We start from the raw sequence: 60,967 nt of genomic DNA on the forward strand, positions 1-60,967 counted from the left end.
ACAGTTCCAATTTTTCTCTTGAAGACCTCCTCTGGAGACCTTCATTTTCCTACCTGCCAGCCTTCCTGCTCAGCTGTCCTCCCAGTGCTTTTCTTCCTGATAATTCTGGGAATTCTTTTTTGCCTTTGTCTGAGTCGGAGTCCCCATTGCCTAGAATTTTTATCTTCATCACACTGCACCCTCGTTTGAGTTATCCCATATTGCAGTAACTTCATCAGTTTTAACTTGACAACAGTCGTCAATACTCTTGAATCACCTTGCCTTTATCAGGCCTGATTATACTCTACAGCTGGTGCAAAGTTGTGCTGCAGATCCTTGGATCTATTCATTATCATTCTCAGGTGCTCTTTATCTCTTTTTGGATCTTGTCCTTTCTTGGCTTTCTCCCATATTTTGGTGGGAAAGGGTACATGTTAGACATTGTATGTCTGAAAATTTCTTCATTCTATTTTTCTTTACAACTGTTTATGGCTTGGCAAGATATAGAATTCTTAGAAACTATTTGTCTACAGAAATTCTAAGACATTGCTTCATTCCCTTCTTGTTTCCAATGGTGTTGTTAAAAATCTTAAAGACGTTCTGATTCCTGATCATCTCTTTGTCCTTGGTGTTTTGAAATTACACAATAGCATTCTGATTTCACAGAATGCCAAGGTATGAATTTATTTTCATTCAATGTGTTGGGCACCCTAGGCCCTTTCAATCCCCCCTCCCCCCCCAAAAAAGACCTATAATTCTGGAAAATTTTCTTGAATTATTTCTTTGATGATTTTCTTCTCTCAGTACTTCCTGTTCTTTCTGAAGTTCCTACTAGTGCCCGAACTATAGATTGGTCCTTCAATTTTCTTATCTTTTCTCTTCCACCTTAAATCTCTTTGAATTTTCCCTTTACTTTCTGGGAGATTTCCTTCACTCTAACTTACAGACTTCCCATTGAGTTTTTCACTTCTGCTATAATGTTTTTAACATTCAAGGGCCCTCTTTTGTACTCTAAAGATTCCTTTACTTAAACATAGCAGAGAAACATCCTCTCTTATCTCTTTGATCATATCAATGATGGTGATTTAGAATTTTTTCTAGCATTATCTTTGTTCACTCCAAGTTACTTATATCTGTTTCTTGATTTTTGTCTTTATTTTTCCTAGTAGAGGTTTTACTCAGATGTTTAGTAAATTTCTGCTCCTGTTGAAGACAGTATATTAAAAAAATCAATTGAAATCTTAGAGCAAGTAGGTAAGGCTTATTGATTTGGTGCTCAGTATGGGATGATCTGACTGGGCCATTTGTCAGGGAACCCACAATGTCAGTAGGCTCTATTTGTTTCCACTTTGACTGAACAGATCCTCTAGAAAATGTTTTAATTATCTGTCTAGAGGGTAGATGCCTGGATACTTGCATTCTGGGAACCAGGAGGGGAGGAAGAGGAAAGTCTCTGCATTCAGCCTCAGTAGATGTATACTTGTTACTCCACAACTGCCAAGTAGCCCTTATTCCAGGGACTTTTTTTTTTGCAGTTTTTGGCTGGAGCTGGGTTTGAACCCACCACCTCTGGCATATGGGGCTGGCACCCCACTCCTTTGAGCCACAGGCACCACATGGGACATTTCTTTTTTAATTAATGCTTCCCAGAATATAAACCTTAAAGTCTTCTACAGGGGTAGTGTAGAAATAGTCACTCAGGGGAATAAAGCAGGGAAGAGACTCTTATAATGTGCTCCTTCATCAGTGTTTAAAAGATTTTCCTGAACTTAAGTTCTCACTTTCTTTGTCCTCAGTTCCTAAGGTTCCCCCCGCCCAAGATTCTATAGTATAGATCAGGTTGGTTTTCTGTTTTTCCCTCTCCATGTGTAGGACTCAATTTCTTGGATCTGCTAAGTCAGTTACCACTTGTTCATCTGCTGTCCAGATTTTTTTTTTTTTTTTTTTTAGAGACAGAGTCTCACTTTGTCACCCTCGGTAGAGTGCTGTGGCATCACAGCTCACAGCAACCTCCAGCTCTTGAGCTTAGGCGATTCTCTTGCCTCAGCCTCCCAAGTAGCTGGGACTACAGGCACCTGCCACAACGCCTGGCTATTTTTTTGTTGCAGTTTGGCCAGGGTCAGGCTTGAACCTGCCACATGCGGCAAATGGGGCTGGTGCCCTACTCACTGAGCCACAGGCACACCCCAGATTCCAAAATTTTATTGCTGCTGCTGATTTGTCTCTCCTTTTCTCCCCATCCTTGCAAATCTCTGTTTCTCTACATCACTTTACTGTGGCTTTAACCGGTTTTCAGGAGGAGGCAAAATAAGATGTGGGCTCAGTGCCCATAGAACAGTGGTTGCGGTGCCAGCCACGTGCACTGAGGCTGGTGGGTTCAAACCCAGCCTGGGCCAGCTAAACAACAGTGACAACTGCAACAACAAGAAAAATAGCTGAGTGTTGTGGTGGGTGCCTGTAATCCCAGCTACTTGGGAGGCTGAAGCAAGAGAATCCCTTAAGCCCAAGAGTTTGAGGTTGCTGGGAGCTTTGACACCATGGCACTCTACCAAGGGCAACATAGCGAGACTGTCCCAAAAAATAAAAAAATAAGATGTGTGCATTCAATTCACCAACTTTAATTGAAAGCTCTTGAGCACTTTATGTATGTTAATTCATGGATACATCTCTGGAGACTGGGATTATTGTCCCCATTTTATGTTAGAGGGGGCGTATCTTATCCGGGATCACATAAGCCAGTACAAACTTAGGTCTGTCTAAACACTTTTTAGTTCTCTACAAATATACACATCAGAAGCTGCAAACAGGAAACCTGCAAGCAGACACAGTTTACTGGGGAGATTTTTGTTTGGCCTCCAGAGGGTTTTTAAACTTAAGATGTTTCACATAAAAATCAAGTCTTTGGCTTTCCTTGAAAAATCCATATGGCTGGCAACACTGGACTTGCATCCTCATAGCACAAAATCAGCCAGAATGGAATTGCCTCTGTTCCTTTTCAATGTAAGACCCCTCTCTAGTTTGCCATTATCCTCAGCATGGCCTACGGCCTTAATAACCACCTGCAACACTTGTAAATGTCATCTACCTGGTCTCTGTTTTCATTTACACATGATAGAAATTTTTAATTAAGAAAATGATTCTTACTCTACAAACTGTTCTAAATCTTGTTTTTTTTAAACAGAGTCTCATTATGTTGCCCTTAGTAGAGTGCCATGGTGTCACAGCTCACAGCAATCTCAAACTCTTGGGCTTAAGCAATTCTCTTGCCTCAGTCTCCTGAGTAGCTGAGACTATAGGTGCCTGCCACAATGCCCACCTATTTTTTGATTGGAGTTGTCATTACTTTTTTAGCAGGCCTGGGCTGGGCTCAAACCTGCCAGCCTCAATATATGTGCTTGGTGCCTACTCACTGAGCTACAGGTGTGGAGCCCAGACTTTGCTTTTTGACTTAATTATAGTAAGTGCCTCTTGAGTTTGTTTATGTGCCTCTTTTAATGTGCAAACGAATCAGATATACAGGCAAAGCCCTCCTATACTAGGCCATGCTGTCTGATCAATTTCCCCTCACTCAGAGATGACTGATCCAAGAGTAGGCTACTAATCCTAGTCATGCCGTTAAATACTCTCTTCTGGGAATCTGAAACTTAGAATAGAGGCTCTGAGGCTAGGAGTCAGTGGAGTTGAGTCCTATTAACAGCAGCATTCTAGAGAGAGGTCCTCTAAACTCTTACTACCAGAATCCCTAGTTGTCCCTACCAAGTCTTGGTTATTCAATTAATTCATTAGATTCTATGAATTACCCCAATATCCCTTCAGTAAATTCTTTATACCCACACTTTTTTCCTTTGCTTAAGCCAGAGTTGTGTATTTCTTTTTCTTTCTTTTTGCAGTTTTGGCCGGGGCTGGGATTATTATCCCCATTTTATTAAACGAATCAGATATACAGGCAAAGGCTTCCTATGTTAGGCCATGCTATCTGATCAATTTCAGCACTACTCCTTGAGCCACAGGCGCCGCTTGGGTATCATTTCTTGTAAACCCTTCTCCTCCTTTTCCTTTCATCACAATCAGTTTAAGACTGATTTCTACTAGGAGTGGAATCACTGGGTCATATGTGGCTCTTATGTTTAACTTTTTGAGGAACTGCCAGTTTTCCAAAGCAGCAGCACCATCTTATGGTCCTACCAGCAGCGTATGAGGGTTCCAGTTTCTCCACATCCTCATCCACACTTAACACATCTTTTTGTTTAGAGTCACCATAGTGGGTATGAAGTGGTATCGCACTGTGGTTTTAGTTTGCATTTCCCTCATGTCTAGACATTGAACACCTTTTCATGTGTTTATTGACCATTTGTATATCTGTTTTGGGTGAAAGTCTATTCAGATCCTTTGCCCATTTTTTAATTGGGTTGTCTTTTTATTATTGAGTTGTGTTCTTCCTTTATTCTGGATACACGTCTTACATTAGACATATGATTTGCAAATATCTTCTTCTGTTCTGTGGCTTGCCTTTTCACTTTCTTGGCAGTGACCTCTGAAGTACAAACGTTTTAAATTTTGATGAAATCTAATTTATCTGTTCTTTTTGTGACCACTAATATTTTGATGTATATTCCTCCAAATATTTTCTGTGTATTTTAACAAATGTATTAAGATGAGGTATATCTCACTGCTTTCCTTTAAAACTGTGCACAATTTTCATGACTGTACATTATCACTATCTTTGTAGAATATATTGCAAAAGTTTATCAAAATCTGTTTAAGTGACCACTTATACAGATGGACATTTAGGTCATTCCCAGTATTTTGCTATTATAAGCATCCTTATACAAGCAACTTGGCACAAATGTCTGAATTATTTGACAAGAGAAGCTGGGACTGAGGGATGTTACAGATGCAGGGAACAATATGAAGAAAATCTGGCTCGGTGCCTGTGGCTTAAGCGGCTAAGGCGCCAGCCACATACACCTGAGCTGGCAGGTTTGAATCCAGCCTAGGATCGCCAAACAACAATGACAGGTGCAATCAAAAAATAGCCGGGCATTGTGGTGAGTGCCTGTAGTCCCAGCTACTTGGGAGGCGGAGGCAGGAGAATCGCTTGAGCCCAGGAGTTAGAGGTTGCTGTAAGCTGTGATGCCACAGCACTCTACCCAGGGTGATAGCTTGAGGCTCTGTCTCAAAAAAAGAAAAGAAAATCAAAGAGGAGGAAGGGTTTTTCAAGCCCATATTGGGTAAAATATAAGCTGTGTAAGGAATAGTAGGAGATACATCAGGAAAGACACATGGTAGCTAAATTGTAGAGAGTCTCAAATGTCAGTTTAATACACTTAGATTTGAAAGCCATAGAAGTCCCTTAAGTGGGGGTTGATTTGCTAAAAATCATCCAATTCTTCTTCTTTTCTTTTTTTTTTTTTTTGAGACAGAGCCTCAAGCTGTTGCCCTGTGTAGAGTGCTATGGCAACACAGCTCAGAGCAACCTCCAATTCCTGGGCTCAAGCGAGTCTCCTGACTCCACCTCCCAAGTAGCTGGGACTACAGGCGCCCGCCACAACACCCAGCTACTTTTTTGTTGCAGCCATCATTGTTGTTTGGTGGGCCCGGGCTGAATTCGAACCTGCCAGCTCAGGTGTATGTGGCTGGTGCCTTAGCTGTTTGAGCCACAGGCGCCGAGCCCCAATTCTTCTTTGATAGAGTGAGAAAAAGTTCTGTTTACCGTCCCCCATGTTCTGAAAAAGGAGAAAAAAAAAGCCAAGAGATGTTAGTGTTACAGTAGTAAAAGGAGGAAGAGGCTTTAAGAAAAGAATGGCTGACTGGGTCAAATGATACAGAAAAATAAAAATTTTAGTTGATTTAGTAATAAAGAATTACAGTGGGATTTACCTGAGTAATACCAATGGAGAGGAGGAAACTGGAGGCCAAATATTATGTCAGAAATTATGTTATTCTTTTTTTTTTTTTGAGACAGAGTCTCAAGCCACAATGCCCGGCTATTTTTTGGTTGCAGCCATCATTGTTGTTTGGCGGGCCGGGCTGGGGATTCGAACCTGCCACCTTAGGTGTATGTGGCTGTCACCTTAGCGGCTTGAGCCACAGGCGCCGAGCCAATTATGTTATTCTTTTAAGAAAAAGTGCATGGGAGGTGAGGAAGTAGTGACAGCAAATATATTAGTTAGGCTAGGCTGTGTTGTAGTAACAAACCACCCCCAAATTTCAGTGATTTAATACAATAAAAGCCTGTTTCTTTCTTATACTCTATGTATTGCAGGGGTTGGGGGGTGGGTTTGGGGAAAGAACTACTCTACAGAGTCACTGAGAAGCTCCGAGTAACGGAGGTTTCCTTATCTTGAATTTGCAACTTCTGAAAGACAAAATCCCTTTCACAATTGGCTCAGCTAGTGAAGAGATCATTGGCGGATCACATGCCAGTTATTCTGTGCTTTGGTCCAGAGTGAGAGACTAGTCACCTAGGACTGCATAATTGCAAAGTCTCTGACCTAGGGAAAGCCGACTATATACAATTTGTTATAAAGGGAAGAAGAGAGATAAAGTAGTTGCTAAGGTGACAGGTGAGTAAATTTTGTTGTTTTTCTAATTAGAAGTTTAGAGATGAAATGGTTAAGCAATGGAGCCTGGTATCGGTCTTGGAGAAGATAGAAGAATGATGAGCCTTAGAAGATCTGACCTTTTTTATCTGAGATTGGCAGGAAGGAAGTCAGGAAAGTATAGTTAGCTAAATTTGTGGTTATGAAGACAGGAAATAGAAATTCACACTTGGTATTTTTAATTTCCTAAGAAGTAGGAAGCATGTTGATTGCTAGAAATGGCAGTAGCAGTGGTGTGGGGGAGCAGGAACCAGAAGTGGGTTATGGGCCTTCAGGAGTTTGGAGAAGGGTTTTAAATCTATCTCCACTAAGCCATGAGCCTTCAAATGGACAACTACAATAGCTTCTTATCTGGTTTACTCACCTCCATAAACCTTTTTAATATATTATAATACAAACAGGTTGACCTTTTTCAAAGATAGGGCATATCGGATTATGTCATCCTCTGCATAAAAATCTTTCACTTATTCAAAATACTTATAATGACCCAAAGATCAGGTTTGTATTATCTTCTCACCCTTGCCCTTAACCCTTCATTCACACTCACATGGTCCCTTTTTATTTCCTTCCTCCTTTCTGCCTTAGGCCCTTCACGTATGATACTCTTCCCTCCCCCTGGAGAGCCCTTCCATTACACCCCTACTCCTTTCACTTAGCTAATTCAAATCCTTTAGATCTCACATTAAATGTCACTTTCTCAGAGAGGCCTTCCCTGGCCCTCAAGACTAGGTTGTGTCTTCCTATTGTAGCCCCTTTTTTTTTTATTGAATGGTAACTATGTACATTAATGCACTTCTGGGGTACAGTGTGGGGTTTTCACATGCAATCTGAAATACTTTCATCAAACTGGTCAACACAGCCTTCATGTCATTTTCTCAGTTATTGCTTTAAAACGTTCACATTCTACTCTTAGAAAGATTCACCTGTACCCCTATAAGGTAAACCTCAGAAGTAATCCCTCCAAACCCCCTCCCTCCACCCATTCCCCCCTCCCTTCTCCCTCCCCCCTCCCCATATTCTTAGGCTATTTGGTTATAGCTTTCATATAAAAAGGTTTAAATTAGTTTCATAATTTGTATGCTCTTATGATACCTGGAGCTTTTTCCTTGGTTACGCTCTTCACAGTTGTTAATTAAGGTTCCTGCTTGAGCATGGATTTGAACTGCACTGCTCCAGTTATACATGAATTTTCTTCTACCTCCACCACCCCTGAGAAAGCAAGACCAACCTCTCCTCTTCCTCTTTAGCCTACTCAACATAAAGTCAACAAGGATGAAGACCTTTATGATGATCCACTTTCACTTAACCAATAGTAAACATATTTTCTCTTCCTTATCATCTTCTTAATAACATTTTTTAGCTTACTTTATTGTTAAGCATATACAGTACATAAAACATACAAAATGTGTTTTAATCAATTGTTTATGTTATCAGCAAGGTCAATAGCAAGCTATTAGTAATTAAGTTTCTGGAGAGTCAGAAGTTATAGGGGAATTTTTGACTGTATTGGTTGGCCCTAACTCCCATGCTGTACAATAATTAGCTGTGTATGTTTGTATATAATAGATTAAGGGCTCTCTCCTCCACTAGACCATAATTCTATGGAGGTAGGCACTGTGTCTGTCTGTTTTGTCTGCTGTTATGTGTTTAACATGAAACACATTACCTGGCATGTAACAGATGACAAATAAATACTTGTTGGCTTGGCGCCTGTAGCACAATGGTTACAGCACCAGCCACATGCACCGAGACTGGTGGGTTCGAACCCAGCTCAGGTCAGCTAAACAACAATGACAACTGCAACCAAAAAATAGCAAGGCGTTGTGGCGGGTGCCAGCAGTCCCAGCTACTTGGGAGGCTGAGGCAAGAGAATCGCTTAAGACCAAGAGTTGGAGGTTGCTGTGAGCTATGTGATGCCACGGCACTCTACTGAGGGCGATAAAGTGAGTCTCTGTCTCTACCAAAAAAAGAAAAAAAAAAGATAGCATAAAGGATGACATGAGCCTCAAACATAGGCCCTCCCATCATTCCTTTCATTCTTGGATCACTATTCAAGAGTCCAAGTCCCAAGACAGATAGTCTGATGGTCTGAGTTAGATGTTGTAAACCTCAAAGGGGAAGTAAATTTTGCATGTGGGAGAAAAGTGGTAGGTTAGAGTTGATGGAGAATGACATGACTGCCAGTGGAGTCTGGAATGGTATATGGAATATGTGAGAAATAGGCAGCTTCTAAACAACAGATTGGAAAAAGATGTGAGGGAGGTGTGGCCTTGAGGAAGAGCCAAGTTTCCATTAAGCAAGAGGTGGAGAAAGTAATGCTCTATGAACTTAGTTTGTAGGAGGGGTGTTTGTCTAGTTACTTTTCAATAGATCAAGGACTGTTTAATGGAACAGCAATAAAAGTAATAACAGAGAAAGTACAGGCCCTGGTCAGAGGTCAGGGTTCTATTTCTGGTTCTATCACTTATTAGCTAAGCAACTGTAGCCAATTATTTCACCTCGTTGAGCTCAGTTTTCCCTTTTGTGAAATAATAAAGTAGTAATTGGGTTATTATGAGGATCAAATGAGATAATGGATAGAAAACTGCATTAAAGTGCTGTCCACATGTATTGTTAATATTGCACACTAAGTTCCCAGTAGCATTTGGGTGAAAAGTTCTTAATTCCTGAATTTTAGAACACTCCAAGGAGGCAGGTAGGGTGGATACTATCTCCATTTTATAGGTGGGGAAACAAAGACAGTTCATTTATTAAAGAAACATTTAGTGACTGTTACTCTTTTGCCAATAACTGAGTTGAACAAGGGGATAGTAAGATGTTCTCGAGTTCACAGTCCAGTGGAGAGACAAAGGAACATGCTAAGTTGTGCTATGTGGTATGATGGTGGAACAGAGCACTGTGTGTACACAGAAAAAGGAACAATTTGGAGGCTAAGTGAACTTTATGGTGGAAGTTGAGCTGGGCCATGAAGATTAATTACTTCAAAGAAAGGAGGGATATTTCACTCTCAGTAGTTAAGAGATGGAAACCCAACTAGAAGCCAGGGCCATAGACATGCAGTCAGGTGCTGCTTCCCAGTGCTCTTTGGCCAAAAGGAAAAGCTCATTGATCTTGCACGGCAGGTCATTCTCTGCTTTTGCTGCTGTGCAAATATACCATTCTTGCTTAGTCTCTTTGGAATTTGCTGTCAACGTTTTATTGTCAGGGTACAAAAACACAGCTCAGATTCTCCAGATAGGAGGCATCATACTTCAGCTTCTGCCTCAATTACCTGGTTATGCTTGTTATCGGCTGACTACCATGCCTTATCGGGAAATCAATGAGAGGCTGGTGGGTAAACTGTGAGCAGCTCTCCCAGGAAACCTGCAGGGTTTTAAAGGAATCGTGACTTGTCATGCATACCATGATTGTTCTTCATCTGGATGGGGTTGCTGGAGGCGTGAGATTGCTAATGCCAAACAGTTTTCTTGGAGAAAAACCAGATCTTATCTGGTTCCTTTCTTCAGCCTGTTAAGTTCCCTTCATATTTTTCCAAAGGGCACATGTGGGAACCCAGTAACCCACATCATTACTAAAAGCTTGGTGACACAGGGCTGGACCCAATTCCTATTTAATAGCCAACAATAATAATAACCATGCTATATCCACTTTGTAGATGAAGAAACTGAACTTCAGAGAGGGAAGAGGTGAGAGGGTGGGGGACTGTCATGGAGGGCACCAGGACACGAGACAGGAATAGCCTAAAGTAAGGGAAGGACTATGTGTGGCTAACCAGCATCCATTTTCCCCTAACAGCACCCTCATTTCTGTGTACAGTATGTACAGTCTTGGTGGGAGCCTATCTTCCACTATGGTTATGGAAGGACCTACAGAGTTCTGATCTCTAAAGTTAAGAGAAATAGCTGAAGTGATCTCCCTGCTAAGTAAGACTAGCATAGTGCCTAGCCTGTACTCTGTGCTTACCAAATGGCATTTCTGCTCAGCATTCTGTTACTGTGTGGCATTTCTGTCCCCCAAACAGTGAATGGGCTGAAGCAACTGTCGTGTATCATGAACATGACAGAAACTACTGAAATAGAATTGGTTTATATTATTGAATAAAAAGGTCATATTATGATCATAACTTTGGTTAAAATATGTATATAAATGAATATGTACCTTAGATGGCACATCCTAAAATATTTACCTGATTTTTAATTTTATTTTTGCCTTTCTTCATTTTCTATCTTCAGTGAGCACATATTACTGAGTAGTTACTAATTTTTGAGTTAAAAATGGCCATTACTTAGTGGAGAATTGAGGTTTGATTTCAGCCAGGAGCAAATTCAAGGGAGTGGGACAATTCAGACAGATTCCATGCAATAGAGATAAAGTCAGAATAGCAATCACATCCATGCAATAGGGATAAAGTCAGAATAGCAATCACATCGGACTTCTGGGTGTCATACTTTTGGTTTAACGTGATGTCCTAAGGCAGTGGCTACATATAGAATCCAACATCTCCAGAGGGTTGGAGGCCAGCACTCAATAATTTTTATCTGTCCCCTGCCTATCTTTCCCACTGTGTTTTCTACCTCTTTATCTTTCTACCACAAAAAAAAGGGGAAAATCCCAGTCATTCTATTCCTCAAATATGCCAAACTCATTTCTGCCTCTGGTCCTCACAACTGCCATTTTTCCTGACAACCCTTTCTAAGCTGCCCTTCATATCTACAAGCCACTGTCTACCCCACTAGTCTATGTTACTTCTTCTTAGCACTCATCTACTCTAAAAATACCTTTTTTGGTGGTTGTTATAAGAATGTAAGCTTGTAAGTACAAAGATTTTGTCTGTCTTACTCATCACATACATGTTGTGACAGGAATAGTGCTTGCACAAAGTAGGAGCTTAATTTAAAACACCAAATTAATCCAAGATCAGAGAATGAAAAGGTTAAGTAGGGAAAGTGAGGCAGAAATCTAACTATGCTACTGGGACCCAGGAATATAGAGGATTGACAATTTTGAGTTCACCTTTTAGGGCTGAATTCAGAGTCAGAAATATAAAAAAATAGTATTTCAACACTCTTTTTCTTTTCCAAGAAACAGTTATCACATCCCAAAAAACAGTGATGACACTTTCAGAGGAATATGATACAATCTATATGCATGAATTTGTTGGAAGTTGGGACTAAATGAGTAACTTCCTGAATGATAAGAAAAGTGATGAGGCTTGTGGTATTCCAGAGAAACTTGACACAAATTGTGCACTAAAGTACAATGTTTTAAAGTTTAAATGGCCACTCAGTTTAAAAGATTTTGGCTTGAAGTTATAACAGCTGAATACTTCTTATATACACCAAATCCCTGGCATAACTCAGCTTTTCTAGGACATAGAGAAAAGTTAACTTTAAAAGTTCTATGCCAAGCTCTCTATCAATAAATAGGAAAAATTAAAGAGAGGGGAGAGGGGACATTTGAGACCAACTTTATTCAACATCTTTTACACAGCATATACTAACAAGCTATGCCTTTTCTCATTTAATAACCCCTTTAGATACACATTATTTATTTCCATTTTCCAGACCACAAAATAAAGGCTGACACAGATTGACTTGCCCAAGATCACAGTTAATAAATTACAAAGGAAAATCGAATTCCAAGTTTACTTGACTCCAGAGCCTGCACACTTTCTCTATACCACATTTCCTCCCCAGCATTCCTGGAAATTCCCTTGATGACAGATAGTGTTCATCTTAAAAAAAAAAAAAAAGCAATGATACGGCCTAAACGAAAGTAGGAAATAATAGGAAAAACTAAGTAACCCACAAACTATTAGGGTGAATCACATACAGTTGCTGATACTTGACTTTTTAAACCCACAAACAGTGGTAATTTCATAGCCCTCAACTTCATGGTATTATTTCTGTGGATGAAGATCACTATGGCAACACCACTAATAACTATACCATTGGCCGTGTGTACACACCTTTACAAATTATATTCCCTTATCATTTCAGTAACCTTTTAAGACAATGTTTTATATAAGAGGAGAGCAGATGTGGTAGTCCTAACCATTTATTAGAGGATCATTTGTCCCTTAAGAGAAACCTGTAACCTTTTTAAAAGGCTGCTACCTGGTTCCTCACTCCCTGCCCTTACATATTCCATTTTCTACATCATGTTCTGTCAAAATCACTCTGGAATTTGACTTCTACAATAGGGTCCTGGTCTCCCACACTTCTTATCTATTCTCCAATGGCTTTTTCCTAATTGCAAATCTGCTTAGTAATCCTTAATAGGTCTTCATTCCCTACAAGATAAATTCAAATGCCTCCCCCTGTCTTTCTTGCTCTACAGACTTCCATCTCCAGCCTGTCTTGCCACTGCCTCCCAACAAATCCTGTGTTGAGTAAAATCCACCTTTCTGTGCTATGTACCTCTGTGACTTTATCCAAACTCTTCTCTGACTCAAATAGCTTTCCCACTCCTTATCTAATCAGTGGCAAATTTATGTTTTTCAAGGCTTAGACAAATGTCACCTCTTTATGAAACCATGCCTGACATTCTGATAGCCACCAGATTTCTGTGCTCACACAGCAGTTGGTACGTTTCTCTATTTTAAGAATTAAATAGTGTTCTGATTAGGTTTTTTGTGGCTTTAAAGTATTCATTAGGCTGTATCTTACTCTTAACAACTGCAAGACATAACCCAGCAGTAGACATACACTGTCAGAACCTAAGATTCCTACTAAGTCCCATATTACACGTTAGGTTGGGGAAAGAAGAAAAAGTCTGACAGGCTGAGTGCCAAAACACAAGGTACAGTTTTTCCTGGGCTTTCTGGAGTTCCTTACGTTGAAGAGATAAGTCAGGGACTACCTCAACTTGGATTTATACTTCCATCACCAAGGCTTATTTCATTAAAAAGTGCATGAGCACATGATCTGTATGAATTATATATGACAACATTTGGATTTTATAAGTTATATTTTACATAAATATATAGGCCAGTGGTGGAGCACCTATAGAAATCAAGTTGTCCTTTGTTATCACCATAAAATTTTGACCTATTTCATTCAGTGTGATGAACAGAGAATAATTTACTAGCAGGAAATATATGTATGCAATATAAAACCAGCAGGAATACACACGACCAGAAAGACAAGGTGCTAGAGCAAAAACGCTCAGCTAGCCAAATATTCCCATAATGCTGCTTTAGTACTTTCAAAATTTGATAGCAGGTATTAGTATGTTAAAAACATTTATAGAGAAGAAACATAAAATTGATAAAATTCATTCTACCAATGCATGTTTTCTTGGACTTGGGATAAACACCACTACTATCTAATTTTAGCTATGGGAACACATTGGTCTAGCTTGTGGAATACTTGCATTCTAGTAGAGAGGGTTTGAAAACCGTGCTCTTAGCCTAACAGAAAACAGTCATACCCTTACTCAATTCAAGAAACCACTTAAAAAAAAAAAAAGTGTGGCCTTAAACAACTTTGAAGAAAGGGAAAATTCTGATTACAATTCATTACATTCACTTTTTTGTTGTTGGACTTTAAGAAATGGTTAGCAGAGGTCAGTAATTTTCCCAGACTCCTTAAGCCAGATGGGCATTTCCCCCACACCCTGCTGGTAAGCTGTGTGGTAGGAGTCAGTCCCCACCCTTTTATAACGGAATGTAATGCTTACTCACAAGGGGATGTCAGGTCTTGGGTGTCCAGAAAAGGCTGAGGTTTCAGCCGTTTTGAAGCCCAAGAGATCAAGATCACAGATCTAAAAATCATAAGAGCTGGAATCAGGGACTGCAGCCAATACAATATCTTAGTCACACCCTGTAACAGGGTGGGTAGGGTGGGTGGGTTGGGTAGATAGCATTTATTTTCAAGACATACTAGTGTTACAACTGACGTGATAGTTCAATAATTTTCTATTCACTTGAAGAGACATCTTTAACATACCCTGATTCACCTTAATGTAAAAGACATAAATTCTTAAAGGGTGCTATCTTTTTTCTCAGCTAACATTATTTAATAGGCACATGCCCACAGTGCAATTTAATCTGCAACTTTATCTTCGTGGTTACATACTTCATTCCCTTGGACACTCCACAAATATTCATTGAGCATCTCCTATCTACTAGGTACTCTGGTACACACTGTAGACATGTAACATTTACTGGCAGATACTCATTTGGGGCATCTTGGTCATTTTTAATTTTTATTATTAAAAATATTAAAATCTTTGGACTTTTCTTTTTTTCAGTATGTCTCTTAAAAATAGTATTAGCAGGGAACTGTGTACTCATGTTGAGGAATTCAATAGTTACTGTCGTTATGTAGTCAAGATTATATCATTACTTTAAAAACTGTATGTGAAATTTATGGTTAGGTGACTGCAGTAGACCAGGTTAAAGATGACAAAAGTCTAAAGCAGGGGAATGGCACTGGAAATGGGGGGACAAAGAGGATTAGAAAAATAGTGAAGGAGAACAGAGACAGAGAGAGGCCCAGACAGATACTTCTATTTTCAGAAAGCAACTAGACAATTGGGAAGAGTTAGGAAGATTCATTCAGAGCTGTTCAATCCACCATGCTCCATTCCATTTTTGTATCTTGTTGGTTTTACAATTATTCCAGAATACAAACAATGTAAAATTTTCTCAGAATCACACTATCATTCATGGAAGCCAGATAAAAGGCGCAAATCCCACTTGAATTGTTTTATCACCATATAACTCTTTCCTTCTTTCTTTTTTTTTTTTTTGAGACAGAGTTTTACTTTGTTGCCCTTGGTAGACGTCATAGCTCACAGCAACCTCAAACTCTTGGGCTTGTTATTCTCTTGTCTGAGCCTCCTGAGTAGCTGAGACTACAGGCATCCACAATACCCAGCTATTATAAGAGACGAGGTCTAGCTCTGGCTCAGGCTTGTCTTAAACCCATGAGCTCAGCCAATCCACCCGCCTTGGTCTCCCAGAATGCTAGGATTACAGGAATGAACCACCTCACCTGGCCGTAAATGCCTTTTCAAGCAAAGAGATCCTGCCATTGCTTGATGAAAAAAATGAATATGAAGTGGTCAGATTATCAGAAGTGACTTTTGATCATAGTGAGCAATCCTAAATATCATATTATTATAACCTGGCTGTACACATCTCTGTGTTCAGTTTTTGTTTGTTTGTTTGTTTTTTGAGACAAAGCCTCAAGTTATCACCCTGGGTAGAGTGCCATGGCATCACAGCTCACAGCAACCTCCAACTCCTGGGCTTAAGTGATTGATTCGCCTCAGCTTCCCAAGTAGTTAGGACTACAGGCACCTGCCACAATGCCCGGCTATTTTTTGGTTGTAGTTGTCATCGTTTGGCAGGCACCGGCCACATTCGAACCCACCAGCTCTGGTGTATGTGGCTGGCGCCTTAGCCACTTGAGCTACAGGCGCCACCCTGTGTTCAGTTTTTAAATAACCAGTGATTTGACTGTCATCCTGAAGCAAACAAAGCTACTATGTTCATCACTGACAATCTACCACATGAGGAACTTGGGTGTGACAATCATGTTTCCCTAAAATAACAAAAGTTGATAGGCAAAAGTGCCAAGAGCTTATTAAAAAATTACACAATATTTACAAAGTCAAGGGTCAATAATACCTCAATTAAAAAATTCTCAAGAAATAAAGCTTCTTTTAAGGAATTAAAAACAAAAACACTCAAGTAGAGTATAAAATGAAGACCTAAGTTCTGAAGGAGGTATAGAGATAGTGAGACTAGGTTTCAGTCTTCCCTGCAAGGTAAGGAAGGTGAATGCGGGAAGAAGTGGCATGAACACTTACGGATGAGCACCTACCACATGCCTAATATTCATAATAAACACATTATTTTATCTTCTTATCAATTCTGTGAAGTAGACATTATAAGCACGTTACAAAAAATGAGGAAACTGAGGGACCAGGAGATTTAGGCAGTGGTACCAATGTGTGACTAGTTGCAGGAGTATTAACATTTGGTATGCTTATTTTATATCTGAGTTCATCCCTTAGTATTAAGCCTTGAACAAATAATTTAAGACTGTAACATCATCTGTAAATGATGGCATTAATAATATTTGCCTCAGAAAGTCATTGTGAGCATTGCATGTGTCATGGAAAAAGCACTTAGTGTTATGCATGGCACAAGTAAGCACTCAGTATGTTAGCTATTTACCATTGTCTGAGACCACATATCAAGTAAGTAGCTGATAGGATTCTACATTTTCCTACTTTTAAACTGAATTTCTGCACTATACCTGGTTACTTCTTTAGGCTTCTGAGATCCTGAGGAGCTTAGGGAGGGAAACAGATAACACAATGGTGTACTAAGAATCTAGGGGAGGGAAGTAAGGCAGGGAGCTGGCATACCTAACCATGCTTTGAGGACACAATGAGAACTGTTAAGACAAAAGACAAATGATAACTTTAAACTCAATCTTGATTTAAGTGAAAGAAGCAAATTATTAGCTGATTAGAACATTCATCAATGTGGAAGGACTAGTCACCAGTAAAACTACTCAACTTTATTCAATACATAGCACAGCTATTTCACATCTGATATTGAGTTTCTAAAGATACTATATTTTCGTTCTCTTACCTTTTCAGATATCCTGAAATGAGTTTTTTCTCCTGCGTAATTTCTAAATCATATAGTAAAGTTTCTGGTAGGTAGCAAAATATCACTATCTTGACATTTAAAGTTATTTTTATTAGAGAAAAAGCAAGATAATTTTTCTATTAGCAAAGTAATTCATAAATGAAAAGAAAGTTAAATAGTTCACAGATGTACTATTTACTTGCCTTCCTAATTAAGAAATATTAACTTGCTTTTTCTTCTTATAAAATCTTTAAATGCCAATCACTTCTAACAGTAAAATGAAATTAACTGCATGGAGCTCCCTCTAGTGTCGTGACATTAGTGAAATATAAGGGCCATTCATTCTCCCACAAGATTTACAGGTTTATTTATTCAATACATTAATATATTAGGCTCTTACTTGGTGTTAGATAGTATGTTTATTCTCTTACCAGACATCATGGTCCTAATTATATGGTATCTTCAAATGCTAAGTAGCTACTACCTTTGAATGTATATCTTATCCAAATAGGGCACGTGTAAACTGCTTCTCTAAACAATGTGTTCCTATGCAAGTCTGCTCATATACATAAAGCTAATGAGATATTAATGAAGCAAATGGCTTAATGTATCTGACAACTGTTTTAACTTCTCTTTGTTCTCCTTATTTATGAATTTAAGAAAATGGCAATATGGGGCGGCACCTATGGCTCAAAAGGGTAGGGTGCCAGCCCCATATGCCGGAGATGGCGGGTTCAAATCCAGCCCTGGCCAATAAAACTGCAAAAAATAAATAAATAAATAAAATGTAAATAAAAAATAAAGATTAAAAAAAACATTAAAAAAAAAAACAAAATGGCAATATAAGGTGATCTGATTCTAACAAAAACGGTCTGAATATGTTAGGCAACTTTCTGAGAGTATCAATAGAGATACGTTCTAGGACATACAGAGGCATAATTCCTTGAGATTTTAAATGTGATACTGGCTGACTGTGATTATAAAACCAGTATCATTAATTAAATCACTATTCCTGTCAATAGGTGTTCCATGAAAAAAGGAATGCTTGGTCAAGTAAGATTAGGATATGCTGGACTAAACCAAACTGCTGCTCTCTTTACTGAAGGACATCTCAGAATCATTAGTATGGCAATGTGCACTGTGAATATACCAGTATAGGACAGTATGTAGCTTTTCCCAAACTTACTTTAGTATGGAATACTTTTTCCCTCAGAGTATCTAATGATATTTAAGGCAGTTAATGATGTTCAACAGAACAGAGTTTGGGAAATTAGTCCAAACAAAGTTGTATCAGTTCCTCTGCTCTCATCATAAATCTCTACTTCCTGATTCAAATCATTAAACTAACTGTTTCCCCATTTGGCAGCCACTGGCTTTGCTTTGAGATCTCAGTGCTCTGGAATTTGAAATGCCCTATAATCTTCTGTGATTTTTTTAAAAAAGCAAGTGGCTTCAAAGTTTATGACATCATACAAGGTATCAATCACCTTACCCCCCAAACAAATCATTCCACTCACTGACACAGGAGATGCTGTATCCATTCTTTTACAGACCTTATCTATGGACTCATGGGGAATGTATCCCAAAGCCTTGCTGGAAGACAAAGTACAATTGTTTAAGTTTAGGCTCAATCATCCTTAGTGGAGGGAAGGGCCAAAAGGATAGCACAAACAGACTTTGGGAAACTTAGCTCAGAAATGTCATTTGGAATCATATTAGGAGGTGATGGTGCCCAGCCCTAGTGCAAAGTGAGGAAAAGAGGTAAGGCATGGAGATAATACAGAAATAGGACAGTGTTCTACATCCTCTCTAAGTGAATATTCCCAGTATCAGCCTCAGTAATTGGTTAGAACCAATTTAATTTCAAACAAACCTAGAATATCCAAAGCTATCTATGCATGATTTAAAAAAAATCTATTTTGGATTTTCATTCAGTATGATTCAGGATAATTAAGATAATATCACTTACTTCAGTCAGGATTCCTAATACTCCTTTAAATTGCCATATTTTGCTGTATATAATGCTTACTTTCTTGCCCAAATTTTTGAGCAAAAAATAAAGATGTGCATTACACATAGGTAGTATGACGTTGGAGAAGGGGAGCAGAATGGAGCAGTCTCCACAGAGTGCCATGATCAGGGGAGGGGGCAGTGGCAGGACTGGTGAGGTGGGCCTTAGCTGTGCAGGGCAAAGGCTCAGACCCGAGAGCCCTGTACAAGCCCCAGGGACCTCCTGGCTGCCTGTGGGCCAAACGCCCTCAGAAGCTCCTGCCCCAGCAGCCACATACATGGTCATCTCTGCTGTAGCCCCTGACATGGCAGGGAGGGAAGGGCTCCTGAGAAGGGAAAGGGGCAGCCTTCACAGAGTGGGAAGCTGAGGGAGGGCAATGTGATTTGCACATTGACCAGGAGAGCACTGGCACTCTCTGATATGTCTTTCCCAGTTAAGAGCTAGCCACTTTCTCAAGGGGTGTTTTCCTGAAAGTTTGGGCCAAAACTGTGGTGTGTTTTAAACAGAAGAGTTCATTATACATGGTATAATACAGTAGGTCTGTTTTCTCAAGTTATTTTCTATCTTCTCCCTGGAGCTAAGTTTCAGAGACAATCTCTTCAGAACATGATAAGGCATTTTAAGAGACAGCTATGTTGCAATATAAGTTAAAAAAAAAAAAATCAAGTAAATCAGTATCATTGAGTTTGTAAATTCTTAACAATTTAAAGAGTAATTTAAATTTCTAACAGATATCTATACCCAACCAAAAGAAATCCATAATCCAATTAGAAGAAATCCATTGCTACATAACTAAAATTATGTAATTATTCATTTATTTATAAAATAACAAAAAATTATGAATAGATCTATTTATTGTACTATGAAAATGGTCTTGGTACATGTGAGAAACATTATATACTTTAAGGACAGTGTTCAGAATTGTTAAGACAAAAGATAAACTATACTTTTAAACTCAATCTTGATTTAAGGGAAAGGCTGTAAATTATTGGCTGGAATGCATTCAGCATGAACTCAAATTCTACATAACATAGGAGCATGAAAGAGTACAAAAGATTTTGGAGTCCAATAAGCCCATACCTAAATTTCAACTGTAAAGCTTCAAGGATTTTTTGCTTATTCTTATATACTAGTTTTCTTCTGCGACAAGTTTATTTTATCTCCAAGACTTAAGGCCATTCCCTGTGAAGAAGAATGAAGATATTTGTAATTACTGAAACGATGTACAACCAGTAGATTATTCAATTAACTTCCCATTTAATGATAGCACACCACCAACAGAACCAAGGATGTATACTTAGTAAAACAGGCTTGCTAAAGTTACTGAAAGTCTTACTTTTTAATCACTAGATTTGTACCTTGGCTTTCAAAAAATCCTAGAGGCTAGGCGTGGTGGGTCACGCCTATAAATCTAGCCCTCTAGGAGGCCAAGATGGTGGAATGCTTGAGCTTAGGAGTTTGAGCCCAGCCTGAGCCATGAGCAAGAACCTGTCTCTACTAAAAGAAAAACTGAGGCAAGAGGATCTCTTGAGCCCTGGAGTTTGAGATTGCTGTGAGCTACAATGATGGCATGGCATTCTGCCCAGGACAACAGAGCAATATTCTGTCTCAAAAAAAAAGTTTGAAAAGCCAGGTGTAGTGGCTCATGCTTCTAATCTTAGCACTCTGGGATGCTGCGGCAGGTGGATTACTTGACCTCAGGAGTTCAAGACCAGCCTGAGCAAAAGTGAGATCCCATCTCTAAAAACTAAATCAATCAATCAAAATTAAAAAAAAAAAATCCTAGAGAACCCATTTCACAAACACCTCACAAGATGCAATATGGTTTTAAGGAAATATCTCAGAATGATGGACCCAAAAGGTGAGCCATTTTAAGGAAGCCAAAGTTACATTTCTTTTCAGAGAATACTAGTGTTATATATGTATATGCATCTGATGGTCAAAAGATATTACATTTAGAAATAAGAAAAAAATAAATTTTCTCCCTTTATTCAGTCCAGAGATGTTTTTTAAAAAAGAAGCTGTTACCTGACTCTTTGCACGAATTCTTATGTGGCCAGTAACAGCAGCATCTGGTCCCTGGTGAATTGGCTTCTCAATGCTGACATTTGCCAGAGCATCTTCTCCAAATATGGAACGAGCATAAAGGTTGGCTGCCATAAAGCCACAGTAGCCAGAAAGGGCCTGGAAGAAATTTGTGATAAATTTAACTAGAGAACATGAGATGGGCAAAACCAAACAGCACAGGTAAATTACCACTTAAAATAGTATTTACCCGGTACTACTGATGCTGGTTATATGAGTTATGAGTTTGTCAAAACTCATACAACTATACATGTAAAAAGTGTGAATTTTTCTGTGTAGTATATTGAGCCTGATTTTATTTATTTATTTATTTATTTAGAGATAGAGCCTCAAGCTGTCACCCTGGGTAGCGTGCCATGGCATCATAGCTCACAGCAACCTCCAACTCCTGGGCTCAAGCGAGTCTCCTGCCTCAGCCTCCCAAGTAGCTGGGACCACAGTTGCCTGCCACAACGCCTGGCCATTTTTTTTTTTTTTTGGTTGTAGCCATCGTTGTTTGGTGGGCCTGGGCTGGATTTGAACCCGCCACCTTAGGTGTATGTGGCTGGCACCTTAGCCACTTGAGCCAAAGGCACCAAGCCTTAAACCTGATTTTAAAGAAAGAGTACATATTCCACTTTGTATCAATATATTCTATTTACTTGTCTGCCTCCCATATGAGACCTTAAACTCAATGAAAGAAGAGACTACTTCTGTTGGAATCAGTATTTGCTGAGCAAATTAATACTGTATGTAAGTTAAAATTTACTTGTTTGGCAGAATTCTTTTACTGATAAAATGAACATTATAGCATTAACAGAAATTTTATAAAGATAAAAATTCCTTAGAGTTCCTGCTTCATATTTCCTTCTTTCTAGTCTTTCTCATATATACACAAACACAGCAGGAAGTCATAGTATACCAAGAATTTTGTATTTGGGCAGACAGAGTCTCACCTATAATCAGAGACCACAGAAGAAGTCATGGACATTTTCTAATCTAGTATCACAAATAAACTATTTTGGAATAAGCCTCTCGCTGAAAGGTGAAGAAAACTGGAAACACACACACACACACATCAAACCTATTTAACTAGCTCACCACATAGGAATAAATAGGATAGTACATTCTAATTAAAAGAGGTAAGCAGAATAATATGTTCTATGAGGTAACTTCTTTCAGCTGCCCCAGAATGACACAGCTTTTCCCATGTTGAACAAGAATAAAAATATAATAAAGGAAGTACAGAAAAGCCAGGAATCTACTATACTGTTCTCTATTAGGTTTAAGAATTTCCCAGTCAGGCTTGGCACCCACCCATAGCTCAGTGAGTAGGGCTCCGGCTGCATATACTGAAGGTGGAGGATTTGAACCCAGCAGGGCCTGCTAAACAACAATGATAACTGCAACCAAAAAATAGCTGGGCGTTGTGGCGGGCACCTGTAGTCCCAGCTACTCAGGAGGGTGAGGCAAGAGAATCGCTTAAGTCCAAGAATTGGAGGTTGCTGTGAGCTGTGATGCCACAGCACTCTACGGAGGGCGACATAGTAAGACTCTGTCTCAAAAAAAAAAGGAGGGTGGTGGTGCCTGTGACTCAGCTGGTAGGGCACTGGTACTATGTACTGAGGGTGGTGGGTTCAAACCCAGCCCTGGCCAAACTGCAACAAAAAAATAGCTGCGTGTTGTGGCAGGTGCCTGTAGTCCCAGCTACTTGGGAGGTTGAGGCAAGAGAATCGCCTAAGCCCAGGTGTTGGAAGGTGCTGTGAGTTGTGTGATGCCATGGCACTCTACGGAGGGCAATAAAATGAGATTCTGTCTCTAAAAAAAAAAAAAAAAAATTCCTAGTCAAACATTACCTTCTCTGGAGTGAGGCATTTCATGTTGGTTGACTTTAATATGTGCTGTAAATAGTCATTTAAATCAATCATATTGGTGTTAACTGTTACCTGTAGAGAGGAAGAAAATAGTCAAGGAGATCACAAATTTTACAATGAGAAAGTTGTAAATCACTGCTATTTCATATTAGAAACTCCTTCAATTAGGAGAAGACTATATAACAGAAAAGTAAATAACATCTATAAAGTCCAACAATCTGCAAGTTTGTATCAGTACTTTCAGGTATAGATAACTTTTCAGAAGATCAACATGTAGCATACAGAATATTTCCCAATAAAAATTAAGCTCCAAAGGAACAAAGTTCCTCAGTCAGGCACAGACTTTGCAAAGCCTCTTTTGGACACTAGATTCAATGGTAAATTAATCATTTGTACATAGAAAGGATGGAACATTGTCTACAATGTCTTGATTAATCAGATTAATTATAGTACTGCTACTATCATCAATTTATAACAGCAAACTGCCAGACTACTTGCATGATTTTCAGGTAAGGCTAATTTGCAAGAACAGATACTGAAGGACTATTCACATTTCATGTCTGATACTTTTTAGTGGCATGAATTTTATCAGAGAACTCCTTAACACTGGTCCAAAGGAAGAAAAGGAGTACAAGAAAATCTCCCAAAGACTAACTTTGTTTTCCCATTCAAATTCGGCCCACATCTGACGGAATTCAGCATCAGTGCAAGTTGCAGGTTGGATGTAGTCCATGATGTCAATGTGGATATCACTGAGGACCACACAATTTCTGTCACTTGCTGCTCCGGAGACATCATAAACTGAAATATACATATACGAAAAGATCCCAAATCATGGGGGTGTTTCAATTTAAAAAGTTTTAATATACAGATAATAATTATATTAGCAAATATTTATATAATGTTTATTATGTATGGGGCTTTACAAGCAGTCCCCAGGTTACAAACAAGATAGATTCTATAGTTGTTCTTAAGTTGAATTTGTATGTAATTTGGAAGAGGTATATTTACCTATTACCTGTAAATAGCCTCCATTTGTATATGTGAGTCAAACTGCCTATATTCTAAGTGCTTTACAAATGTTACCTGTTTAGGACTCCCATCAATCCTTTCTGAAAGCATTATTATTTTCCATCATACACATGAGGAAACAAAAGCACAGAGAAGTTAAGTAGGTTACTCAAGGTCACATAACTGATAAGTGGTAGGCCTGGGATTCAAACTCAGGCACATTTTTATTTATTTATTTATTTATTTATTTTTTGAGACAGAGTCCCACTATATCGTCCTAGGTAGAGTGCCATCGGGTCACAGCTCACAGCAACCTCCAACTCTTGGGTTTAAGCTAGCACTTCTCAACCTGTGGGTCGTGACCCACAGGAACTGTATTAAAGGGTCGCAGCATTAAGAAGGTTGAGAACCACTAGCTTATGCGATTCTCTTGCCTCAGCCTCCCCAGTGGCTGGGACTACAGGCACCTGCCACAATGCCCAGCTATTTTTTGTTGTAGCTGTCATTGTTTTAGGTGGCCTGGGCTGGGTTTGAAGCCCCCAGCCTCGGTGTATGTGGCTGGCGCCTAACCACTATGCTACGGGTGCCAAGCCAAGGCACATTTATTTTTATTTTTAGAGTCTCATTTTTGTTGCCCTGGGTTGAGTGCACGGCATCATAGCTCACGGCAACCTCAAACTCTTGGCTTCAAGCAATCCTCTTGTGTCAGCCTCCCAAGTAGCTGGGACTATAGCAACCTGCCACAATGGCTGGCTAGTTTTAGAGTCGGGATCTTGCCATACTTTTTTTTTAAAGACAGGGTCGTGTTCTGTCACTCAGGCTAGAGTGCCCTGGTATGATCACGGCTCACTATAATCTCAAACTCTGGGGCTCAATGGATCCTTCCAGTTCAGCCTCCTGAGTAACTGGGACTACAGGCACATGACACCATGTATGACTAGTTTTTTAATTTTTTGTAGAGACAGTGCTTTGCTATAGTACCCAGGCTGGTTACAAACTTCTGGCTTTGAAGGGAATCTTGAAAGGAACCTCCTGTGTTGGCCTCCCAAAGTGCTGAGATTACTGTCTTAAGATACCATGCGGGGCCTGTTTTTTCTTTTTAAACAAATAATTCAATTCGGCGAGTACTTATACGGCAGTTGCAGTGTGCCAGGCACTGCAGTGGTGTAGTATAGTGTTCCCATAGCAAGCACTTAGCTAATTATTTTTGAATGAATACTGCTGAGCCATAGAACTTAATGATACAAGATTACAATCATCCCTCAGTACCCCTTGGGAATTGGTTCTAGGACCCCTGTGGATACCAAAATCCACAAGTCTGTTATGTAAAATGGCATATTTGCAGAAAGAGGCAGTCCCTTACATACAACTTGTACTTATGAATGAAGGCTATTCCAGTAAGTCCCCAAGTTATAAATATCCGACTGACATATGACTAGGACTTATGAATGGAGGCTATTACGGGTTATAGGTAAATGTATGTGTTCTAATTTATGTATAAATTAAACTTAAGAATAAACCTACAGAACCTATCTTGTTTGTAATCCAAGAACTGCCTGTAACCTATGCACATCCTCCCACATAATTAGCTTAAATCATCTCTAGATTAGTTACAAGACCTAATACAATGTAAACACTATGTCAATAGTTGCTATACTATGTCCTTTAGGAAATAATAAGAGAAAAAGACCCCGTACATGTTCCGTACAGATACAAACATCCTTTTTTCCTCCCTAAATATTTTTGATCCATGGTTGGTTGAATTCATGGATATGGAACCCATGCATCCAGAGGGCTCACTGTACTTGCTTCTATGATTATTCCTTCCATGGTAGAACGTTGTAACCTGATTGGAGCCTACCTTTTCTCTTTCTAACCTTTTTTCTTGACATTTCCCACTCTATTTACAGAGAAAACTGAGGTTACCAAGAATAAGTACTTTGATTTTAAGACCTACATCTAAAAATAAATGTGTCTCTTCCTGAATTCACTCTCACATCCTTCCCTTTCATATGTATCAGAGAAGTGCTGCACCTTCTCTTCAAGATTAATACTTCCTGCCATCTGTGAGCCCTGCTTTGGTCTAGGACTCGGTCCCTTCAATCATACCTCTTTCATTCTACATCTTTACATTTGCATTCTCTACCAACTTTCTTTACTATAGTCTATAAACATACAAGGCTCTCTTGTCTTAAAAAAAAAATCCTACCTCATTGTTGCCTTCTCTTCTCATTACTGCCCTCTCCCATTTCTGTCAGAGCCAAGGTGCTACACCCAGTCTGCACTTACTATCTTTATTTCTTCACCTTCCACCTACCACCACTGCCCAAGATATGCCACAAGAATCATATTAAGATCATCAATCGCCAAATCCAAAGGAGAACTCTTTCAGACTTCAGACACTTCTTGAAGATTTTTCCTTACATCTCTAACCTCATTTTGATTTCTTTGTGGAATCCTCTTCCTCTGGCCAAACTTTTAATATTGGTGTTTCTTTGGATTCTGTTTTTAAATCTCTCCTCATTTAACTCTTTATCCCCTCTCTGGGTGACTTCTATTCCTGTGGCTTTTAAACAACTATTTATCTCTAGTTTAGACCTCTTATTCAAGTTCTAGACTTGTATCAAACTGTCTTTGAATATCTTTAGATGCTTACTCAACCTGTTCAAGATTTAATTTATATGTCTTTTGCAAATCTGTTCTTTTCCTCTGTATATCCTGTTTGGGTAATTAACCTAAACAGCAAGCCATTAAATTCAATCCAGAAATCCAAGGGTTACTCCAGCCACTTCCTCTTCAATCAGCAACCACATCCTTAACATCTATTATATTCAGCCCTCTCTCCATCCCAACTCTACTGTACTGGCTAAAGCCCTCTGTCATCTCCCACTTGGGCTTCTCCAATAGTCTACTAGTTATTCTTCCTACTTCTTCCAATCGATATTCTACAGTGCTGTCACAGAAATATTTAATCTGTAACTCACGCATTTATAATTTCTCAATGTTTCCCCTTTCCACAAATAAAGTCTGATATCCTTACCATAGAAAGTAAAATACAGGTCCTACTAACCTTCTAACTTTATTTTTTTCCTACCATCACCCTGTAATCTACTCTAAACGCCATGTATATTAAAGTACTTTACATTTGTTCCAACTGCAACTTGTCTATCAGTAGAATACTTATCTTTTTTTTTTTGCCGTTTTTGGCCGGGGCTGGGTTTGAACCAACCACCTCCGGCACATGGGACCGGTGCCCTACCCTTTTGAGCCACAGGCACTGCCCTATCTTTTTGGGGTTTTTTTTGCAGTTTTTGGCCGGGGCTGGGTTTGAACCCGCCACCTCCGACATATGGGGCTGGCACTCTACTCCTTTGAGCCACAGGCACCGCCCAGAACACTTATCTTTTAAAACCCTCGTCAGCATTAACTCCTCCAAAGAGTCTTTCCCAACCTTATCCTCCAATTTGTCACTGCTCTGAAATTCTTTCATGGACTCTTATCCAGTACAGGCTTTTTCAAAGCTTTTACCATTATATACTGCTCACATCTATTTACGTATCTGATTTTCCTTACTTGACTATATGCTATCTCTTACTCTTCACTACAGCAGCCCTCTCTCTATTACAGAATTTGCTATAAAATATGCTTATTGACTAAATGTCTCTATACAAGCTCATCTTTCAGCCTGAAATAGCTTTCTGTGCCTAGCAATAAACACCTACATGAAGCTTTAAATTCAGTTTAAATGTTATCCTCAAATAACATATTCTCTTCCTCTATACCACCTTCCACACTATTGGCATTTTTTCCTTATCTCAAAGAATACAGTATATAAAATTGCCCTTATCACACTGTACTATAATCATATATTTCCTTATTTATCTCTTTCTTTTGCCTGATAATTTCTTGAGGACATGACCCTATGTGGCTCAGTTCTGTACACCCAGAACATAGCACAATGCTTAGTACTATATGAAGTGTCCCAAAATGATGAATAAGTGGATTTAGGTCTTGTCCTCAAACAATGTCCATAGCTACTCATTACAGAAATTCTTTAATAAAAATATCCAATGTCATAATGCCATAATACAGTTCCTTACCTATATTACCAAAGATTATTCCATTTTCTGTTGATGCTACTTTCACATTAGCTTTAATATTTGCAAAATCATGAGGAGCAAGAGTCAAAGGAGATGGCTTTTCCACAAGCTTTAGATCCCCTGAAGAAACAGAGTTTGGATATAATTATAAATACATTTTTTTAACCATAAAACCTTAAAATGTATGCATCTTAATAATTTCTAGGAAAACAAGGAATGAGAAAAGTGTGATTCAAATATTATATGGATAAAAAAACCATTTAACATCATTATTCACATCAATATGATTATTTTCTTTTGAAAGGTAACAAGTGTCTCAGAATAATTTTATATTTAATTTGTGTGTTGGATAGAAAGGGGGTACTTTGAACCTACCATTTTATTTCAATGAATGAATACAAACTTCTAAAAAAACTTAGGTCTTAAACTACATCCTCTACTATAAAGAAAGAAAATAATCTGCAAAAAAAACCCTTTGTAAACTCTTAGCAGACATAGTTCTTTATATAGGCATCAAGCTCTAGAACAAAATTATGTCTTTTCTTGATACCTTGAAGTCTGTTAACTCTTGCATAAGACACATAAACTTTGATGAGGACATTGCCTTTTCTTATATATAACTTATAGTTTTCCAATTTCAAAACTCAGTGTAGGAGTGGTTAGACAGAGTCTGACTCAAGTGTCTTTATTAAAAAGAAAAAAGACATCTCAAGTTGATAAATAATATAATGATACATTACTTTGGCTACAGTAACAGATTCAGAAAATACCTAGACTATACTAGGCAATTAAAAATTTCACTAAGTGAACTACTTGGTCAATCTGTAACTTAAATAGTTCTTATTATATCTAGAAAAACTGATATTGCTAGATCAAGCTCATTGAATGAATCCATCTGAATGTGCCCAGAGCATAAGAAAGTCACTAAGACAGATGTTCAAAAAACTGCAGTTGAAGGAGGCTAAATATTAAATATGAAACTAAGCTTTGATTGAAAATGTCAAAAAGGGCTCAAGAGAATTCTTATACTGAAATGTGTACTTCCCTTAATAATCACTCATAAAATATCTGTTGTGTAATACTATCTTTCTTTTATGGTAAATATCCTCACCTAGAGTAGCTAACTCTAATGTGCAGTTCTGCAAAGTATCGCTGGTTTGGTTTACAACAAGTACATCCAGGACAATATCATACTGGTTGACATGAACATAGGCTTCTGCATATACAGGATCTGAGAAACCTGTCAACTGGGTGACCTGTCAAAACAAAAATAAAAAGAATCAAACGACTGACATAGCTAACCAAACATATTCTAGTCAAATGATTAAGTCTGACAATTTAACATTTTGAGATAAGTATAATAAAATTGTTTTGTAGAAATGCAGAAATAGGCACTGAAACTGGAACAATGGAAATAACATTCTAAAGTTTAAGAAGGGCAGCACCTGTAGCCCAGTGGGTAGGGCGCCAGCCACATACACCAAGGCTGGAGGGTTTGAACCCAGCCCAGGCCAGCTAAAACAACAATGACAACTGCAACAATCACCACCACAAAAAAAAAAAAATAGCCAGGTATTGTGGTGGGCACCTGTAGTCCCAGCTACTTAGGAGGCTGAGGCAAGAGAATCACCTATGCTCAAGAGTTTGAGTTTGCTGTGAGCTGTGATGCCACAACACACTACCCAGGGTGACAAAACGAGACTCTGATTTGGGGTGGGGGGAGTTTAAGAGAAAGTTACTCAGGCTTGGGCACCCGTAGCTCAGGGACTAGGGAGTCAGCCACATACACAGAAGATGGTGGGTTCAAATCCAGCATGGGCCTGCCAAACAACAATGACAACTAAAGCCAAAAAATAGCCAGGCATGTGGTGGGCATCTGTAGTCCCAGCTACTTGGGAGGCTGAGGCAAGAGAATCGCTTAAGCCCAAGAGATGGAGGTTGCCCTGAGCTGTGATGCCATGGCACTCTACACAAGGAGACAGCTTGAGACTCCGTCTCAAAAAAGAAGAAAGAAAAAGTTACTCAAACAATACAGAATTTTTTAAAAAAAAAATCTCTGTAAACCTTTCAGAATCCCTACCCCCTGTGGCTCAAGTGGCTAAGGCGCCAGCCACTTACACCTAAGGTGGCAGGTTCGAATTCAGCCCGGGCGCACCAAACAACAATGGCAGCTGCAACCAAAAAATAGCCGGGCGTTGTGGCAGGCGCCTGTGGTCCCAGCTACTTGGGAGGCTTGAGGCAGGAGACTCACTTGAGCCCAGGAGTTGGAGGTTGCTGTGAGCTGTGATGCCACAGCACTCTACCCAGGGGACAGCTTGAGGCCCTACCGCCTTAATTAGTCTATGATTCCACATACAACTGGATCAAATTATAAAATCATTTAATGGATCTACAATACTACACATGGAGTAAAGTACTTTAATAGCTTCCAAGTTTCAACTGAGATTTAATGAACCAATCAATCATAGTGACTTGACAAAAACTGATGTTATATAACTAGTAATTTTCTTATTACTATTTTCTCAAATAGTCAATTTAAATAATTTACAATGTACGTGACATATTGTTACCTTGTTGAGTTTAGATGCCAGAGGATCTGCTGCCTCTTTCCTCTGTGTGTTACCCATTGCTGCCAGCAAACTCAGCTGAAACTGATCTTCTTTGCAGTTCATTTCATTCTTAGCAGTTAGTTGCATGAAAGAAATGGGGTCATCAGGCTGTACTGTCACATTCCTCTTTTCAGATTCTTTCTGTGTTGAGAAAATAAAACTTAAGTTTCTTTTTAATATAGACAGAAAGATAGGTTTTTATAGGCCTTTAATCAAGACAGCCCTCAAATATAAAGACTGAAAAATCAACAATTAAAACAAGTCACTTTTATAGCCTCATCATACATATCTTACCTTTTGAGATAATTTCTCTTCTTCGAGTTTAGCAGATAACATGTGAGAAAGGGATTGTCTGCATTCCTTATTGAAAATGTCATTCATTAAAGGTGAACATTCAGATAAGACCTTGAGACACAGGGAAATTCGATCTACATCATCATCAGTAATTGGCTTCTTAGGAAGAGAGGATTTTCCCAAATGAAGAATAGTAGCCATGAGCAACATAGCCTCAGCAACAAATGACTAGAAAAGTAGAGAAATGGGTTTTATGACTCTTCAATTGCAATAATATTGCTTTAGTATAACTCAAAATCCAAGAAATATACTTAACCTTCTACTTCACCTGAATAAGACTGCAAATCTTTTAGATTTTACCTCCAAAGTTTCTTTTTTGCAATCTTCTCTTTCCTTCCTAAGACCTCCACACACCCTCATCTAGAAGACAGCAATGGCTTTCTAACCACTTTCCCTTCTCTAGTCTTTTCTAACTTCCTTACATGCTAATGCTATCCTTTTAAATCCTAACTATAGAGAAGTTAAAAAGAAAGACACTTCACCAACTGTTAACATGTGCCATGTTTGCTTTTCTATGGAATGTGCACTTATTTTTTGGCTAAACACATTAAAGTAAGTCTTCACCTTACAAATACTTCAGCATTCATCTCCAAAGAATCAGGACAGATTCTGATAAAATCACAGTATCATTTTCTTACCTGGGAAATTTAACAATCCTAAAATATGTCTACTATATTCTGAATTCAAATAAATTTTCCTAAATCATCTCAAAACGTTTTTATTTTTTAAATCTAGGATCACCTCTATGCAGTTCATCTGGCTATTGTTCTCTTTAGTGTCTTTAGATTTCTAAACAGTCCCTGTCTTTTTGTTTGTTATCACATTGGCTTTTAAAAGACCCCAGGCCATTTATTTTATTTCTCTTTGCTTTCTTTCTATTCCGCCTCAACTCTTTTTCCCTTCCTTCTTCCCTCTCTTTCAACTCACTGGAAAGAGTTGTTTCATAAAATGTCCTAAAAGAACCCAGGCAAGTTATTTTATTTCTCTGTCCCTTTTTTCCCACCCCCTCCACTCCTTTCCTTCCCCCTCCTTCCAACTCACTGGGCTAGACAGTTGTTTTATAGACTATCTTATACTTCTGCCTAGAATACTACATAGGTAATGTTTTGTATTTCTAATTGTATTACAGCAGGAGGTACATAATGTCAGTTATGATACTGGTGCTAAGAGTGATCACCTGCTGCTGCTATCTTAATTTTTATATTGCATCAATCATTTCACTCTATAATGATTTCCCCCTTAGCCTTTATACTGAAGTCCATATTACTTAGCCTACTATTCATAATCTTTCACAAGCAAATTCTAACTTACTTTTTTAGTCTCCTGAAGCAATATACTGACACATATGCTCTAAGCCCTTGCCAAATTGCCTTTGGCTGAGTTTTGATCTGCATACATGCATGCAAAATTTCTGGAGGCGTGGGGAAGTACCAGGAGAATAGTAAGTGTAACAATCCTCTGAGCATGGATATTGCTGCCAGAGAAACACGGAGGGGACAAGAAAAAAAAAATCTAAAGAAATAATGACTAAGAAATTTCCAAACTGATGGAAATTATAAAACCATGAACACAAAAAGCTCAATAAAGCATAAACAAAGGAAACGCAAAAAAACCCACACCACGGCATAGCCTAATCAGAATGCCGAAACTCGGTGAAAAGAGAAAAAAACAGAACATTCCATACAGAGGCATAAGAATGACAGTAGACTTCTCATTAGAAAGCCAGGAGATAATGGAGTTCTATCTCTACAGTACTGAAAGAAAAATGACTGTCAGCTTAGAATTGTATAACCACAAAAACACCTTTCAAAAATGAAAAGAGAAATAAAGACTTTCTAGACAAAAATCAAGAAAATGCATTGCTACCAAACCTGCATTACAAGAAAAGTTAAAGCAAGTTGTTTAGGTAAAAGGTATATGATACCAGAGAAAAACTCAGTTCTACACAAAGAATGTGTGTGCTAGAAATGTGGTAAAGTCAGAGATGTCCAACCTCTTTTTTTCTGCTGCACACTGGAATAAGAGTTGTCTTGGACCACACATTAAATACAAAACACTAATGACAGCCAATGAGCATAAAAAAGGTGCACACACTTTTCATAATATCTGATTACAGATTAAGTAAAAAACACTCCTCAGATAATTGGTATGTAGCTTGTAGGCCACAAGTTGGACACCCCTGAAAATGAAAGAGTGCCAGGGAGGCAGTAAATGACAAGCATCTTTCTCCTTTGTATCAAACACAAAAAACTTTACTAACTAGATATGATATGAGAAATTTGGCTCCTTTAAAAAGATAACAGTAAATAAACTCACAACTACCAGAAGTGATGCAAACACTCTGTGAGAGAAAATCAAATTGGACTCTGAGACAAAAAATGCTGGAGAGTTTTAAAAAGCATAATTCATAATAAAAAAATAAAATAAAATAAACAAAAAAGACAAAAAAATTCAGTTTGATGAAAATATTTCAAATTGTATATAAAACCAGTACATTGTACCGTACCATGACTACATCAATGTACACAGTTATGATTTAATAAAACAAAAATAAAATAAACAAAAAAAGACATAAAAAGCATAATTCAAAGAGGTATCATTGTGACCAGACCTGAATAAACAATGGTCCACAAGAGAGTTAGAAAGTAAATTATTACTCATAAATAACAATCAATTGATAAGAGATCTTGTAAGTCACCTGGCTGTGTAAATTTAATTTGTGGCTTTTTTAATGACAGAAGTTAAAAAACCTTAAAAATCCCTATTCTAAAATGAAAATGCCTAATTATATCAAAGGTAAATGAAGGAAGCACACACCAATGGAGTATTACATGACTACTAAATATTATTATTATGATTAAGAAAGGTTTAAAATAACACAGGAAAATATATAGTATTAAGTGAAACTGTGCTACTATAAAACATAAAATTATCACTACTAAGGAAAAAAAGTGTTTCACAGATAAAAGCCAACTTAAACTCTGGAAGAGGGAAAGATTTCTGCTATTTTGTCTTGTAGGGTAATTCTATTTTTTGAGGTTTCCACTTCGACCACAATAATTGACAAGATTTTTACTTGGGTGCTATAACCATAGGCAGGTTCTTTGGTCATAGTTTTCATATTAATTCCTTGTTTATTTTAATAATATCAGAAATGAAATTAAGAAAACTAAACTAAAATAAAATAAAATAATTAGCTGGGGGGAGTGGCACATGCCTATAGTACCAGCTATTCAAGAAGCTGAAGCAGGAGGATCACCTGAGCCCAGGAGCAGGAGGTTATAGTGATGCCACTGCATTTTAGCCAGGTGACAGCATAGTGAGACCCTGTCTCAAAAAACAAAAAAGAGGTTTGGCGCCTGTGGCTCAAGTGGCTAAGGCGCCAGCCACATACACCTGAGCTGGCGGGTTCGAATCCAGCCTGGGCCGCCAAACAACAATGATGGCTGCAACCAAAAAATAGCCAGGCGTTGTGGCAGGTGCCTGTAGTCCCAGCTACTTGGGAGGCTGAGGCAGGAGACTCACTTTAGCCCTGGAGTTGGAGGCTGCTGTAAGCTGTGATGCCACAGCACTCTACCCAGAGGGTGACAGCTTGAGGCTCTGTCTCAAAAAAAAAAAAAAGAAAGAAAGAAAAGAAAAACATTACAAGTTCTACCATGGAGAAGTGTTTTATTTTCTTTAATGAAGATAAAATAAAGATTTTCAGACAAATGAAAGCTGAGAGAATTCTTTACCAGCAGACTTGCATTATAAGAAAGATCAAGTTATTCAGACAGAAAGAAAATAAATATCAGATGGAAATGGCAGGTGTGCAGGGGAGAAATGATGTCATGGCTAGGGGTAGGCACCACGACTCCTGTGAGAACCTAGCACTGCTTGGCAGGGTAGACCTATGCAGGGCCCCTCATGCAGCCAGAACTGCAGCAGCAGGCCATCCATCTACCCAGCAGGTGACAGATGCCCTGCAGTACCTACAGAAGGTCTCCTTCTCCCCTTCCTGGTGCCCACCCCATGCCTCACATAGAGACCTTTTCTCTCATCCAGGGTGAAGTATCTGCCCGACTCAGGTTCCTCTCAGGCTTAAAGTCACCCCACCACCACCCTTGGCTGGACACCAGACCCGAAGACTCTTTCTTCCTCACCACACCATCTCCACTTGACCTGTACCTGTTGGAAGTCTGCTTCTCCTGAAAGCCCTCCTCAATGGGGGACATAAGTCACTGCCTCTAGTTGGATTTGGTATAAAATCCATAACCTCTTGACTCATATGCCTCTTCCCTGCCATTGATACCCTGAACTGCCAGAATGTCCCTGTAATCAAGGAACAACATACTGAGTGGCTCGGGGCTCACTCTGGAGCAGAGGTCCCAGCTCAAATCTGGCTCCCTCATTTGTTTGCTCTGTACTTGGACAAGTTACTTAACCTCTCTAAACCTGGATACTCTCACCTGCAAAACTGTGATAATAATGATATCTTCCTCAAAGGCTTGTTGTAAAGATCAAGTAAATTTAAAACATGTAAAGGAATTAAACAGTGCCTGGCAACTAGTAAGCATGTAAGCATTAAAAAAAAAAAAATCGAGATTTATACAAAAGAATGAAGAGCACCATAAGTGATAAGTATGCAGGTCAATATATAACTTTTTCTCATATAAAAAACCTTTAAAGATAACTGATATAATAGATGAATGGATAAACATGATACATATGTATGCACAATGGAGTATTATTCATCCTTAAAAGCAAGGAAATTCTGAAATATAAAACACAGTGAAACTTGAAGACAATGTGCTAAGTGAAATAAGTTCAGACATGAAAGGACAAATACTGTATGACTGCACTTATAGGAGGTACTAAGAACAGACAAATTCAAACAGACAGAAAGTATAGAACAGGCTACCAGAGGTTGCGGGGAGGATGGGGAGGAAGGAATGGGGAGTTATTTACTTGGTATGAAGTTTCAGTTTGAGACAATAAAAAGCAGTGGAGATGAATGTCAGTGAGGACTGCACAACAGTGTGATGTACTTAACTTCATGAAACCGTACTCTTAAAAATATAAATTGATAAATTTAAATGTGATATATATTTTACAATAAAAAAATTTTTTAAAAACCTGGAAGTTACTTGAATTTTTCCATGCTCCTAACTCTCAACTTCTTATACAAGCATGTCCCCTCCTCATCTCAGTTCAAACACAAAAAAACAAATAAACCGGCTCAGCGCCTGTGGATCAAGCGGCTAAGCTGCCAGCCACATACTCCCAAGCTGGTGGGTTTGAATCCAGCATGGGTCCGCCAAACAACAATGATAGCTGCAACCAAAAAATAGCCAGGCGTTGTGGCGGGCGCCTGTAGTCCCAGCTACTTGGGAGGCGGAGGCAGGAGACTCGCTTGAGCCCAGGAATTAGAGGTTGCTGTGAGCTGTGATGCTACGGCACTCTACCCAGGGTGATAGCTTGAGGCTCCGTCTCCAAAAAAAAACCCCAAATAAACCAAAAAAAAAAAAAAAGAGAGAGAGAGAGAGAAATGAACCACAGGGCTTATGACATGACATGCACACGTATAATACAGATCACAATAGCACAAAGGACAGAAGTGGGGGGTTGGAGAGAATGGAAATACAACCGTCTCTCCATGGGATGGTACCAGGATCCCCTTGGATACCAAAATCCATGGATATTCAATTCCTTCATATAAAATGGTATAGTATTTGCATATAACCTACACGAATCCTCCCACAAGCTTTAAATCATCTCTTGATTACTTATAATACCTAATACCAGATACATGCATACCCTGAAGATATCATAAGTTAAATTCCAGGCCACTGCAATAAAGCAAATACTGCAAAAAAGCAAGTCATCTGAACTTTTTTATTTCCTAGTACTTACAAAAATTATATTTACACTATAATCTATTAAGTGTTCAACAGCATTGTCTAAAAGAACAATATACATACCTTAATTAAAAAAATACTTTATTGCTAAAAATGCTAATGATCATCTGAGCCTTCAGCAAGTCATAATCTTTTTGCTGGTGGAGGGTCTTGCCTCCATGTTGATGGCTGCTGACTGATCAGGGTAGTGGTTGCTGAAGGTTGGGGTGGCTATGGCAATTTCTGAAAATAAGACAATGAAGTGTGCCATATCGAATGATTCTTCCTTTCATGAAAGATTTTGCTGTAGCATGCAATGCTGTTTAATAGCATTTTACCCATAGTAGAACTTCCTTCAAAATTGGAGTCAATCCTCCCAAACCCAGCTGTGGCTTTACCCAATAAGTTTATGAAATATTCTAAATCCTTTGCTGTCATTTTAAAAGGTTCATAGCATCTTCACCAAGAATAGATCCCACCTCAAGAAACTACTTTCTGGCTCTGTGCCTGTGGCTCAAGTGGCTAAGGCACCAGCCACATACACCTAAGGTGGCAGGTTCAAATCCAGCCTGGGCCTGCCAAACAACAATGATGGCTGCAATCAAAAAAAAAAAAAAAATAGCCAGGCATTGTGGCGGGTGCCTGTGGTCCCAGCTACTTGGGAGGCGGAGGCAGGTGACTCGCTTGAGCCCAGGAGTTGGAGGCTGCTGTGAGCTGTGATGCCATGGCATTCTACCCAGGGGGACAGCTTGAGGCTCTGTCTCAAAAAAAAAAAAAAGAAACTACTTTCTTTGCTTACTCATAGAAGCAACTCTTCATCTGCTGAAGTTTTATTATGAGATTTCAGCAATTCAGTTAGACTCTCAGGCTCCATTTCTAATGCTAGTTCTCTTACAATTAATTCCACCCCATCTGCAGGGACTTCTTCCATGAGGGTTGGAATCAACTCCTTTCAAACTCCCGTTAAATACTGATATTTTGATTTTCTCCCATAAATCACAAATGTTCTCTTTTTTTTTTTTTTTTTTTTTTGCATTTCTGGCCTGGGCCAGCTTTAAACCCAGCACCTCTGGTATATGGGGCTGGCGCCCTACTCCTTTGAGCCACAGGTGCCACCCAATCACAAATGTTCTTAATGGCATCTACAATTCTTTCCAAAAGTTTTTTAGTTTAATTTGTCCAAATCATCAAGGAATCAGTGTCTATGACAGTTACAGTACATTATGAAATGTACTTCTGAAATAGACTTGGAAGTTGAAATTATTTTGCTGCATGGCTGAGGAATGGATGTTTGGAGTCATGAAAACAACATTAATTTCTTTGTACATCTCCCTCAGAGCTCTTGGGTGACAAAGTACATTGTCAATGAGCAGTAATATTTTGAAAGGAATTTTTCTGAATAGTAAGTATCAACAGTGGGCTTAAAATATTCAGTAATCTAGACTACAAATAAATGTGCTGCCATCCAAGCTTTGTCGTTCCATTTCCAGAGCAAAGGTAAAGCAGATTTAGCAAAATTCTTAAAGGCCCTGGGATTTTCAGAATGGGAAACGAGCATTGGTTTCAACTCAGTCACCAGCTGCATTAGATCTTAGCAAGAGAGTCAGCCTGCAATTTGAGACCAGGCTTTGACTTCTAGCTATGAAATCCTACACAGCACCTTTTTCTAACAGAGGCTGTTTCGTCTCCATTGAAAACCTGCTGTTTAGTGTAACCACCTACATCAGTTACCTTAGCTAGAGCTGCTGGATAACTTTTGGCAGCTTTTCTCCATCAGCACTCGCTATTTCACCGTGCACTTTCAGGTTATGTTTTCTTTCCTTAAACTTCATGAACTAATCTCTTCTAGCTTCAGACTTTTCTTCTGCAGCTTCCTCACCTCTCTCTGCCTTCATAGAATTGAAGAGAGTTAGGGGTTGGTTCTGGATTAAGTTTAGTTTAAGAGAATGTTGTAGCTGGTTTCATCTTCTATTCAGACCACTAAGTCTTTCTCCATCTCAGCAATAAGGCTGTTTTGTTTTATTATTGTTGTGTTCACTGGAGTGACACTTTCAATTTCCTTTAAGAACTCTTCCTTTGCATTCACAACTTAATAGGCACAAAGGCCTAGCTTTTGGCCTATCTCTATTTTTGATCTGCTTTCCTCACTAAGCTTAGTCATTTCTAGCTTTTGATTTAAAGTGAAAGACTTGCGGCTTCTCCTTTCATTAGAATACTTAGAGGCCACTGCAAGATTATTAATTGGCTCAATTTCAGTATTGCTTCTCAGAGAATAGGGAGACCTGAGGAGAAGGACAAAAACAGGACAAACACACCCATTTATTAAGTTTGCCATCTTCTGTGGGCATAGTTCATTGCTGTGCCCCCAAACAATCATAAAAGTAACATCAAGGATTATTGACCACAGATCACCACAACAGCTATAATAATGAGGAAAAAGCTTGAAATATTTCAAGAATTACCAAAATGTGACACAGAGACATGAAGTGAACACATGCTATTGAAAAAACTTGCTTGACTTTATAAACTGAAGGTTGTCACAAACCTTCAAATTGTAAAAAATGCAGTATATGCAAGTGCAGTCAAGAAAGGTAAGCCTATAAACACTCTATGTAAATACCTGCTATACTCTATTTTTTTATTTGTATTATTTTTATTGCTATTATTAATTTTTTAATATTTTCTATCAGTCAGTTGAATGAGTATACAGTCAAAATGCTCAGAAATTATGATGAAGGTATAAACTCTGACCATAAATAGGAATAATTTATTAAAGAAAACACAACTGGATGAAGATGCTGGAGAGAGAGCATTTTCCTCACTGGTCCTTGAATAATCCTTACAAATAGAAGTGACTTCATACTCCTCCACTGGAGCATGCTTTTATTATGGTAATAATGGTATTATTATTGTATTACTTTGTCAATTTTATGGTAATATTATATTGATGTATCTATTTCACCTGTCAAACCACAAGCTCCTTCGTGATAGGAACTTCAGCATTAACTTTTCTGTCCCTTACTGTTCAATGCATATAAGTAGCTGCTCAGTATTTGTCAGAAACATGTAGAAAAAATTAACTTACATTTTGTTTTTTCTTCTCCTGAACCAAAGCTACATAGCGCAATGCAATCTTGGTCAAAGTTGTGGCAAGGGAGGCAGCAACAAAAAAATCTCCATCCAGAAGGAACCCTCTCAGGGGAGGTCTGAAAAGCAATCAAGGAAAATGAAAATCTACCAACATCTTAAGCAGCATACCATTTTTGTAGAAATGATTTAAATAAGCCTATTAAATACTCTTACTAACCGCCATCAGTGATAAGAACCTCAGTTAACTCTCTCTTTAGCTTTCAGAAGAAAAAAAAAGAAAAAGAATACATGATTTTAAAACTTATCTTCAAATGATGCAAATACTAAGTGAATAGGGAAACAGAAAATAGAAGTGTATGTACTGAAGCAAATGGGGTACATTCAAATCCCAACGTACATAAGTTACAAGCTTAAGTCTCAATTCCTCTTCTGTAAAACGGAGACAATATATTCTATTGCAAAGAGCTATAGTTTTCAAAACTATATGAGATAAACTTAGCGCAATGCTTAGAGTACTACAGTAAGTATTTGATAAAGTTTTAGGGATAAATTTCATCATCTTAACTATGAAAATGGATAGCAAATAAAAAAAAATAAAAAATTTAATCCAGGGTGGTGCCTGTGGCTCAAAGGAGTAGGGTGCCAGCCCCATATGCTGGAGGTGGCGGGTTCAAACCCAGCCCTGGCCAAAAACTGCAAAAAAAAAAAAAAAATTTAATCCAACAATTAGAAATCAAAAAACTTCAAAATATATTTCCAGATGCTAATAGGCAACAAAACTCAAATATTATCAGTTACCTCAACTCAGCATTTTCTATGTGAGTAAAATAATTTTAGGTCTAACACAGCACAGTTATTTTGAAAAAAACAGTTGCAAGGGACAAAGGATTAAAAACTATCAGTATAATTCCTGCAGGGAAAACAAACATCCTTCTCCTTTCAAGTACCTAAAATAACAAAGATTTTCATTTTGGTCTCAAAAGCAAACTAATAAATCATTTGACTGTTTTATATACATGAGTAATAATAAAAGTAGTATAGCTGGTAGAGCACAAGTGCCATTACCTGTCCTCCTCTTTTTTGGTGGGTCTAGAACTGCTTAGGGCACTCTGAGTTGCATAGGTACCCATTTCAGTAACCAATTTCTGAACTGGCCCCACAGTTATTTCTTCTTCAGGTTTTAATTCACCAGCTTCTTTTTTAATTTCTGACTCTACAATTGGAATCTGAAAGTCAATTGGGAACATCAATTTAGTAATAATATCAATAGCAAGCAAAATCATATTTAAACATTCAATTATCTATCTGTAAAGAAGATTCTCTCACTGGGATTTTTGGAACTTGGAACTCTGCTTTAACTTTCTTTCCTTCCAAGGATAATGTAGTGGGAAGGACAGGCTTTGGAATTAAATGCTCCTTGGTTTGAATTCTCACCCTGCCATTTATTAGTTCTATGATTCTGGGCAAGTTAATTTAACTACTTTAAGCCTCAGTTTCTTTTTTTGAGACAGAGCCTCAAGCTGTGGCCCTGGGTAGAGTGCCGTAGCATCACAGCTCACAGCAACCTCCAACTCCTGGGCTTAAATGAGTCTCCTGCCTCTGCCTCCCAAGTAGCTGGGACTACAGGCGCCCACCACAACGCTTGGCTATTTTTTGATTGCAGCCATCATTGTTGTTTGGCAGGCTTGGGCTGGATTCGAACCCGCCAGCTCAGGTGTATGTGGCTGACGCCTTAGCCACTTGAGCCACAGGTGCCGAGCCTAAGCCTCAGTTTCTTTATCTACTAAACAGAAGTCTTAATTCTTTCCACATAAGTTAATAGAAAAATGTACAAGATGGGGACTAACACAAAGTACATGTTCACTAAGCCTTATTCCTCTCTTCTCCACCCATCCCTGAAATATTAACCAAAACTGCACTCATCCTTCTAAAATGAAGTAAATCTGACTTATTTTACATAACTTCAACTATCTTTGCAATAAGCAAATGACTACTATGTATTTGTTCCTTAATACTAGTCTATTATCTAACTGAGGATCTCTAAGAGTCTTTAAGAATTACCTATTTTAATTCCTTTATGTTATAGTTAAAAAAACTGATATCCAGTTAGGTTAAGGAACTTATATTCAAGGTCCCAGAGCTAATTACTGGCAGAGCTAAGACTAGGACCCAAGTCTCCCAACAAGCAGTCTGCTGTTCATTTGTTCCTTGTTCTTCTTTTCTTTTTACTGATCAGCTGAATTTAAAATTCGTGTACTTTCTATTCTACCATAGCATCATTTGGATGAGAAATACTGCCAGTTTTAGTATATAAAGTCAGACTTGTTCTAAGGCTTTCTTCCTTCAGAACACTTAAGCCAAAGCAGAATTGTACAAGTTTTCTTTTTTTTTTTTTAAATACAGAACATTTTGTTCAAACAAAATCTTACACAGAAGAGTAAATGACATAAATTTAAAAAAGAGGTGTTATGGCTCAAAGGAGGGTGGGTGAGAAGCTCCCCTAATTTTCCGTGGCCCCTAAGGCTTAATTGATTAATTAAAATATACTTTTTAGTTTCTTTCTTTTTTTTTTTTTTTGTTTTTTGAGACAGTCTCAATATGTCACCCTTGGTAGAGTGCCATGGCATCATGGCTCATAGCAACCTCAAACTCTTGGGCTTAAGCGATTCTCTCGCCTCAGCCTCCTAAGTAGCTGGGACTATAGGCACCTGTCACAACACACAGCTTTTTTTTGTTGTAAGTTACCATTATTTTTTAGCAGACCTGGGCTGGGTTCGAACCCACTAGCCCCTGTGTATGTGGCCAATACCCTAACCACTGAGCTACGGGCACCAAGCCATACTTTTTAGTTTCTTTAGTCCATCAACCACTAACTAAGAACATAAAAGCAAATCACCACATAAAAGCAGGATTTACTAAAGTAAAACATACTTCCCCAAGAGACCTGCGGACTTCAGTCATCACACTCTGAATGTCTTCCTTGGTACTACAGTATTCTCCCAGGATCCATAATGCTCCTCGGTAAATCCTAGGACAAGAATACAATAAATAGGTGTCACATGGAAAAAAAAGAATACAGAATCTGAATCATGAACCTGGCAAACATATCTTAAAGCAGAGAGTTTCCGTGTGAATTTAAACTCAAGCAAGAAAACAAGATTCTGCAGTTCTATAGAATCATAAATAAAATATTTCAGGAAGAATATGATAAATACTAGGTTTTGATTCACTCTAGAAATCACAAGGATCAAAATGAAAATAACCATTTTTTTAATTATTAGGAACATTCCAAAGCTGGTAAATCCAGGAATGATAAAAATAAAATACCAGTATGTTTCCCAGAAAAGTATACATTTAGCAAAGTTAAGGTAAATTTGGCTTTATCATTAACTACAATAAGAAATGTATTATTTTAATGTAAAAAGTACTTTTTGCTGATAGTTACTGAAAAAAAGAGGCAAGGGGATAAACAGAACAACGGATACAGAAGTGCAAGGGATCAGTGTTAAAAAACCCTTCATTTTTGTTCTTTATTTCTACTTAAACAAAATAATTCTCCAGCTTAAAATAATAAACTGGGCCGCCAGCGGGGGTTCACACTCATAATCCTAGCACTCTGGGAGGCCGAGACAGGCAGATTGCTTGAGCTCAGGAGTTCAAGACCAGCCTGAGCAAGAGCAAGACTCTGTCTCTACTAAAAGGAGAAAAACTGGCCAGGCACGGTGGTGGGCACCTGTTGTTCCAGCTACTTGGGAGGCTGAGGCAAGAAGATTTCTTAAGTCCACAAGTTTGAGGTTGCTGTAAACTATGACGAAGCCACAGCACAGAGTAAGACTTTGTCTCAAAAAAATATATAATGAAAATAGTGTTTAAAAATAAAACAATAAACTGAACGAAGTCTTTAGTCATCTTTTTTCCTATAATTTTAATTGTATTTTTACATAATTACAGAAACTGAACCTCTAAGAGATCATGGTTGTTAAAAACCAAATCAATATGATTATTTTTCTCACATAGAGAAAACCTGCTTACTTCCATAAACAGCAATACATTTTCTTATCATATAAATAAATTTTGTACTAGTCCTTTCCATCCTTTATAAGCAGACATACTACAAATCTGCTAAAAATTCTATCCGTCAGCTGCTTTAAATGAAGCAAACTTTGGATGCAATAATCCTTTCTTACTAGTGAGGGCTCTCTGAAGGGAAATACATAATGTCAGATTAAGGCTGCAATTTTCAATTCTCTTCAGTAATTGTGAAAGGGGGATATAAATAATGACAACATCCAAAAAGTGATGCCATTCAAAAATATCTTTTTTAGTCATTTTAAGATTAACATTATACAATGTTTTAGAGGAACTCAGAATAGAGAAAACTACTCAAATCTATCCTAAATTTTTTTTCCCCCATAGATTATAGATTAACTGAAAATGGGTATGGGGTGATGGTATCATGCTAAATTTTTTCTTATTTGGGCTTGACTGTCTTAAATTATTTCTCCATTATATTCTTTCTTTTTTTGGAGACAGACTCTCTCTGTTGCCCAGGCTAGGAGTGCTATGGTGTCACCCTAGCTCATAGCAAGTTTAGCTCCCAGGTTCAAGCTCAGGGTGGTCTTGAACTCCTGAGCTCAAGGGATCCTCCCCAAATGCTACAATTACAGGCGTGAGCCACCGCACTTGGCTGATTTTTCCATTATATTTTTCTATCAATTGAAATGCTTACTTGACTTTACATTTAAATGTATTCTAAACCTACTTGACAGATTTAATAGCATGAAAGACTTCAAGCATCTTCTCAACAATAAGCATTCTTAGATTATCAAAGCGCTGAATAGCTTCACGAACAAATTCCAAGACATCAGCAGCTGCTGCTTCATTACTGTCACTGAGAAATTCCATTAACTAGAAATAAAAAAAAGGAAATACAATGATTATATAATTTTCAGAGAAAAATTCCATGAGATAAAAAATCAATAAATACTTCAAAAGAATATTATTTATTACATATTTTTTTCTTGAGACAGAATCTCATTATGCCACCCTCGGTAGAGTGCTGTGGCATCACAGCTCATAGTAACCTCTAACTCTTGGACTGAAGTGACTCTCTTGCCTCAGCTCCCCAAGTACTAGGACTACAGGCACCCACCACAACACCTGGCTATTTTTTTTTGTTGTTTATAGTTGTCATTGTTAGTTAGCTGGATGGTGCCGTAACCACTGTGCCACAGGCACCAAGCCAAGACTGTTATTCTTACTAAGTGCTATTATGTAAACAAAGTCACAATGGCTTTTCTGTTTATTATAAAACTTATTATAAGAGAAAACTAGAGATCCACAACTCAAAATAAATTCACTGGAAATTCCTAAATTGTAACTAAAATTAAAATCACTTTAGTGAAAATCAGCACTCAAAGGCAAATTTCAAATTATAACAATATACCTCATTTGTCTGATAGTGACAGAAAGCAAAATACTCTAGGTTTGTGAACTTTTTCCTATAACTGATTGCTTTAAGAGCTAAAGCTATCTGAAATAACTACTTACCTTACTGAATGGCACACACACACACACAACATATTAATAATTGTCCATTAGGTAGTAACAGACCTATTCTTTGTCACTAAGTTGGTTTGTTAAATTAAGATGAAAGAATATGGGCTCAGCGCCTGTAGCTCACCGGCTAGGGCACCAGCCACATACACCAGAGCTGGTGGATTCGAATCCAGCCTGGGCCTGCCAAACAACAATGACAACTACAACCAAAAAAAAAATAGCCGGGCATTGTGGTGAAAGCCTGTAGTCCCAGCTACTTGGGAGGCTGAGGCAAGAGAATCACTTGTGCCCAAGAGTTTGAGGTTGCTGAGAGCTGTGACGCAACAGCACTCTACCAAGGGCAACACAGGGAAACTAAAATGAAGTCAGAGTCTTTAGTCTTCTGAGCTTTAGGGTAGCTATAAAGATCCCTTCTGACCATGAGATTTAGTGGTTGCAGACAGCTGAGATCTCTGGAGTTTTAACTGTTGAAAACTGAAATTTAAAAAAAAAAACTCTTTTAGACAATTTCAAAATTAAAGTCATCAAAATTACATACCACAGGAATAACATTTGCAGCCATATCTGGAAATCGGACAGAACAGGAATGCAATGTTCGCACAAGGAGTTGTCTGTATTTGTCAGTATCTTCGTGCTCTGACACATTATTTGTTTTTATCACTTCCTTCTTCAGGACAATGACCAGCTATAGAAGAGAATAAAAATAAGTGAGAAATATATCACACGTGGCCTCACAAATTATAAAATGCTGTCACAGTTTTGTTTTACCTCTTCAACATTCCTAGAAGAAACAAGATCCAGTGCCAACTGCAGAGTTTTTTTGCGTACTTCTAAGTCTGGTGTACTCAATACTCTTAGGATGTCCATAACTAGATCCTAAAAAAGAGCCAAAAAAATCAAGAAGTAATAACAATCTTTCTGGTCATAAGGAGAAAAGCTTTACTGCAAAATGGTGGGCTCTGTCCATCATCACCTTAAAAATAAAATCATTAGTGGTAGAACAATTAGATGTTTTGGATCTCCTAATATGTATAATACAATATGAAGTAATAATATATAGGATACATTCAAATTGAAAGTGTTTACTTTGACTCTATGGAGCCTTAGATCCAACTTACAATTTATAGGAAATAACAAAAAACAGAGCTTAATAAAGAAAATCACGACACATTTGAAAGGAAGGACATCTTACAAGACAATTTATCTGGTCTCTTCAATAAGTCAGTGTCATGAAAAAAGATATTATTCAAAATTAAGAGGTGGAAAGGACATAACTAGATATAACACATGGTCAGGAAATGGACACACTCAACAAAAAGGGCATTTTGGGGATAGTGGGAAAAACCTGAATTGGACTTGTATTAGATAATACTAAGAAATTATTAACAGATTCTGTTAAGTGAGATAATAATACTTGGTTCTGATAGAAAAAAGTAATTTAAAAAATACATACTTTAAAATTTAACCTATGATAGATAAACTTTTTTAAATATGGTAAAACTCCAATTTACAAATGATTTTACTCCTTTATAACTTTGTTTTTCAAAAATCACAAACTAATGGAAAGTTCTACTTGTATACCTACATTCCCCTGTATCCCTACATTCACCAAATGCTAATATTCTGCCACATTTGCTTTATTATATGCTCTCCACTGCTAAACCTTTTAGTGTACCTCTCCCAAGAATAAGGATAATTCTTATATAACCACACCACAATTATCAAATTCAGATAATTTAACATTGAATAATACTATTAAGTAATATACAGACAATATTCATATTTCCCAAACTGTCCCAATAATGACATTTATAGGTATTTGTTGTTGATCTAAGATCAGCGCTGCATTCAACCATCATGGAGCTTTATTTTTATAATCATCATCACTCTCATGGATTAAATAAGAATGCTCATAATTTTCTAGAATCTGATCATGGATTAAATAAGAATGCTCATAATTTTCTAGAATCTGATCATCTTTCATTCTCAGTTGGTATAATCATTTTCCATGAAATGTAAATTACACACAAATTAAAATGACTGTATCATCACTGCTAATTCTCAGAATAATATAAATAGAAGAGATAAAAGATAACAAATTACTTCATATTTTTCAAATATTTTTATTGCTGGGCTCAGTGGCTCATGCCTGTAATCCTAGCCTTCTGGGAGGCTGAGGCAGGAGGATTGCTTGAGCATAGTAGTTTGAGACCAGCCCAAGCAAAGTTAAGACGCTGTCTCTACTAAAAATAGAAAAATTAGCTGGGAGTACTGGTGCATAAGCTGTAGTCCCAGCTACTTGGGAGGCTGAGGCAAAAGGATCCCTTGAGCCCGGGAGTCTAAGGTTGCTGTGAGCTATGTAGACACCATGGCATTCTAGCCCACACAACACAGTGAGATGGCCTCAAGTAAAAAATAATAAATACCCAAAAGGCTATCATGATTCAAGTATTACACTTTAGTTAACCAAAATTTAAACTGCCAAGTCTTCAAGCATTTACATTAACCAAAATGGCAAGCAAGGCCTGGGAACGATCTAAATTTAAAAAACATTTTCTTTAGGCTATCTGTCTTCCAGATAACACTTACCTGTAGTACTCGTTCATGGGCAGGATGCTCTTTTAATTCTATCAAGCGATCCAAAACTATGAGCTTTACATTATTGTCACTCTCCTTAATAATTAAATCAATGTAACACTGAGCAGCAGCCTATGTAAAAAAGAGAACAAAATTTTTAGAAGTCATTCATCCATTATAAGCACAGAAGCTGAAAATAAGGGGGGAAAAATCCCTATGAAGCCAAAATATACTTACTAATCCCTGCACTAGAGTTTATGCATTTTGTTCAGAGAAAATGTGTTCCTCTAGTCCTAAATACTAACTAATCTTGTTATTTCTCAAGATTACAGAAGATTAAAAGAATTACAAATATTTATGTAAAGGGTTGGAAAGGGACAGAAATACTTATTAACAGCCAAAACTTAAGGCTTAAAACTAAGAAATAAAGCAGAAAAAAGGGATAGTCCCAAAATATAGCAATCAAGCATATTTCTGCTTAGAGACAAAGAGTATGGAAAAAACTCTAATATAATCTAAGATTATAAAGATGATCCTAAGTGATTAAAATATTTTAGTACATATTTAAAATTATTAATAAGACAAGAAAATGTATAAAGTATTTTAGAATGAAGAAGTTTAAAAGCACCTGATAAAGGAGCAAACTTGAAAGAACTCTAAATAGCCAGGCTGAAAAAATTTAACCAACTTAATAAAATAAAATATCCATGCTGATATAAAGACAGAAAAAAGGAAACAAAGGAAAGAAAGACAGGAAGGGAAGAGAAAGGATCGCTCTTCCTTGAGTAAGTATTCCAGTTAATAAGTATAGAATGAGGTAAATATAAAAACCACTATTAGAATACCACAGTAATAACTGTTGCAGAAAAAATCCACTGAGAGATGCTAAAATAAGTAGGTGTGAATTTGAGGTACAACATATTTTCAAAGTACTTCTCCCACAATATTTATTGACTACCATGAGGGAAATCATAACAGTGCAATCAGGCAGACACCTTCACTGATCAAAGTCAGCACCATCTGTAATAAAATACATCATGTATTCCTTGATATTACACACTGAGAAGTACACATCACTTCTGTGGTACTTTGTCCAAAAATATAACCTTAAATCTAAGTATGAGCAAACATTAGGCTGTGAATTGAAGAATATTTTCCAAACTGACCAGTATGCTTCAAATGTTTTGAAGTCATGAAAAAATAAAAGACTGAAGAACTATTTCAGAGGGTGGAGACGAAGATACAACTAAGTGCCATGTGGGATCCTAGGTTGGATACTGGAACAGAAAAAGGACATCAGGGTAAAACTCGTAAAATATGAATAAAGACTGTAGTTAACAATTCTGTTCTGTTAATGTTATAGTTTTGACAATTACACAATGGTTATGCGAGATACGAACATTTTAGAGAGCACGGTGAAGAGTATGAGAATTGTTGCCCTATTTTTGCCATTTTCCTGTAAGTTTAAAATTATTTCAAAATAAAACATTTAAAAAAATTTTAAGCATTGGTGGATAAAGCAGCAAATTTTCCTATTTATATAATTTGGCTTTCTAAAATAATTGATTCTCTGAATATATTAGAGGTCCCCAATACAGGAACTTGATACACTAAAGATGAAAGATAATATTCTATTATTGAAAATATTCACTGAAACTTTTTAGGATCTTTTATTTAGGGTCCAGACTCATTTTCCCAGACACAGTAAATACAGTATGAACAGAAATGTAAACAAAGTATGGAGAGAGATCTTAAAATCTAGTCTCACTCTCTAGAAACCAGAGACACAGTTGATCCTGAAACAACACAGGTATCAAGGGCACTGACTTTCTGCATGGTCAGAAATCCATAACTTTTACCTGTAGTCTCAGCTACCTGGGAGGCTCAGGCAAGAGAATCGCTTAAACCCAAGAGTTTGAGATTGCTGTGACCTGTGACGCCACGGCACTCTACCCAGGGTGACACAGTGAGATCCTGTCAAAAAAAAATCTATAACTTTTGACCACCCCCAAACTTAATTACTAGTAGGCTTCTGTTGATCTGAAGCTTTACCAAAACATAAACACTTGATTAAAACATGTTTTGTATGTGTATGTACTATATACTATATTCTTAAAATTTTGTTGACAAAATCTTAAGGAAGAGAAAATATATTCACTATTCATTAAATAGACACGGACCATGATAAGTTCTTCATCCTCATCCTCTTTACATTGTGGAGGCTGAGGGGGGAGTAGGAAGAGAAAGGGTAAGTCTTACTAACTAAGAGGTTAGTAACCTAGAGGTGATAGAGGCAGAAGAAAATCCATGTATAAGTACACCTAACCATGTTGTTCCAGGGTCAACTGTACTGTTATTCTTTCTCTTTCTTTCTCTGTATGTCTATGTAAGAAAGCAGAAAGGAAAAAAAGGAAAGATGGACTACGTAAGGAATCAAAAAATTTTATAAAATTATTAGTTTTTCTCTCTGTGCCATGTAACCACAATGTAAATTGGAATGTCACTAAATCATGAGTGATAAGACTGCAAATCTATCATCTAATCTGTCCCCAAGGAAACATGTGGTAACTACCTTGATTGCAGTTGGTGCACTAGAGAGTGTCACTAATGTCCCAGCAGCTTCGTATTTTACAGCAGGGCTAGATGACTGTAGTAAGTTATAGATGCAGCGAATGAAACGAGCTCTTTCTGATGGATTAGCATGGCAGACCTGGAGAAGAAAGCATTGAAAGATTTCAAATAGTCTGGGACACTTGCTTTCAAATGGAACTTTTTCATAAATGTCAACTTACGGGATGCTACTTTTCTTAATTTGAAAGCTAAGAATAGTCTTACAAGAATTTATAAATATGTTGGTCGATATGGGATCAGAATAACACTGATAATTTCAGAAAGAAACAATTTTATTTCAAATAATTGTTATAGCTACTCTTTCTTTATTCATGCTATCATAATTTATATTATCATTGCTTCACAAAAGGTTTTCAGAAGGTTTATAATAAAAGATATACATCCTATATACAAATAAAAAAAGAAAAAACATACAGTAACAAAAGAACACATTAACTCAGAACACTAATATGGGTAGTACGATAAGATAATAAGTTTGGTCCTAAATTTTAATTCTGGATGCTATGTCAAAAAGGAAAACATGATGGATGACATGTTAACAGTTCATAAAAGTAAAATACCACTTCTTTAAGCAAGATAGATAATACTTTTTTCTCAAGTATTACTTCCTATCATTTGGGACTATATTTGATACTGGAGAGGAAACTAAAAAAATTTCTGTCCTGTTTTAAATGCATCCCAATACCTTTACTTGTAAAACAAAATATCCCTTATTTTTTTCTCTATTGAAGTTAGTATTCATATTAGATTTTCCTAAAATACATGTTGTCAAATCTCTATTACTTAGGCATGACTTAAAAAGTTATTCCTTTTTACTATTACCTGGACCTCCCCCCAAACAAAGAAGTGACTAGTTAGCAGAGAACTTCTATTTTTGTGAAGCTCAGTGATACCCGTGAATTAGAAGGAACTATATATTTTATAGTCATGGTTTTATCTTAAACGCCAATTCCAAGTGTTGAAAGGAGCCCCTTTCCCACAGAAGCGAAGACAGCTATAATTAGTTAGCAATGATTGCCGTATGCATTTTGTCCACATCTATATATATATGTATCTATTTATCTATCCACCCACCTATCCATCCACTTTTTACTGACAGGGTCTCACTTTGGTGCCCAGGCTGGAGGGCAAACCTCACTGCAACAATGAACTCCTGTGCTCAAGTGATCCCACCCCCCACCTCAATCACTAGGACTAAGAACATAAGACTAAGAGTTAGCTAGGACTAAGACCATAGAAGTGTGCCACAACGCCTGGCTAATTATTCTGGGGGGGAGGGTAGGGGATGTCTCACTATATTGACCAGGCTGGTCCTACACTCCTCTGCTCAAGTGATCCTCCTGCCTTGGCCTCTCAAAGTGTTGGGATTATAGGCATGAGCCACCACATTTGGCCCTTATCATTCTATTTAATAAAACTATTCCTAATCTATATTTTTATACACCTCCAATGGGATTAACAGCCAAGCTGGATCTTACTGCACTTTTTATTTTATTAGAACATTAAGATGTGATCAACTCTTTCAAAAGATATGTCAAATTAAAGCGCTGCCAATAAAGTACTTCATTTTAAAATACAAAATTTTTTGCTGGTTTTACACTTCTATCAATGACCTGCATTGTCATGTTAATATATTTTAAGGTTCTCTATTCTCTTTTACAAAAAGTATTTAAGGCTTTTTTGTCTGTTTTTAGATTTCTAAAATCATCTGGGTATATAAGATCTTGAATTTTATTCCAAGGCTAAATAGAATTCCTTACAGAGGTTTACAAAGTATAAAAGCTTGGTACTCTACTTAGAAAACACAATGAACCAAAGGAAAGAGAAAAAGAAAAAAGCTTTAGTAGGCCATATAATAAAATATTTCTACTATTAAAATATATTATCCTAGCAATGAAGTAGTATCCCAACATACCTTATCATAAAATGCTGAATTTATTTTGTGCAGAATAACTGCTAACCAAAGCAGATCCATATACTTTAATCATCACAGGTTATCATTCTTACCTTATAAATTAGTTCAACAATAACCAACTGCAGAATGTCTCCAAATGTCTGAACTTGGTCAATACAAGTACTTAGGTAATCCAAAGCTCGATCCTAAAATAATAAGGATGTATTTATAACACTCCACTTCGTTTAGCGCAAGGACTTAATGCAACTTAAAAAAACCACACAAGGCCCAGTGGTTATGGTGCCAGCCATATATACCAAGGCTGATGGGTTTGAACCCAGCCTGGGCCAGCTAAACAATAATTATAACTGCAACAAAAACAGCAGGGCGTTTGGCAGGTGCTTATAGTCCCAGCCACCTGGGAGGCTGAGGCAAGAGAATCACTTAAGCCCAAGAGTTTGAGGTTGTTGTGAGCTGTGATGCTATGGCACTCTGCCAAGAGCGACAAAGACTGTCTCAAAACACACACACAAATTACAATGAAATATTAAACAAATAGGAAAATCTTAGGGCAAAGAGAAATTAACTGGAGGAAAAAAAATGAAGAAACTAAGAATGAAATTAATATATAAAGTCAAGCATTTTCTAAGAATGAACCACAAATCTGGGGTCTGATTTTCTAGTAACTAAATCAAAGAGAAAAATACTGTTACATGATTCAGGGTATCCATACAATCAAAAACAAAGCAGTTACTTAGAAGTATAGTCATTCAAATTACTGAAACATAAAAATCTATGGGACCTCATATAGATTTTCCATATCACTGTTCAGATATAGATGTCAACATCTCCCCAGTAAAAGTATCAATAAATTTGACTGAACTATTTCTGATTATGTACCTTAACGTAGGTAAATAGTATAATACCAAAAGCAATTTTGTAAGAGGATAAAACATTATGGCATTATGGTCCATGTAAGCTGTTTTCTCATAGTGTCAGTAAGATGACAGTATCTACTATCACCTCACACCAATTAGGATGGCTACTATCAAAACATGAGAAAATAACAAGTGTCAGCAAGGATATAGAGAAACTGGAATCTTTGTGTACTGCTAGTAAGAATGTAAACTGGTCTAGCTGCTATGGAAAACATATGGCAGTTACTCAAAAAGTTAAAAATAGAATTGCCATATGATCCAGCAATTCCACTTCTGGATATATATCCAAAAAAACTGAAAGCAAGGCCACGGCCTTGAACAGGTTATTTGTGCACTTACATTCACAGCAGCATCATTTGTAATAGCTAAAAGCAACCCAAGTGTGCATCAATGGATAAATGAATAAACAAAACATGGTATACTCTCACAATGGATATTATACAGCCTTAAAAAGGAAGGCTGAATAGTACATGATAGAACATGGACGAACCTTGAAGACATTACGCTAAGTGAAATAAGGCAGTCACAAAAGGACAAATACTGCATGATTCTACTTATATGAAGTAGTAAGAACGGTCAAAAATCATAAAGACAAAGTAGAATGGTGGTTTGCCAGGGACTTAAGGAAAAGGGGAGTGACTGCTATAAAGTTTCCATTCTACATTATAAAAAAGTTATGGAGATGGATGATGGTTCTACCTTATGAGTATATATTCAATACATTGAACTGTATAGTTAATAATGGTTAAGATGGTAAATTTTACATAATGCATGTTTTACCACAATAAGAAAAATGGAGAAAATAAAACCCATTAAAAGAAGACATGGAAAATAGAATGAGAGTATCTAGATTTCAGAAGAATGGATGGATTCTATCAGTCTTCATACATACTATTTCCCACATTTTTATGATAAATACTAAATAGCAAAATTTCAAGATTAGATCCCATTAAGGTGTATAAAGTAACTGCTAACCAAAAGCAGATCCATATACTTTAATCACCAGCAGAGCTGGATGTAGAATTGATATCCACTTATGAAGTACAAAGAGTCTAATAAGGATACACATCTGTTTGAACATACCTACTTGTGGATCATTATTAGGCCACATACACAATGATTAAGGGCAGACTGTATGCAAAGCTACTACTTTTCTCTATTGTTTTATATCTATACCAATATAAGGAAAATCAGTCAAAAACCCAAAGTAGAATACCACAGAATACAGCCATAATATTTTTCAATTTTATGAATCTATAAGATGGCTGTTATAAACTGCTTTTTTGATGTATATTTAAAACGAAAGAACATAAACATAAGTAAAATTTTAGAGAAGGGTAAAAAAAGTATTTTTATACAAATTAAGTCCTCAAATCTAAAAATACGAAAATACGTACATAAACCACATGTAGTCAACTAAAGTTGACTAAAAACATGATTAGGCCTATGTAATTAATTTAAATATAGTCATAAAGTATTTTTTAAAAAGTACTTCACCTGATCTGCATGAATTAGCATCATAAATGCATTCCTTTTGCAACTTGCATCCTTCTCATTCACCAGAAAATCATGTATCAGTTCAGGGGCATCAGGTATAAGATGTTCAAAATTTCTTCAAACAAAACAGGTAACATCCATTTTTAATAAAAACATACTTTGCTATTTTAGTAACACTCTGGACAATAAAAAATTAAGTTTAATCAAACTTTATAACACTAATGATTACTTTAGGTTTTGAAACTTTAAATCAATCAAAATTGGGGGAAGGAATCACAAGGTTACACCTTCATCTATTCAGTCATCAAATTATCTATTTTCTAGTTCAAATCAGAAAAAGCTGATTTATTCAACATGCTATCTATTCACTAACATCTCTAATGACTATCTTTCAGAAACATTAGAACTATAATATCAATACATTAAGAATTAATAGAGAAAAAATATAGTCTTTTGAATTTTATTATTTGAGCAATACACTTGCTGCTTTAATTACTAACTTATTTTGGAAGTTTTAAAATATTATAGAGCAGAGAATAATGAACACTAACTGAATAAAAACCATCACCTAACTTCAACAATTATTAATTCCTGGCTCGTTCTGTTTCACCTATATACTTGCCCACTTCCTCTCCTTTCATTTTATTTTGAAGCAAATCCTATACCTATTACTTCTGTAAATACATCAGCATGCTTTTTGGACTTTTTGCTGGCCGGGTGCAGTGGCTCACACCTGTAATCCTAGCACTCTGGGAGGCCAGGGGGGTGACTGTCTGAGCTCACAAGTTTGAGACCAGCCTGAGCCACAGCGAGACCTCATCTCTAAAAAACAGCTGGGTGTTGCGGCTGGTACCTGTACTTGGGAGGCTGAGGCAAGAGAATAGCTTGAGCCCAAGAGTTTGAGGTTGCCGTTAGCCGCAGCATTCTACCAAGGGCAACAAAGTAAGGCTCTGTCTCAAAAAAAAAAAAAAAGGACTTTTTACTCTTAAAATTTATCATAATGCTATTATCATACCTTAAGATATAATTCCTTAATATCACTATATAGCCAATGTTTGAATTTCAAACTCTTATAATTAAATATCGTAGTTTTTATGTGCACTACAGTTTAAATTCTGAAATTTGTGTCGTCTATACAGTAACATTCAAAGAACTTTACTACATTATTAATCACAATACCATTTTCCTTAACTGATAAAATCTAATGGTAAGACAATTGTGAAAATATGTCTCAATCAAGTAATATATTAAAGTACAAAGATGCTTATAAAAATTACATTCTACTTCTCAATGGCTGACACCTGTGATTATAAAAACCAAGCATGATGGCTTCAACCAAATGATCTTTAAATTGCTTTTTAAAGTCCAAAGTCTTCAGCTTTTTAAGAACATGAGGAATCAGCTGAGAACGGTATTCCTTGTCATTAAAGAAGTTCCCTCTTCGAAGCCTCTAAGGTTAAAAAGATAAAATCCACATTTCACAAAAAGAGAATTCTAAAATAACATAGGGGGCTACTGTCATTCGATTTCAGCAGGTTGTTGCTACGCAGAAGGGAAGGCCTGAGGTGCAAGACTTTTTAACATTAACAACTTAATGATGATAAGGAAAAAATGTTGTGCTGGCTAAACAAAATATACCTGCAAACTATATACAGTCGGCAACCAACCACTTTGGAATCTGTAGCCTAAAAGATTAAACAGTTCTTACAGAACTAAGACAAAGGAGTATCTCTGTTTACCTATAGATAGTATAAATGGCCAAAACAGCATTTCTTCTAACATAGCTGTGTCGATGCTCCAAACAAGCACGGATGGCTGGCATTAAAGGTTCTAGCAATTCTGCTTCTTTCAATTTGCAAAGAAAACGAAGAGTAGATCCTCGAATAAATTCATTAGGATGTTGAAGATCCTGATAAAAAAATTTAAATATGAAATGCTGACTTTCAGCTTTTCACAAAAAACAATTTTTAAATGCAAAGTTTCCAATGGAAAAAAATCAAATTAAGTTTGAGCAAATGACCTAGATTATCAGACAATTCCCATCAGATTCCTGTTGATTAAAGCCATATTTAGCTCTCTCATCAATGTCTCATATGTGTCACTAATAATGCACCTGCATAAAATATATAGAAAATGTCCAAAAAAGTAACAATAAAACTTTTTATGGTAACTTCTTACAACTTCAATTCCAAATATCTGCAACTTACAGGTCACCAAAGACCTAATTTTAAAAATTAAGTCAATTTTATAATTATTTAAAATCAAAGCAATATTCAGAAATAATTATAATTAGGTTTACCTTTCTGTATGCATCACATACAAGAATCATTTCATGCAAAAGTCTTCCATCTGGAGTTGTTTTGGGAACAATTTCCCAAAATACCAGAAGTAATTTTTTAATGGTGTGATCCTGAAGAGGTAGCACAAAACGAATGATGGTCATCAGAAGTCCAGGAAGCTTTTCACCATTTAGAATCATAATGATTACTTTCTTCAAAGCTTCAGTCTTTAACTTCACGTCTCCTTTTTCTGATTCAAAATGTTTTAAGAAAAGGACAATTATTTTAAAAGAAAATTCCACACATAATTTTAAAAGCAATTAAGAAGATAAAACATACTTTCTTACTTTATTATCAGTTAAGTCTTTGAAGAAGTCACCTTTAGATTTACATTTAATATAAAGGAACTGGATTAGATTTCTGGTCCCTAAACAACTGAGTTAATGTAGACTTCAGGGATCTATAGGCATACCAAGTAATCATGGATTTCAAACAAAATTTTTTTGAAAGCTTAAAATCTTTAATAACAAACTTAAAAAAAATGCCATTTATATTTTAAGCTCCCCCACCACAATTTCCATTTATTCGAACAATTCAATTACTTCTCTCCACATCTTCAAAATTTCCAGAACGTTTTTCTTCGGTAAATACTATCAAAAATATGGAAGATTTCAAATATCAACTCAATTCACCAAAATATACTATCTCCTACTCCAGAGAAAGTACAGTCATCAGAATTCAGATCCAGTTATTAAAGATAAAGTGAACAGTCAACAGAACTCAATAGCTAACCAAACAAAAAGCTGTTATTTGAAACTGGAAATTAGTTATAACTTTTTTCTCATCTCTTGCTTTTTCTTTTTTTAACAGAGTTCTTGCTCTGTCATCTGTGCTACAGTCATTATTGCTCACTGCAACCTCAAACTTCTGTGGCTGACACCACAACATTCTAACCTGGGTGACAGAGTAATACTCTGTCTCAAAAAAAAAAAAAAAAGAGAGAGAGAGGTGAGAATAGGCAAATAAAACACTGTCTCTTTTCAAATTGCAAACTATCTTCTAAAAATTACTGCATACACTTAATCTTTTAAGTACAATTTTCACTCTGTTTAAAAGAGACTATCAATTTAAGCTATATTTATTTTCAGTAGTTCAATTAAAACAAGAATCATTACTGTGGGCAGTGTATTATTAAAAACTTTATTTTCCCTGACAGAATCATTCACAAAAAGGGGACACAGTATACACTTTTAAAATTGAGAAATACAAAAAACGTTCTTTTGATTTTAGAAGCTAAGAAACATGAAGTTAAGTGCACAGTAGAACTAACATATTCCAACTAATGCAATTAACATATTCTCAACCTGTTACCTATAGAAAACTGCAAGCCTACATTTAATACATTGTACTGCACAAGCAATTTTGAGGACCAACAACTAAACTTTAGCCTCACAAAGCCAGACTGAGACGTTATTCTATTTCCAAAAGTCAATATGGAAAGGCTAAAGTTAAATTTTTTTAATAAGACAAAAGGTTTATTGACAAGATCCTAGAAAAACATATTTAGACAAAAATTAAGCATTTCTTACTATAAAGGAATATGAAACATAGACGAGTTTTTTATTTTAATTTTTTCCTTCTTTTTTCATTTCATCCTCAAAATATTATCAAAGTTTACCTAGATCATTTTTTAAGCTAATTTCAGATGGTGGTTCTGAATCCATTGGCACGTTAATTAACGTATAGCACACGTTCTCAGCAGCCGTCATGGTTCCTGGTTATAACCAACCCTTGACACAAGATTTAAGAATGATAGATGCCAGAAAATCTAGAAAAATAAATACAGAGATATCATTACAAGTGTTTTTTTTTTTTTTAAGCCCACAAACCAGCAATTATAATGTTATCTTAAAAGTATTACAAAGGGTAGGCCAATCTATACTGTGTTCCCAAAAAATAAATCTAATAAATCTAAGCTCCGGCTTAAGGTATATTAACTTTCACTCCCCCATCCACCTCCCTCGTCCCAGGGTTACAGAAGGTTGTACAAGAGAATTAATGCCCATATAAAAGTAACAATCGCCAAGCCCCACCCTGCAATGTTATGGAACAGTGATTTTTAAATTAACGCAGACAATCTAAACTACTTAAGTTAAAAGACCTGTGCATGAATACTCTTGCGAAAACCTTAAGTTGCTTTCTCCTAATCATTTGCCTGTCCCGACTCTATGTTCGAGGATCCCTTAACCAGCGCCCCGCAGCTCCACCTCACCCCACCCGTTTTCCTCTCCCCTTCCTCCAGCAAAGCAGATCCAAGGCTGAAAGCGTAAGCCCGGGGATCTTGGGAGGGAGAAGACCCCCGCCCAGCACGTAGGCCCAGATCGGGCGTCCGGCCCACAGCTTCCCAGCCCCCACTTCACCCCACCCGTTTCCCTTCGCCAGGCCCCGACGCGAGCGGCCTAGTGGCTCCACTTGTGCATCTTCCCGCTAGAGAGCCAAGTGCTGCGATTCTGCCCGACTCACCACGCCTCCAGGCCTGGGGGCTTGTGGCCCGCTACCTGGCTCCGAGGGGCAGCGGTTGGGGCAACCGCGGAACCCTTCACTACAGCTTCAACCCGCGGTAGCAGAAGCGACGGCTGTGCAGAGTCCTCGGCTGACGTGGACGGGGGTAGGGAAAGGAACGTAGCCACAGCCACCTAGCACCTACGGAGCCTCAGAGAGGACATTCCTTCTCCGTCCAGAAGTTGCGCGCTGAGAGTCCTAGTTCCTTCCTGTTTTTTAGTCTGTGATTGGTTTAAGCTTCCGAGCAGAGTGAAAGCGCATGTTTCAGTTTTCCCTGCAAGCCAAACACTGAGTTATGCCCTGTGGTCATTTAAATGCTATTTGGAAATTGTTCCTTCTTCCGGGAACTAAAATAATCAAGGAGAAGAAGTGTTTGGACGGAGGGCAAACGTTGTTTACAGGACTGCCTTGTCTTGTCGAACAGAACTCCAGACTTGGAGCTAGAAGCCCAAGAGACTGTTTTCTTGAGTACTTACTAATAAACTGGGAAAGTAACTAGTACCATTGGGAAAGTATTTTCATTCTTTTGATAATGGCCACTAGATAATTTAAGATCCATTTATTTCAGTTCTTAACTTCTCTAGTAGTCTGATTCTTCCTCTCTGCTTTAGGGTTGGAGTTGCTTGAACATCAGGAGTCACCTTGGTATAATTTATGATGTAGTGCCCTCTTTCTTGATCCTTTCTGAATATCCAGTAGATTAAAAAAAGTTACGCACAAAGGGAGATAATCACTGTTTGTTTGTTTGTTTGTTTGAGACGGAGCCTCAAGCTATCCCCCTGGGTAGAGTGCCATGGCATCACAGCTCATAGCAACCTCCAACTCCTGGGCTCAAGCGAGTCTCCTGC

At 37.5% G+C, this 60,967-nt stretch overlaps 1 protein-coding gene across 1 annotated transcript; it reads right to left on the reverse strand.

The window, feature by feature from the left end:
• Positions 1-19,993: 19,993 nt before the first annotated feature.
• COPB1 (coatomer protein complex subunit beta 1) lies at positions 19,994-60,255 on the reverse strand. Its single transcript, XM_003781123.2, has 22 exons — positions 60,081-60,255; positions 59,236-59,385; positions 57,578-57,807; positions 57,018-57,187; positions 55,279-55,393; positions 52,957-53,049; positions 50,891-51,028; positions 48,331-48,450; positions 46,510-46,617; positions 46,280-46,426; positions 44,945-45,090; positions 43,114-43,210; positions 41,248-41,408; positions 40,178-40,298; positions 31,157-31,384; positions 30,824-31,003; positions 29,365-29,509; positions 28,254-28,373; positions 23,798-23,943; positions 23,125-23,214; positions 21,233-21,388; positions 19,994-20,386 (listed from the first exon to the last, which is right to left on the reverse strand). The coding sequence occupies exons 2-22, from the start codon at positions 59,324-59,326 to the stop codon at positions 20,327-20,329; spliced, it is 2,862 nt and encodes a 953-aa protein (XP_003781171.1). The 5' UTR covers positions 59,327-59,385; positions 60,081-60,255; the 3' UTR covers positions 19,994-20,326.
• Between the last annotated feature and the right edge of the window lie 712 nt (positions 60,256-60,967).

The sequence above is a fragment of the Otolemur garnettii genome, unplaced genomic scaffold, assembly GCF_000181295.1.
Source record: "Otolemur garnettii isolate 467f Iridium unplaced genomic scaffold, OtoGar3 scaffold00001, whole genome shotgun sequence".
Lineage (NCBI taxonomy): Eukaryota > Metazoa > Chordata > Mammalia > Primates > Galagidae > Otolemur > Otolemur garnettii.

Excerpts from the sequence above, each read along its gene's own strand:
- COPB1 (XM_003781123.2), bottom strand. The coding sequence starts at position 59,326 with ATGACGGCTGCTGAGAACGTGTGCTATACGTTAATTAACGTGCCAATG. Across the intron at positions 40,299-41,247 it reads ACCAAAAAAGAGGAGGACAG|ACCTCCCCTGAGAGGGTTCC; the intron begins GTAATGGCACTT and ends ATTGCTTTTCAG. Across the intron at positions 31,004-31,156 it reads AAGAGAAATTATCTCAAAAG|AAAGAATCTGAAAAGAGGAA; the intron begins GTAAGATATGTA and ends TTCTCAACACAG.